This window comes from Coregonus clupeaformis, chromosome 31, assembly GCF_020615455.1.
Source record: "Coregonus clupeaformis isolate EN_2021a chromosome 31, ASM2061545v1, whole genome shotgun sequence".
Classification (NCBI taxonomy): Eukaryota; Metazoa; Chordata; class Actinopteri; order Salmoniformes; family Salmonidae; genus Coregonus; species Coregonus clupeaformis.
Genome location: NC_059222.1, coordinates 20513066 through 20585154, shown reverse-complemented (window position 1 = coordinate 20585154; position 72089 = coordinate 20513066). Strand labels below are relative to the sequence as shown.

The following is a 72089-nucleotide window of genomic DNA, read 5'->3' as shown; positions in this document are numbered from 1 at the left end:
GTTCCTTTGACCAAATTACCTTCTGCCAAGGAAACAGCTGAGTTGGTGATTAACCATGTGTTCCGAGTCTTTGGGATTCCCGCAAGATATGGTTTCCGACAGAGGTCCCCAGTTCGCCTCAAGGTTTTGGAAGGCCTTCTGCCAACTCATAGGGGCCACGGCCAGTTTATCTTCAGGGTACCATCCGAGTCCAATGGCCAAACTGAGAGGATGAATCAGGAGCTGGAAACCACCCTCAGATGCATGGTTTCCAACAACCCGTCCACTTGGTCATCCTTCATTGTTTGGGCCGAGTACGCGCACAACACCTTGTGCTCCTCCTCCACTGGTATGTCCCCGCATGAGTGTCAGTTTGGCTATGCGCCTCTATTGTTCCCGGACCAGGAGGCAGAAGTCAGAGTGCCTTCAGCCTCGAGGTTCATCAGACGCTGTCGGCTTACGTGGAAGAAGGCACGTCTTAATCTTCTGCGTTCCTCTCAGCAGTACCAACGACAAGCCAACAGAGGTCGCCGTCCCGGTCCTACCCTGTACCCCGGCCAGAGAGTATGGCTCTCAACTAAGAACCTACCACTACGGGTGGAGTCTCGCAAGCTGTCCCAGAGGTTCATCGGTCCCTTTAAGATTGCCAGGAGAGTCAATCCCGTTACTTTTCGCCTGCACTTACCCAGATCACTTAAGATCAATCCAACATTTCACATTTCTTTATTAAAACCTGTTGTTTTTCTCCCCTTATCCCGGCAGGCAGACCTCCCCCCTCCGCCCCGTGTCATCGGTGGCCAGTCGGCTTATACCGTCCACCGGATACTGGATTCCCGCCGGGTGCAGCGGTCCTGGCAGTATCTGGTGGACTGGGAAGGCTACGGTCCCGAGGAGCGCTCCTGGGTTCCTGCCAAGGACATACAGGACCCTGACCTCATTCGTCAGTTCAGGGCCCTCCACCCTGAGAAGGCTGGTAGGAACGTCAGGAGCCGTTCCTAGGAGGGGGATTCTGTCAGGTTTTGGCCATGACTGTTCGGGTTTTGGTCACTAGATGTCCCCATTGCACCTTTTTTGTACCTTTTGTTTTTCTTGCTCTAATTATTGTTTGCACCTGTAGGTCATTCCCTTGTTAGTATTTATACCCTGTGTGTTCCTCAGTTCCTTGCTCAGTGTTTGTAAGTTAGCACCCAGCCCCAGCCCAAGCCTTGTTTTATATAGACATTTCTCTGGTGGGATTTTCCAGAGGTTCTCTGGTTTAGTTCTTGTGTTTTGTTTGAGTAGTCTTTTGAGGTTTGTTTTTCCCTGCTGTTTTTTACCACTTTGTGGAGTTTCTTTTGTTTTTTTGGAGGTTTTCCTCTTTGTGCCTCTTGGCTTTATTTTTGGACATTGTGGATTTAGTTTCTTTGCCTGAAGATTTTGTTCTTTTATTAAACCACCATCTCTAGTACAGCTGTGTCTGCCTCATCTTCTGGGTTCTGACAATTATTAGTGACTGTTTCTCGCACCGGGTCGTGACATTGAGGCTCTTAGAAATGGGATTAAGGTAGTGTTATGCAATATACAGTGGGGGAAAAAAGTATTTAGTCAGCCACCAATTGTGCAAGTTCTCCCACTTAAAAAGATGAGAGAGGCCTGTAATTTTCATCATAGGTACACGTCAACTATGACAGACAAATTGAGAAAAATAAATCAAGAAAATCACATTGTAGGATTTTTAATGAATTTATTTGCAAATTATGGTGGAAAATAAGTATTTGGTCACCTACAAACAAGCAAGATTTCTGGCTCTCACAGACCTGTAACTTCTTCTTTAAGAGGCTCCTCTGTCCTCCACTCGTTACCTGTATTAATGGCACCTGTATGAACTTGTTATCAGTATAAAAGACACCTGTCCACAACCTCAAACAGTCACACTCCAAACTCCACTATGGCCAAGTGAGCCTACCAGACAAGCTAAATGCCTTCTATGCTAAATGCCTTCTGATCGTGGACTACAGGAAACGGAGGGGCGAGCACGCCCCCATCCACATCAATGAAGCTGTAGTGGAGCGAGTCGAGAGCTTCAAGTTCCACAGTTATGAGGAGGGCACGACAGCGCCTCTTAATGGCACCTGTTTGAACTTGTTATCAGTATAAAAGACACCTGTCCACAACCTCAAACAGTCACACTCCAAACTCCACTATGGCCAAGACCAAAGAGCTGTCAAAGGACACCAGAAACAAAATTGTAGACCTGCACCAGGCTGGGAAGACTGAATCTGCAATAGGTAAGCAGCTTGGTTTAAAGAAATCAACTGTGGGAGCAATTATTAGGAAATGGAAGACATACAAGACCACTGATAATCTCCCTCGATCTGGGGCTCCACGCAAGATCTCACCCCGTGGGGTCAAAATGATCACAAGAACGGTGAGCAAAAATCCCAGAACCACACGGGGGGACCTAGTGAAAGACCTGCAGAGAGCTGGGACCAAAGTAACAAAGCCTACCATCAGTAACACACTACGCCGCCAGGGACTCAAATCCTGCAGTGCCAGACGTGTCCCCCTGCTTAAGCCAGTACATGTCCAGGCCCGTCTGAAGTTTGCTAGAGTGCATTTGGATGATCCAGAAGAGGATTGGGAGAATGTCATATGGTCAGATGAAACCAAAATATAACTTTTTGGTAAAAACTCAACTCGTCGTGTTTGGAGGACAAAGAATGCTGAGTTGCATCCAAAGAACACCATACCTACTGTGAAGCATGGGGGTGGAACATCATGCTTTGGGGCTGTTTTTCTGCAAAGGGACCAGGACGACTGATCCGTGTAAAGGAAAGAATGAATGGGGCCATGTATCGTGAGATTTTGAGTGAAAACCTCCTTCCATCAGCAAGGGCATTGAAGATGAAACGTGGCTGGGTCTTTCAGCATGACAATGATCCCAAACACACCGCCCGGGCAACGAAGGAGTGGCTTCGTAAGAAGCATTTCAAGGTCCTGGAGTGGCCTAGCCAGTCTCCAGATCTCAACCCCATAGAAAATCTTTGGAGGGAGTTGAAAGTCCGTGTTGCCCAGCGACAGCCCCAAAACATCACTGCTCTAGAGGAGATCTGCATGGAGGAATGGGCCAAAATACCAGCAACAGTGTGTGAAAACCTTGTGAAGACTTACAGAAAACGTTTGACCTGTGTCATTGCCAACAAAGGGTATATAACAAAGTATTGAGAAACTTTTGTTATTGACCAAATACTTATTTTCCACCGTAATTTGCAAATAAATTCATAAAAAATCCTACAATGTGATTTTCTGGAAAAAAAATTCTCATTTTGTCTGTAATAGTTGACGTGTACCTATGATGAAAATTACAGGCCTCTCTCATCTTTTTAAGTGGGAGAACTTGCACAATTGGTGGCTGACTAAATACTTTTTTTCCCCACTGTATATGATCCCAACAAGGAGGACCCTGATTCTTTTCATCAGGTCAATGTTATACTGGGAAATATGGCAGGGCAGATCGTCCTTGCTGGAGACTTTAACCAAGTGATGGACAATATGATTGATAGAAGTACATTTACAGTTAGCTCCATGCCAAAGGATAGACTTGCAATACATATGCTAGCAGAAGATATGGGCCTTACAGACGTATGCAGATTAGTCCATCCTAATGATAGAGAATATACTTTTTTCTCCCACTGTCATAAGACACACTCCAGAATAGATTTCTTCTTGATATCTAATTTCATGGTTAATAATGTGAATAATCGCAAGATTGGGCCCATTGCCCTCACAGATCATGCAGTTACATGTTAATGTAAACTCCGAAAATGTGAGGAAGGGTAGATTTAGACTAAACAACATGCTATTACATGATGAGATATTTAGCCAATCCCTAGCAGATGATCTTAGATCCTTTTTTGAGATCAACATAGGCTCAACTGAAAATATTTCCACAGTATGGGTAACCTCTAAAGCATATATTAGAGGGAAAATAAAAGCACATGCATCCAAAAAGAAGAGAGAAGGGGCTGAAGCAGTAAAAAGATTAGAAACAGAGATATGTGTCTTGGAAAGGGATTTGGCAAGACATTTCACAGATAGCACATTTCAAACTGCCTGCAAAATGAAATTTCAGTTGCACGAAATGTATAACAAAAAGGCAGAATAAGCACTGTTTAGACATAGAACCAGTTTTTATGAGGTAGGTGAGAAGACAGGCAGGCTACTAGCAAGACAACTAAAAATGCAGAACACTTCTAATGTAATTCCAGCAATTAAGAAGGGCAATAAGATGGTGACCTCATCCAAAAAGATAAACAGTGTGTTTCAACGTTTTTATGAAGATTTAAATACATCCTCCTGTTCAGAGAGCCCCATAGATATGGATACTTTTTTGTCTGGCATAGAATTACCTAGATTATCAGATAGCCATGTAGAGGACCTGGAGTGTACTATAACAGAAGGGGAGGTTAGAGCTGCCATTTTATCTATGAAAGAAGGGAAATCACCTGCTCTGGATGGCCTTTCTGTAGAATATTATAAAAAGTATATTGACATTCTTGTACCTGTATTGACAGTGGTTTACCAGGAGAGATACTACAGAACCTGGGAATTTTAGAGCTATCAGCCTCCTTAATGTGAATTGTAAGACTCTTACTAAGACTTTTGCGATACTCTTAGAGAAGGCACTACCTAACATCATACATAGTGACCGCTGCTGTCTCCTTAGATGCTGAGAAGGCATTTGATAGGGTAGAGTGGGCTTTTCTCTTAAGAACCCTAGAAAAATTTGGTTTTGGACCTGACTTTTGTAAATGGATAGGGGTCCTCTATTCCAATCTTAAAGAAACAGTACTTACGAATGGAATTATGTCTCCTTTTTTTAGTCTTTCTAGAGGCACAAGGCAGGGTTGCTCGCTCTCCCCGCTCCTGTTTTAGGAGAGGCTCTTGCAACAATGATAAGAACAGATCCAGAAATTAGGGGTTGTACATGGAGGAGGAAAAGAACACAAGCTGCTTATGTATGCAGATTATATTCTACTGCTGGTCTCTGATCCTCTTCAGTCTGTCCCACCATTACTTACTTGTATTGAATCATATTCTAGCATGTCAGGCTACAAAATTAATTGAAATATGTCGGAAACAATGCCAATTAATGCCATATGTTACTCTGGAACCGTTACCCCATTTAATTTAAAATGGGTTCCTACTGGGATGAAATATTTGGGTATTGGCCTTCCGAGTGGCACAGCGGTCTAAGGCACTGCTTCGCAGTACTTGAGGCGTCACTACAGACCCGGGTTTGATCCCGGGCTGTGTCGCAGCCGGCCGCGACCAGGACACCCATGAGGCGACACACAATTGGCCTAGCGTCGTCCGGTTTAGGGGTAGGTTTGGCCGGCCGGGATGTCCTTGTCCCATCGCGCTCTAGCGACTCCTGTGGTGGGCCGGGCGCATGCACGCTGACATGGTTGCCAGTTGTACGGTGTTTCCTCCGACACATTGGTGCGGCTGGCTTCCGGGTTAAGTGAACAGTGTGTCAAAAAGCAGTGCGGCTTGGCAAGGTCGTGTTTCGGAGGACGCATTGCTCTCGACCTTTGCCTCTCCCAAGTCCGTACGGGAGTTGCAGCGATGGGACAAGACTGTAACTACCAATTTGATATCATGATATCATTTTTTTTTTTAAATACAAATATTATTTGGGTATTAAGTTGAGCTCAAATTTGGCTGACCAACAATTCTCTGTGTTGGAAATGCCAAAAAGACACTGGGACATTTTTACACGCAATATGGGAATGTACATTAGTGCTACCTTTCTGGAAGGATGTTTTGAAATATCTGGAGGAATTGTTGCAGTTAACAATTCCAGTTTCACCGACAATATTTCTCTTGGGCGATAGAACACCTAATGTAACAAATGAGGAATTTGCACTGATCACTGTTGGTATCGTTACAGCAGCTAAAGTAATTCTTAGAATTTGGAAGGGTCATGCCACTCCTACTTTTTATTTGTTCGTTTGTTTGTGTAAAAAATAAAAAAATAAATACAACTTTAATAACAAAACAAAAAAGAAACGCATACAAGCCCTCCCTCGCCCTCCCTTTGGCAAATCAGACCATAACTCTAAACTCCTACTTCCTGCTTACAAGCAAAAACTCAAACAGGAAGTACCAGTGATGCGCTCAATACGGAAGTGGTCCGATGAAGTTGATGCTAAGCGACAGGACTGTTTCGCTAGCACAGATTGAAATATGTTTTGGGATTCATCCGATAAAATTGAGTTTACCACATCAGTCACTGGCTTCATTAATAAGTGCATCGACAATGTCGTCCCCACAGTGACCCTATGTACATACCCCTACCAGAAGCGATGGATTACAGGCAACATCCGCACTGAGCTAAATGCTAGAGCTGCCGCTTTCAAAGAGATGGACATTAATCTGGACACTTATAAGAAATCCCGCTATGACCTCCTACAAGCCGTCAAACAGGCAAAGTGTCAATACAGGACTAAGATCGAATCCTACTACGCCGGCTCTGACGCTCAACGGATGTGGCAGGGCTTACAAACTATCACGGATTACAAAGGGAAACCCAGTCGCGAGCTGCCCAGCCACGTGAGCCTACCAGACAAGCTAAATGCCTTCTGATCGTGGACTACAGGAAACGGAGGGGCGAGCACCCCCCCATCCACATCAATGAAGCTGTAGTGGAGCGAGTCGAGAGCTTCAAGTTCCACAGTTATGAGGAGGGCACGACAGCGCCTCTTCCCCCTCAGGAGGCTGAAAATATTTGTCATGGGCCCTCAGATCCTCAAAAGGTTATACAGCTGCACCATTGAGAGCATCTTGGCTGACTGCATCACCACTTGGTACGGCAACTGCAAGGCACCCGACCGCAAGGCGCTACAGAGGGTGGTGAGTACGGCCCAGTACATCACTGGGGCCGAGCTCCCTGCCATCTAGGACCGCTATACTAGGTGGTGTCAGAGGAAGGCCCAAAAAACTGTCAAAGAGTCCAGCCACCCAAACCATAGACTGTTCTCTCTGCTACCGCACGCAAGTGATACCAGTACACCAAGTCTGGAACGAACAGGACCCTGAACAACTTCTACCCCCAAGCCATAAAACTGCTAAACAAGGCTACTAAATAGCTAATCAAATGAATACCTGCATTGACCCTTATTTTTGCTAACTCTCTTGCACTGACTCTATGAACACACACTGGACTCTACCCCCACTCTCACACATACTTATACTGACACCCCAACACACACACACGCACACTACATACACCCACAAACACATAACATGTGCACACATGCTTACCTACTCCATACACACACACACACTTTCACACTCATTAGTTACCACATACGCTGCTGCTACTGCTCCACATTCACTACTGCTACAGCTCAGTCTATTATCTATCCTGTTGCCTAATCACTGTACCCCTATATGTACAATGCCTTCGGAAAGTTTTCAGACCCCTTGACTTTTTCCACATTTTGGAAAAAGTCTAAAATAGTTCTTCTAAAATAGATTAAACAAAAAACATCCTCAGCAATCTATACACAATACCCCATAATGACAAAGCGAAAACAGGTTTTTATAAGTTTTATTAAAAACTTAAAACAGAAATACCTTATTTACAAAAGTATTCATACCCTTTGCTATGAGACTTGAAATTGAGCTCAGGTGCATCCTGTTTCCACTGATCATCCTTGAGATGTTTCTACAACTTGATTGGAGTCCACCTGTGGTATATTCAATTGATTGGACATTATTTGGAAAGGCAAACACCTGTTTAAAAAACCAAGCCATGAGGTCGAAGGAATTGACCGTAGAGCGCTGAGGCACAGATCTGGGGAAGGGTTCCAAAACATTTCTGCAGCATTGAAGGTCCCCAAGAACACAGTTGTCTCCATCATTCTTAAATGGAAAATGTTTGGATCCACCAAGACTCTTCCTAGAGCTTGCCGCCCGGCCAAACTGAGCAATTGGGGGAGAAGGGCCTTGGTCAGGGAGGTGACCAAGAACCCAATGGTCACTCTGACAGAGCGCCAGAGTTCCTCTGTGGAGATGGGCGAACCTTCCAGAAGGACAACCATCTCTGCAGCACTCCACCAATCAGGCCTTTATGGTAGAGTGGCCAGACGGAAGCCACTCCTCAGTAAAAGGCACATGACAGCCCACTTGGAGTTTGTCAAAAGGCACCTAAAGACTCTTTAGCCTGAATGCCAAGCGTCACGTCTGGAGGAAACCATCCCTACGTTGAAGCATAGTGTTGGCAGAATCATGCTGTGGGGATGTTTTTCAGTGGCAAGGACTGGGAGACTAGTCAGGATCGAGGCAAAGATGAACGGAGCAAAGTACAGAGAGATCCTTGATGAAAACCTGCTCCAGAGCTCTCAGGACCTCAGACTGGGGCGAAGGTTCACCTTCCAACAGGACAACGACCCTAAGCACACAGCCAAGACAACGCAGGTGTCCTTGAGTGGCCCAGCCAGAGCCCCGGACTTAAACCTGATCGAACATCTCTGGAGAGACCTGAAAATAGCTGTGCAGCAACGCTCCCCATCCAACCTGACAGAGCTTGAGAGGATCTGCAGAGAAGAATGGGAGAAACTCCCCAAATACAGGTGGGCCAAGGTTGTAGCGTCATATTGTATTAAACAACAGACTATTCTGTCATTCAAATGACGGTTGTACTTACGTGTGCAAAGCCTTTTAACCAGTGACGGTTAAACCATAAAAGTTACTCCCAGTCTGAAGTGTTTGGAGTGAGTGATGACATCACTTATTCTATGTGTAGTTATGTAGAAATTAAGTGATAATGCCCAAGAAGCCGGTGTTTGGAGGATATATTGGCATGGGTGTTGTGAGGCCTGAGACGAAGATGAGGGCCGGCAAACCGTGCCAATATATCCTCCAAACAATGGCTTCGAGGGCATTATCACTTTTATACAACGGGTTACCAACATATTGAAATAATGATTGACATATTTTCATTCAAAATGTTATATTGATGAATTTATTCATACTATTTCATCCTTCCACAAGATATAGTCCCAACACAAATCTAGGGTTGCTACCCAACCCGGCTGGTCATTTGTTCTATCGGTTCGGTTGCCAGAGACGCGACCCAGTTGTTAAGTATTTTTTGTTCTAATTCTATAGACAAGACCCAGTCATTCATTCTAAATGTTCCATTGCAATGATGGCTGGCAATGTTCTTATCGCTTGCTTGCTAGCTAGCCAACTTTGGCTAACATGGTCACGTCAAACAGTGCAGCCAGAATAACAGCGAAGTAGCTACATTTGCATTCGTTTAAGCTGTTTTCTAGGGATACATCCATAACAATGAGCTAATGATGTGTGATTTCGCCTGGCATTGAACATTTGCTCTCTCGCAAGGCCACTGTTCGGAAGAGATAGCCAACTACACAGCTAACACAATCACTTCAAACTGAAGCTGGAATGACAGCAAACTAGCTGCATTTTCGGTTTTTTTATTGACATTTCTTCGTATACAGTATATCCATAAAAATGATGATTTCGTGATTCATGATTTCGACTGGCTGAGAAAAGCTGCCAGCCTGTCTGTCTCTTCCCGACACGTTCATTACCATAGGACAACTGGAGATCGAATTTCAATATTGAAACAATGTTGCAAATGTCGGAGAGACAGACAGCAAGGTTATTACAAACTCTGCTGTTGAAAACCAAATGCTAGTCTAAAAGAAATGGAAGATAATGTCTAGATGCTTTTTACAGTGTAGATCTATATAGTATATAAATTGCCTGGCTGAGCTGATGAGACAGTGGATTGCAGTCAGATGGACCATACTTAGGCAGCCTGTTTTGCACAGTTGATTGTGGGATCTTGTTCTGTATAGGTTTGTATTGGTGAACCTTTAGACTTCACGTATCGTTTGTTGTTTTTGTTAGTGTGGTGAACTTTATTAAAAAGATGTACGCCTATCACGCTGCGCCTTGGTCCGGTTCCTATAACGATCGTGACAGGAACAGAGTAAATAGGCATTTCAACGTCATAGATTTAGCCGGTGGTAACTTGTGGAATAGACACAAACTGGAATGTGGTTTTAAGCAATCAGCATCCAAGATTAGACCCAACCATTGTATAATGTATACTGAAAAAATATATAAATGCAACATGCAACAATTTCAACAATTTAACTGAGTTACAGTTCATTTAAGGAAATCAGTCAATTGAAATAAATAAATGAGGCCTTAATCTATGGACTTCACATGACTGGGCAGGGGCGCAGCCATGGGTGGGCCTGGCTCCCAAGTGGGTTGGCCTATACCCTCCCAGGCCCACCCATGGCTGCGCCCCTGCCCAGTCATGTGAAGTCTTCCCAGGCCCACCCAGCCATGGAGCCAGGCCCACCCACTGGGGAGCCAGGCCCAGCCAATCAAAATGTGTTTTTCCCCACAAAAGGGCTTTATTACAGACAGAAATACTCCTCAGATTCATCAGCTGTCTGGGTGGCTAGTCTCAGACGATCCTGCAGGTGAAGAAGCCGGATGTGGTCCTGGGCTGGCGTGGTTACACGTGGTCTGCGGTTGTGAGGCCGTTGGACGTACTGCCAAATTCTCAAAAAATGACGTTGAAGGCGGCTTATGGTAGAGAAATGAACATTCAATTCTCTGGCTACAGCTCTGGTGGACATTACTGCAGTCAGCATGCAAATCGCACACTCCCTCAAAACTCGGGACATCTGTGGTATTGTGTTGTGTGACAAAACTGCACTTGCTAAGGTGCCAAAAACCATTATTTTGACATGTCCTCGCAATTGTTTTTTGCTTCTAGGAAGATTTTAACCCACTTAACCCCAACATTTCTCAGTTTTCACCATCATTGAAATGTTGTTGCTTTGACAAATTATTATTATTTAATGTGATTATTTTATAAATTAATTTACATCTGTCTCTCATTTTAAACTCAACCCTATTACATGAACTGAACTCTTGTTATTTTTATTTATTTTTAGAAACATTGATAGTCAAATCATAATGTAAAAGCAGGTGTTTTGTGGTAGAAAACTGTGTCAAGCATAACACAGACAGGCTATAAATGTTTTAACAGTGGAATATTTTGGGTGAAGCTTGAATTCAATTGACCCTCCCTGTTGCACACAACAAGCTTTCATTCACCCTGTCACAAGGGGATTATTGCTGATTTAAGATGAAATCGTTTAACCCTGTTAAGGTCAACCCAGTTACTTACTTTGACATTTATTAGGCACTTACCATAGCATTTTTTAAATGTACCTCTTGAGATGGGAAAACATGTTTTTTTTAATGAAGTTGAACGTGTGCTCTTTGTGCCAGAATGTTAAAATTAGGTGAAATAAAATAAAATAATTGAGGGTATCAATCTTTAGATATTGGTAAAATTTTACATTGCATATTTCAGCATGATATTTATGATAACATTGTGAGCGTTAACATTTCATGGTAATGGTTCTTTTGGTAAGATTTCAAAGTCAAATCCAAATTCAAAATAGTTTTTTTGCACCAAAGTGGATTTGTCAATGAACACATGCACATTTTGTAAAATATGTTGCTGACATAACACTTGAATGTGGGCGTGGCAGGATGACATCATCACTGCACAACAGCCTCAGAGTAATTAGCTGGGTAGAAGCCGTCCTTTCCTCCATCCAGCATCCCCCTGCACCAGCCCTGGTCATCCTCCTCCTCAACTTTCAGGAACACCTCACCTGGAATAATACAGGTATGGAAACAGACATGATTCAGGATGATATACTTGAGACATTGGACTGGCTAAAGGAACCGTCGTCTCTCAATGCTTTAGACATAATGCTGAATTGAACTGTGTTTTGAACTGATTGTGGTGCCAGGTCACCTGCTTTAAAGGACAGCTCATCACTTTCCTCTCCCACGTAGTCATACAGAGCTCGCACCTTCACTCCTCCAATCATCACTCTAGAGGACGGAGGAATGATAGGCTGAATATGAGAGTTTATTTTAAAATGTATTTATCAATTGTAATGAACATGGTAATATGTGTGTATATGCGCATGCGCACACACAGCCAAGTTTTCGATACTTGTCAAGACTTTTTGGGGAGTAAAAATTCCCATTCAAAATCCTAATTTCCCTAACCCTAACCCTAACCTTAACCCCTAACCCTAAACAGGGGCGTCATGCACCCCATAAATATGATGGGGAAGGAAATACAAGAGTAAGTTGTATAATTTTGCATTTTTCAAACACCTGAAACACCTTTTATTATCTGGAGTCTACAGCCATAATCATTCTACAGCCATACCTCTTGAGCTGTGTCTATCCTCCTGACTGGTGGTAATTAAATATGCTTCTCTGCTCAAATCTGGGTAAAATCTGGAAAGGAATGCAAGTCTTATTCAGTACATTTAGTAATTGCTTGCTTTTCTAATATCTACCAACCTTGCCAGCAGGCATGCCAGCTAAGATCGTTAGACAAGCTAGCTACTCTAACTTGATTGATAGCCCGAAAAGGCTTCTTGTTAGCTAGTTATGAGGTTGGGAGATTGGGAACCTATCTGGGCTAGTTAAAGCCAACTTTATAAAATTGCTGGGTGGCTAGTAGTATTTCAGAGAAACAACAACATATATAGAGAGTATACACTACCGGTCAAAAGTTTTAGAACACCTACTCATTCAAGGGTTTTTATTTATTTTTTACTATTTTCTACATTGTAGAATAATAGTGAAGACATCAAAACTATTAAATAACACATATGGAATCATGTAGTAACCAAGAAAGTGTTAAACAAATCAAAATATATTTTATATTTGAGATTCTTCAAATAGCCACCCTTTGCCTTGATGACAGCTTTGCACACTCTTGTGAATTTGGTTAGGTAACCCAAAATGTTAAAAATAAAATAGCATTTTTACTTTTCAAAACATTTCTTGTTTTCCCATTTTGTCAGGACATTCTGGTCGTGACAAGATAGGAAAACAAGTCCACACACATACACACACACACACACACACACACACACATACACACACAGCTTACGGTTTATCCTTCTGGACTTTGTCTCTTTTTTTATTCTTTGGCTTTTTCACAGGTGGGACCCATTCCTGATGATACAGATTAGCATTAGTGCTTCCTCCTCATTAACTCATTTCACACAACACATGGTATGTATACAGTAGTAATCGGAGCTCTATATATGGCTGGTAGTAATAAGCCTATCAACCCTAGCAAAGTTCAAAGGTCACTGTAATGAGTCACAGTTGTATACCTCAATCTTTGGCCAGTCAGTGGGCATGCCTGGGCCGTGGTTGTTCTTCCAGCCCCTCAGATCGTCCGTCTCACTGATGGACATGAGGGTGTGGTGAAGCTCACTGTACACAGTCTTCACACTGACAAACATATAGAGACAGACAGAATGGGAGAGGATATTAATATACTGTATTAATATCCTCTCCCTCTCGATTCTTTAAAATGTAGATGTTGCAAAAGTGCGCATCAGCGACTTGTATGCAGCTTGTATGCGTGGAGGCCTGGAGATACTAAACGTGTTTATGTTAATTAACGTCCAATTACCGTGAGACCGGCAGACTTTTGCATGACAATAACCGGCTGACAATAGTTAATGACCACCACAGCCCTATCTACAGTGCCTTCGGAAAGTATTCATAACCCTTGACTTTTTCCACATTTTGTGACATTACAGTCTTATTCTAAAATGGATTCAATAAAAAAATATATTAACTTAATATATAACTTAACAAAATGTGGAAAAAGTCAAGGGGTCTGAATACTTTCCGAATGCACTGTAGATAGGGCTGTGGTGGTCATTAACTTTTGTCAGCTGGTTATCGTCATGCAAAAGTCTGCCGGTCGAGATCGGTGTGGAAGAATTTGACTGGCCTGCACAGAGCCCTGACCTCAACCCCATCGAACACCTTTGCGATGAATTGGAACGCAGACTGCGAGCCAGGCCTAATCGGCCAACATCAGTGTCCGACCTCACTAATGCTCTTGTGGCTGAATGGAAGCAAGTCCCATCAGAAATGTTCCTAGTGGAAAGCCTTCCCAGTAGAGTAGAGGCTGTTATAGCAGCAAAGGGGGACCAACTCCATATTAATGCCCATGATTTTGGAATGAGATGTTCAATGAGCAGGTGTCCACACACTTTTGGTCATGTAGTGTATATGTTCCTTGTCTTAGGCTGCACATCTGTTCTCTCATCAAGTGATCATACAGTATTTTCACCCATCAGACTATTCTCAATTTAATCTTGTCTTTACTAATATGTAAAATGAAATGGGCAGGAACAGGGACAGGGGAAAAAATACATGTCATCTGTATGCACTTGAATAGTGAATGGAGGCCGCGCGACTTTCCCGCCGGTCCGTTTTCAATGATGACTGGTCGGCTACTTAGGCTACTTTGGTTTAATAGCGGAGCATGTGCTTAATATGAGGCGCTGAGAAATAAATATAAGAACACTTATTTCACTCCACTTATCAACCACAGTTTGAGGAGCACGCTCTCGCTGCATGACAGGTGATATTCCGCCCAAACTCTGTATGCCATGGGCTCTCCAACCCTGTTCCTGCAGCTACCCAGTGCTTAATTTGGGAAACCAAGTGAAATCTGTTCGGGAACATCGATTGCCACAAAACATATTTCATTAAACTGTTGACAGCCCCTCTGCGGGCTCGAGAAAGGAATACAGGAGAGAGAGGAGGAGATGGAAACTCATGGTGGTGAAATATTCTGTGTAGATAAAGATAATGTGAATATAATTATGATAATATAAAGAAATCCCTATCATTAGGCTATTCAAAATCTCCCTGCACAATCAATGAACCAACTGCAATGCCTAGGGCTGGCTATACGTTCTCTCCCAGACTTGTTGATAGACATTTTGGAGCATAGCACAAGGTAACCAGTCCATCCAGCATGCATTGTTTTATGTTTTTCTGCCATGGGTAATATGCCTAGGCTAAGTATTGTATAACAGGCACAATCATAATTTTAATTCAGGGGTTTTTTTCAGGCTTGGGCTCATAATCCTATGCATATGCATAAACTATAATATGCATATGGAGGTTTTGAATTAATCATCACCTTAGAAAGGCTGTCCATTTCGTTGTGTTAGGCTTTGAAACAACATCTACAATGACCATGTTTTACACTCAGTTTCAACCTGCTGTTGAATTTCTTTCTTCAAATTGATCATCACAGTGATGTGAGTTTTAGTAGCATGTTACTGTTTGAATGATAAGTGTTTGATGGATGTGATTTTCGATTGCATTTGCATTGATGTCAGAGTGGTTAGAGGGACAATAGAGCCCAGGCCATTAGGACCTTATGGTAGTTAACAAGTTGGGTACAACCAAAGCATGACCAGAGTGCATAAAAGGAGATTACCGTGACTCAACAGTCACGTGGAATTTTACTGCGGTCATGACTCATGACTGCCAGTGTGGCGGTAATACAGTTGAAGTCAGAAGTTTACATACACTTAGGTTGGAGTCATTAAAACTTGTTTTTCAACCACTCCACAAAATTCTTGTTAACAAACTATAATTTTGGCAAGTCGTTAGGACATCTACTTTGTGCATGACACAAGTAATTTTTCCAACAATTGTTTACAGACAGATTATTTCACTTATAATTCACTGTATCACAATTCCAGTGGGTCAGAAGTTTACATACACTAAGTTGACGGTGCCTTTAAACAGCTTGGAAAATTCCAGAAAAATGATGTCATGGCTTTAGAAGCTTCTGATAGGCTAATTGACATAATTTGAGTAAATTGGAGGTGTACCTGTGGATGTATTTAAAGGTCTACCTTCAAACTCAGTGCCTCTTTGCTTGACCTCATGGGAAATTCCAAAGAAATCAGCCAAGACCTCAGAAAAAAAATTGTAGACCTCCACAAGTCTGGTTCATCCTTGGGAGCAATTTCCAAGGCCCGAATGTACCACGTTCATCTGTACAAACAATAGTACGCAAGTATAAACACCATGGGACCATGCAGCCGTCATACCGCTCAGGAAGGAGACGCGTTCTGTCTCCTAGAGATGAACGTACTTTGGTTCGAAAAGTGCAAATCAGTCCCAGAACAACAGCAAAGGACCTTGTGAAGATGCTGGAGGAAACGGGTACGAAAGTATCTATATCCACAGTAAAACGAGTCCTATATCGACATAACCTGGAAGGCCATAATGACCAAATAAAATAAAATACAATTTTATTTGCCACATGCGCCGAATACAACAGGTGTAGACATTACAGTGAAATGCTTACTTACAAGCCCTTAACCAACAATGCAGTTTTTTAAAGAAAAACTAAAATAAAAAAAATTGTTAAGTAAAAAAATAAAAGCAAATAACTAAAACGCAGCAGTAAAATAAAATAACAGTAGGGAGGCTATGTACAGGGGGGTACCGGTACAGAGCAATGTGCGGGGGCACCGGCTAGTCGAGGTAATTGAGGTAATATATACATGTGGGTAGAGTTAAAGTGACTATGCATAAATAATAAACAGAGTAGCAGCAGCGTAAAAGAAGGGGATGGGGCGGGGTAGTGCAAATAGTCCGGGTAGCCATGATTAGCTGTTCAGGAGTCTTATGGCTTGGGAGTAGAAGCTGTTGAGAAGCCTTTTGGACCTAGACTTGGCGCTCTGGTACCGCTTGCCGTGCGGTAGCAGAGAGAACAGTCTATGACTAGGGTGGCCTTCCTCTGACACTGCCTGGTATACATTTACATTTTAGTCATTTAGCAGACGCTCTTATCCAGAGCGACTTACAGTTAAGTGAGTGCATACATTTTCATACTGGGCCCCCGTGGGAAACGAACCCACAACCCTGGCGTTGCAAGCGCCATGCTCTACCAACTGAGCTACAGGGGACTGGATGGCAGGAAGCTTGGCCCCAGTGATATACTGGGCCGTACGTACTACCCTCTGTAGTGCCTTGCGGTCGGAGGCCGAGCAGTTGCCATACCAGGCGGTGATGCAACCAGTCAGGATGCTCTCGATGGTGCAGCTGTATAACTTTTTGAGGATCTGAGGACCCATGCCAAATCTTTTCAGTCTCCTGGGGGGGAATAGGCTTTGTGAACCATGATAGTTCATTGGTGATGTGGCCACTACAGCCCCGTCGATGAGAATGGGAGCATGCTCAGTCCTCTTTTTTTTTCCTGTAGTCCACAATCATCTCCTTTGTCTTGGTCACGTTGAGGGAGAGGTTGTTATCCTGGCACCACACGGCCAGGTCTCTGACCTCCTCCCTATAGGCTGTCTCATCGTTGTCGGTGATCAGGTCTACCACTGTTGTGTCGTCGGCAAACTTAATGATGGTGTTGGAGTCGTGCCTGGCCATGCAGTCATGGGTGAACAGGGAGTACAGGAGGGGACTGAGCACGCACCCCTGAGGGGCCCCCGTGTTGAGGATCAGCGTGGCAGATGTGTTGTTACCTACCCTTACCACCTGGGGGCGGCCCGTCAGGAAGTCCAGGATCCAGTTGCAGAGGGAGGTGTTTAGTCCCAGGGTTCTTAGCTTTGTGATGAGCTTTGAGGGCTCCTGGCCCGGGTAACCTGGATGGATATTGACCTCATTCCGTCAGTAGAGGATGCCTGGAGGATGCCTGGTTGTTCTTTAAAAGTGCTTTCCTCTCAATTTTAAATAAGCATGCCCCATTCAAAAGATTCAGAACTAAGAACAGATATAGCCCCTGGTTCTCCTCAGACTTGACCACACTTGACCAGCACAAAAACATCCTGTGGCGTACTGCATTAGCATCGAACAGCCCCCGCGATATGCAACTTTTTAGGGAAGTCAGGAACCAATATACACAATCAGTTAGGAAAGCAAAGGCTAGCTTTTTCAAACAGAAATTTGCATCCTGTAGCACTAACTCCAAAAAGTTTTGGGACACTGTAAAGTCCATGGAAAATAAGAGCACCTCCTCCCAACTGCCCACTGCACTGAGGCTAGGAAACACTGTTACCACCGATAAATCTACAATAATCAAAAATTTCAACAAGCATTTTGCTACAGCTGGCCATGCTTTCCACCTGGCTACCACTACCCCGGACACCAGCTCTGCACCCTCCGCTGCAACTTGCCCATGCCCCCCCCGCTTCTCCTTCACACAAATTCAGACAGCTGATGTTCTGAAAGAGCTGAAAAATCTGGACCCCTACAAATCAGCTGGGCTAGACAATCTGGACCCTTTCTAAAATTAGCCGCCGAAATTGTCACAACCCCTATTACTAGCCTGTTCAACCTCTCTTTCGTAACGTCTGAGATCCCCAGAGATTGGAAAGCTGCTGCGGTCATCCCCCTCTTCAAAGGGGGTGACACTCTAGATCCAAACTGTTATAGACCTATATCCATCCTGCCCTGCCTTTCGAAAGTATTTGAAAGCCAAGTTAACAAACAGATCACCGACCATTTCGAATCCCACCGTACCTTCTCCGCTATGCAATCCGGTTTCCGAGCTGGTCATGGGTGCACCTCAGCCACGCTCAAGGTCCTAAACGATATTATAAACGCGATCGATAAAAGACAGTACTGCGCAGCCGTCTTCATCGACCTGGCCAAGGCTTTCCACTCTGTCAACCACCGCATTCTTATTGGCAGACTAAATAGCCTTGGTTTCTCTAATGACTGCCTCACCTGGTTCACCAACTACTTCTCAGATAGAGTTCAATGTGTCAAATCGGAGGGCCTGTTGTCTGGACCTCTGGCCGTCTCTATGGGGGTGTCACAGGGTTCAATTCTCGGGGCGACTCTATTCTCTGTGTATATCAATGATGTCGCTCTTGCTGCTGGTGACGCTCGGATCCACCTCTATGCGGACGACACCATTTTGTATACATCTGGCCCTTCACTGGACACTGTGTTAACAAACCTGCAAACGAGCTTCAACGCCATACAACACACCTTCCGTAGCCTCCAACTGCTCTTAAACACTAGTAAAACTAAATGCATGCTCTTCAACCGAACGCTGCTTGCACCCGCCCACCCGACTAGAATCACTACTCTCGGCGGGTCTGACCTAGAGTATGTGGACAACTACAAATACCTAGGTGTCTGGTTAGACTGTAAACTCTCCTTCCAGACTCACATTAAGCATCTCCAATCAAAAGTTAGATCTAGAATCAGCTTCCTATTTCGCAACAAAGCCTCCTTCACTCATGCTGCCAAACATGCCCTCGTAAAACTGACTATCCTACCGATCCTTGACTTCGGCGATGTCATTTACAAAATAGCCTCCAACACTCTACTCAGCAAATTGGATGTAGTCTATCACAGTGCCATCCGTTTTGTCACCAAAGCCCCATATACTACCCACCATTGTGACCTGTACGCTCTTGTTGGCTGGCCCTCACTACATATTCGTCGCCAAACCCACTGGCTCCAGGTCATCTATAAATCACTGCTAGGCAAATCCCTGTCTTATCTTAGCTCACTGGTCACCATAGCAACACCCACCCGTAGTCTGCGCTCCAGCAGGTATATCTCACTGGTCATCCCCAAAGCCAACACCTCCTTTGGCCGCCATTCCTTCCAGTTCTCTGCTGCCAATGACTGGAACGAACTGCAAAAATCTCTGAAGCTGGAGACTCTTATCTGCCTCACTAACTTTAAGCGTCAGTTGTCAGAGCAGCTTACCGATCACTGCACCTGTACACAGCCTTTCTGAAATTAGCCCACCCAAGTACCTCATCCCCATATTGTTATTTATTTTGCTAATTTGCACCCCAGTATCTCTATTTTCACATTATCTTTTGCACATCTATCATTCCAGTGTTATACGAAATTGTAACTATTTTGCATTATGGCCTATTTATTGCCTTACCTCCATAACTTACTACATTCGCACACACTGTATATATATTTTCAGTTGTATTTTTGACTTTATGTTTTGTTTACCCCATATGTAACTCTGTGTTGTTGTTTTTATCGCACTGCTTTGCTTTATCTTGGCCAGGTCACAGTTGTAAATGAGAACTTGTTCTCAACTGGCTTACCTGGTTAAATAAAGGTGAAATAATAAAAAGGGCACAATGAACGCTGAGCTGTAGTTATGTTTGGAGGAAAAAAGGGGGTGGCTTGCAAGCCGACGAACACCATCCCAACCGTGAAGCACGGGGGTGGAAGCATCATGCTGTGGGGGTGCTTTGCTGCAGGAGGGACTGGTGCACTTAAAAAAATAGATGGCATCATGAGGAAGGAAAATTATGTGGATATATTGAAGCAACATCTCAAGACATCAGTCGGGAAGTTAAAGCTTGGTCGCAAATGTGTCTTCCAAATGGACAATGACCCCAAGCATACTTCCAAAGTTGTGGCAAAATGGCTTAAGGACAACAAAGTCAAGGTAATGGAGTGGCCATCACAAAGCCCTGACCTCAATCCTATAGAAAATGTGTGGGCAGAACTGAAAAAGCATGTGCGAGCAAAGAGGCCTACAAACCTTTGACCCACTGGACATTTTTACTAGGATTAAATGTCAGGAATTGTGAAAACTTTAGTTTAAATATATTTGGCTAAGGTGTATGTAAACTTCCGACTTCAACTGTACAGTCACCGCAACAGCCCTAACTGTACACATAGATCACAGTCATTTCACAAACATACACAGGCATGCACACACGCACCCACTCAAGTGAGGAGAGAGACAGAGAAGGAGGGGGCTCCTGTACCTCTCATTGTTGGTGATGTCCAGGTGTCTGTGGATGGACATGAAGGCCTGTTTGAGGAAGCTGATCCTCTTCCTCTCCTCCTCCTGCGATTGATCAAAAATGGCCTCCATCTCCTCCATGTAGTGAGGCGTGTAGGACGTAAGATCCTCCAACACCTTCTCATATTTCTTGCAGACCTTTCATCAGAGCATTCATACCATCAAAACAGGTCTTGACAACAAAGACTGTGTAAGCTTGCCTATATCAATTCAAATTATTTACTACTGGATAAACAAAGATGGCGCATACCAATAACATGGAAGGCGGTTACTGTGGTGGTTACAATAACACATTTTTGACACTGCCATAATAAGAAACAGTATGTGGGGGAAAATGGAGTAAACCATATGGGGGCATGGGATTAGGAAAGTGCAAAATGTCCATATCTGGCTAGTAGAGCATCCCACACTCTCTTAGATGAATGAATATACATTTAGCAGTTGTGAGTTCGTAGCCTTTGAGTTTTCCTCACTTTGTCTTTCTCCTCACTGGCCTTCTCCCGAGCGTCTTGGATCTTCTTCAGTTTCTCAGGACTCAGCTCTGTGTTCTGCTTGGCTTGCGTCTCTCTGTCTATGGCTACCTGTTCCTTATGGCAGGCCTTATGGTACACACCGCAGGCTTTATCCAGCTACGACATACAGGAACAAAAATATGCAAAACAAAGTTAAAACACTTTGTATGACCTGCTTCCATGAACATGACATTAGTCATCAGACCTGGGTTAAAATATTTTTTAATCGTTTCAAATACTTTTAGCTTTTGCTTTAGCCTAACTGGAGTGCCAAGTGGGTGGGGTTTGCACATTTGGGACTTTTTAATTGGTTCCAATGCAACAGGCATCTCAATCCAACACAGCTAAAGTATTTGAAATTATTTCAAATAGTATTTGAATGCAGTTCGGCTACTCATAGCCATGGGTCCTCAGATCCTCAAAAAATTCTACAGCTGCACCATCGAGAGCATCCTGACTGGTTGCATCACCGCCTGGTATGGCAACTGCTTGGCCTCCGACCGCAAGGCACAGGGTAGTGCGTACGGCCCAGTACATCACTGGGGCCAAGCTTCCTGCCATCCAGGACCTCTATACCAGGCGGTGTCAGAGGAAAGCCCTCAAAATTGTCAAAGACTCCAGCCACCCAGTCATAGACTGTTCTCTCTGCTACCGCACGGCAAGCGGTACCGGAGTGCCAAGTCTAGGTCCAAAAGACTTCTCAACAGCTTCTACCCCCAAGCCATAAGACTCCTGAACAGCTAATCATGGCTACCCGGACTATTTGCACTGCCCCCCCCCACCCCATCCTTTTACGCTGCTGCTACTCGGTTAATTTTTATACATAGTCACTTTAACTCTGCCCACATGTACATATTACTTCAACTACCTCAACTAGCCGGTGCCCCCGCACATTGACTCTGCACCGGTACCCCCCTGTATATATAGCCTCCCTACTGTTATTTTATTTTACTTCTGCTCTTTTTTTTCTCAACACTTTTTTTGTTGTTGTTTTATAAATGCACTGTTGGTTAAGGGCTGTAAGTAAGCATTTCACTGTTGTATTCGGCGCATGTGGCCAATAAAATTTGATTTGATTTGATTTTAGGTTAAAAGAACAACTCCCTTAGGAGTAATCCAATCACTATAATAGGGTGTGCCTCATACAGTAGGCTACATAAAATATATTTTGAGGGTTCAGGAATGTATCACCTAGATTCTAATCTTACCAGCAATGGTGAGCCTTGCATGCTACTTCTATAGAGAACCAGTTAGTCCTATAGTTCACGTTCTCGTAATCAATCAATAGGGATGTGAACATCTATAGTACAATCCCCCAACACACACACAAGCCCATTTGGTCAGTTCATAAAGATGTAATGTACACCTAACATATAGGTTTTGTAACCTTTCCCAGCCTCTTGGCCCAAGGTTTCTGAGCGCGTGCAAACCCTGTCTCGTTTTCGTGGGTCTCACGGAATCCACAGAATATATTTTTGGGGAAGGTCTCCTTCTGCCAGCTCTTCATTCTATCCCCCTCCTCTGTATGGAGAGACTGGGAGATAGAGGAATGGAGGATGGATAGACGCTCAGCGGAAGAGAAGAAACACTGCCACACCCTCATGAGGGAGCCATAGAGGGGCCCTAGGGTGAGAGAGACGAGAAAGGGAAAGACAAAAAGAGAGAGGTAAGACTTACCTGATTAGGGAATAGTAACTAATTCGACTGATTATAAAAAGACCAGGTAGGAGGAATGGGGATAGTGTACTTGTTCATAGTTTTGATAGGAGTTTATAATGAGCACTATAGTATCGTAGTGCAGTACTGAAGTCCTACTTGTCCTATACTTACGGGAGTCTACTACGGCCTTCCACTTGCTGCTCCACTCACTGAGTTGCTGGGCGTAGTGCTTCTCTACTTTAGCCCTCTCAAGGAAACAGGCCATGATATCGTTACATGCCTGGAAGGACTGGTCAGTGCGACGGGCGGTTCGCTCATAGTTCCCTGGCTGGGGAGGAAGAGGGGGAGAGAGGAATGGTGGAGAGAGGAATTGATCAGGAGGAAGAGGGAAACTGTAGAAAGGGGTATTGCTATAGAATCGACTCTTCAGTTATGAGAACGCATACACTATATATACAAAAGTATGTGGACACCCCTTCAAATTAGTGGATTCAGCTATTTCAGCCACACTCGTTGCTGACAGGTGCATAACATCTGGCAGTCCGACGGAAGAATCTGGGTTTGGCGGATGCCAGGAGAACGCTACCTGCCCGAAAGCATAGTGCCAAGTGTAACGTTTGGTGGAGGAGGAATAATGGTCTGGGTCTGTTTTTCATGGTTCGGGCTAGGCCCCTTAGTTCCAGTGAAGGGAAATATTTACGCTACAGTATACAATGACGTTCTAGATGATTCTGTGCTTTCAACTTTGTGGCAACAGTTTGGGGAAGGCCCTTTCCTGTTTCAGCATGACAATGCCCCTGTGCACAAAGCGAGGTCCATTCAGAAATGTTTTGTTGATCGGTGTGGAAGAACTTGACTGGACTGCACAGAGCCCAGACCTCAACCCCATCGAACACCTTTGGGATGAATTGGAACGCCGACTGCGAGCCAGGCCTAATCGCCCAACATCAGTGCCCAACCTCACGAATGCTCTTGTGGCTGAATGGAAGCAAGTCCCTGCAGCAATGTTCCAACATCTAGTGGAAAGCCTTCCCAGAAGAGTGGAGGCTGTTATAGCAGCAAAGGGGGGACCAACTCCATATTAATGCCCATGATTTTGGAAACAGGTGTCCACATACTTTTGGTCATGTCGTGTAGATAATCAGTAGCCTCAAACTATTGTAAAATGTTGATATTTTTATCTGTAACTTCCTCCTCACCATCCAGAAACTCTGCATCCTGGTGTCCTCGGGGGGTTCTCTAGGGAGCGTCAACATTTTTGGCGACGTCTTTGAAGAAGAAAGGGAAAGATCATGAACAACATCCTACAGTGCTTTCACAGAGATTGCATCATTACATGAAGTATATCAACAGATATATAATTACACAATTGACATCTATCTTTTAAATATAAACACTTAGCTCATAAATCTGAAATGTGCATGCCAGTGACCATTCTTAATGACATTTTTAGGCTTGATGACATAATTAGTAAACACAGAATTTACTCAAATTAAATATGATTAGGAATATACAGAATCTCATTGAAATGGAAAATGCAACAAAAAACAACTGACTCCTACAGTGTGCCTACAGTGCTGGAACCAGCTGCGACTTGATGAGACATTATTAGGGGTTCACAGCGAAGCCGTGAAACCTATTGCTATTCTCTGCATGGTCAAAAAACTCAAGCCTAGATTGGTAACTTTTTTTCCTAATTTGGCACACAGAAACGTTGTCAAAAAGAATGGCACCGATTGGCATATAGGTGGCGCTGTTATAAGCAGTCTCAGTTAAACCCTCATATCCGTCGCCCCATTTGACCTAGAGACTTTAAACTTTGTATGTAGGTGTCTTTCCTCATGCTGAACAAATTTGCCTCAAGGACCCATAAGGTATACATACAGTGCAATCGAAAAGAATTCAGACCCCTTCACTTTTTCCACATTTTGTTACATTACAGCCTTATTCATCAATCGACACACAACACCCCATAATGAAAGTAAAAACAGGTTTTTAGAACTTTCTGCAAATGTAAAAAATATATATATATATATATATATAACATTAACATAAGTATTCAGACCCTTTACTCAGTACTTTGTTGAAGCACCTTTGGCAGCGATTAAAGCCTTGAGTCTTCTTGGGTATGACGCTACAAGCTTGGCACACCTGTATTTGGGGAGTTTCTCCCATTCGTCTCTGCAGATCCTCTCAAGCTCTGTCAGGTTTCGATCGAGTTCAAGTCCGGGCTATGGCTGGGCCACTCAAGGACATTCAGAGACTTGTCCCGAAGCCACTCCTGCGTTGTCTTGGCTGTGGGCTTAGGGTCATTGTCCTGTTGGAAGGTGAACCTTCGCCCCAGTCTGAGGTCCTGAGCGCTCTGGAGCAGGTTTTCATCAAGGATCTCTCTGTACTTTGCGCCGTTCATCTTTCCCTCGATCCTGACTAGTCTCCCAGTCCCTGCCACTGAAAAACATCCCCACAGCATGATGCTGCCACCACCATGCTTCACCGTAGGGATGGTGCCAGGTTTCCTCCAGACGTGACGCTTGGCATTCAGGCCAAAGCGTTCAATCTTGGTTTCATCAGACCAGAGCATCTTGTTTCTCATGGTTGGAGAGTCTTTAGGTGGCTTTTGGAAAACTCCAAGCGGGCTGTCATGTGCCTTTTTACTGAGGAGTGGCTTCCGTCTGACCACTCTACCATAAAGACCTGATTGGTGGAGTGCTGCAGAGATAGTTGTCCTTCTGGAAGGTTCTCCCATCTCCACAGAGGAACTCTGGAGCTCTGTCAGAGTGACCATTGGGTTCTTGGTCACCAGTGTCACCAACAAAACACCCACACACCATAACACCTACTCCTCCATGCTTTATGGTGGGAACTACACATGCAGAGATAATCCGCTCACCCATACAGCGTCTCACAAAGACACGGCGGTTGGAACCAAAAATCTCCAATATGGACTCCAGATCAAAGGACACATTTCCACCAGTCTAATGTCCATTGCTCGTGTTTCTTGGCCCAAGCAAGTCTCTTCTTCTTATTGGTGTCCTTTAGTAGTGGTTTCTTTGCAGCAATTAGACCACGAAGGCCTGATTCACAGTCTCCTCTGAACAGTTGATGTTGAGATGAGTCTGTTACTTGAACTCTGTGAAGCATTTATTTCGGCTGCAATTTCTGAGGCTGGTAACTCTAATGAACTTATCCTCTGCAGCAGAGATAACTCTGGGTCTTCCATTCCTGTGGCGGCCCTCATGAGAGCCAGTTTCATCATAGCGCTTGATGGTTTTTGCGACTGCACTTGAAGAAATGTTCAAAGTTCTTGAAATGTTCCATATTGACTGACGTTCATGTCTTAAAGTAATGATGGACTGTCGTTTCTCTTTGATTATTTGAGCTGTTCCTGCCATAATATGGACTTGGTCCTTTACCAAATAGGGCTATCTTCTGTACACCCCCCTACCCTACCTTGTCACAACACAACTGATTGGCTCAAACGCATTAAAAAGGAAATTAACTTTTAAGAAGGCACACTTGTAATTTAAATGCATTCCAGGTGACTACCTCATGAAGCTGGTTGAGAGAATGCCAAGAGTGTGCAAAGCTGTCATCAAGGCAAAGGGTGGCTATTTGAAGAATCTCAAATATGGAATATATTTTGATTTGTTTAACACTTTTTTGGTTACTAAATTATTCCATATGTGTTATTTCATAGTTGTGATGTCTTCACTATTATTCTACAATAAAGAAAATAGTAAAAATAAAGAAAAACCCTTGAATGAGTAGGTGTGTCCAAACTTTTGACTGGTACTGTATATATATACACTGTTCAAATAAATAAAGGGAACACTTAAACAACACAATGTAACTCCAAGTCAATCACACTTCTGTGAAATCAAACTGTCCACTTAGGAAGCAACACTGATTGACAATACATTTCACATGCTGTTGAAATGCAATTAGCAAGACACCCCCAATAAAGGAATGGTTCTGCAAGTGGTGACCACAGACCACTTCTCAGTTCCTATGCTTCCTGGCTGATGTTTTGGTCACTTTTGAATGCTGGCGGTGCTTTCACTCTAGTGGTAGCATGAGACGGAGTCTACAACCCACACAAGTGGCTCAGGTAGTGCAGCTCATCCAGGATGGCACATCAATGCGAGCTGTGGCAAGAAGGTTTGCTGTGTCTGTCAGCGTAGTGTCCAGAGCATGGAGGCGCTACCAGGAGACAGGCCAGTACATCAGGAGACGTGGAGGAGGCCGTAGGAGGGCAACAACCCAGCAGCAGGACCGCTACCTCCGCCTTTGTGCAAGGAGGAGCAGGAGGAGCACTGCCAGAGCCCTGCAAAATGACCTTCAGCAGGCCTCAAATGTGCGTGTCTGCTCAAACGGTCAGAAACAGACTCCATGAGGGTGGTATGAGGGCCCGACGTCCACAGGTGGGGGTTGTGCTTACAGCCCAACACCGTGCAGGACGTTTGGCATTTGCCAGAGAACACCAAGATTGGCAAATTCGCCACTGGCGCCCTGTGCTCTTCACAGATGAAAGCAGGTTCACACTGAGCACATGTGACAGACGTGACAGTCTGGAGACACCGTGGAGAACGTTCTGCTGCCTGCAACATCCTCCAACATGACCGGTTTGGCGGTGGGTCAGTCATGGTGTGGGGTGGCATTTCTTTGGGGGGCCGCACAGCCCTCCATGTGCTCGCCAGAGGTAGCCTGACTGCCATTAGGTACCAAGATGAGATCCTCAGACCCCTTGTGAGACCATATGCTGGTGCGGTTGGCCCTGGGTTCCTCCTAATGCAAGACAATGCTAGACCTCATGTGGCTGGAGTGTGTCAGCAGTTCCTGCAAGAGGAAGGCATTGATGCTATGGACTGGCCCGCCCGTTCCCCAGACCTGAATCCAATTGAGCACATCTGGGACATCATGTCTCGCTCCATCCACCAACGCCACGTTGCACCACAGACTGTCCAGGAGTTGGCGGATGCTTTAGTCCAGGTCTGGGAGGAGATCCCTCAGGAGACCATCCGCCACCTCATCAGGAGCATGCCCAGGCGTTGTAGGGAGGTCATACAGGCACGTGGAGGCCACACACACTACTGAGCCTCATTTTGACTTGTTTTAAGGACATTACATCAAAGTTGGATCAGCCTGTAGTGTGGTTTTCCACATTAATTTTGAGGGTGACTCCAAATCCAGACCTCCATGGGTTGATAAATTTGATTTCCATTGATAATTTTTGTGTGATTTTGTTGTCAGCACATTCAACTATGTAAAGAAAAAAGTATTTAATAAGATTATTTCATTCATTCAGATCTAGGATGTGTTGTTTAAGTGTTCCCTTTATTTTTTTGAGCAGTGTATATGTATATATATATATATAACTCAATACATTAAGCCAATCTAGAGCACTAGACTAAACTTCACTTGCATCAATCCTTGTGGTAATGAGAGATAAACATGGTAAAGCTTTCGCTGATTGCACAGAAAAGGATGATAGGTCCTACCTGATAGAGTGCTTGCTTTGTTATCCAACTGATATGGTGTCTTTTCTGTCATCCTGTGAACCCCGTTCATTGCTGCTCGCAGCTATAGTTTATACATTACATTGCTTACATCTATGCTATATCGGAACCTATCGTGAGTATGGGGAGTGTCATTCCGAGACTGAATTTATAGGTTGGAATCTAACAGCAGGAATTGAACACCCCAGCTCTGACATTCTTTCTGCTGCTGTCCCAAAATAAACAGGAGGGAAAGGTCATCTTTCCCTGGCTCTGACTAACAGCCTCCCTATTAGCTGAGCCATCTTCTCCTCTCACTTACAGTATGTCCCTTTAACATGGAAAACATGACAACAAAGTGCGAGGGGAGAAAGCTTGGTTTTGGAAAACAAATAATACTGTAGTCAAAGTTTTTTTTGAAATTAACACATGAGGTTATGTCAGTATAAGAGGTTTTCTGATCAGTACAATATAATACAGATCCATACACAAACACACAAGCACTCAGAGACACTTACAATGCCTATTTTTGTCTCCATAACACATTGGCACTTTATTGTCGGAGTGATCATTTCCTCTGTGTGAAACGGAGTATCAATTGGCTAGTTTGTCTTTGCTCCGTTTCACACACTGAACAGTTTGACAATAATTCCAATAAAAAGACATTCAAGTTGTGTTCAAATAATTGAAATGATAAAGTCCTCATTCAAACATGACAAAATAAAAACCATGCCTGGGAGAAATCATCACTTACACGTCTCTCTCTGAATCACTAGTGACTACTCAAGTTAGTTAGTTCTTGGGCCATTCAGACTTTCTCTCAGTCTCTCTTTTCTCTCCGTGTCTCTTCTACAAAACATGCTCCTCACTCACTGACACAATTTTCCCTGGCACTTACAGTTACACACACCAGTGTGATCTGAAAGAGTGAGTCACCAAGGCAAAGCCAACAAAAGTAAGACAAAGACTGTGAATTTGCATGAAAAACAATGATTGATTGGCAAGAGGAAAAATAAAGAGAATTCTTACCTTTCACTCTTCCGCTGTTGGCGGTGCTGTTCTAGCCTAATACTTATTCCACTGTTGGTCAACTTTCTCTTGCTGTTTTCTGAAGTTTTATCCAAGTCTTCCCCTATTCACTCACTCTCCCCCATCCCTCCTTTTTTTCTTCTCGTAGTTTCCTTGACACTCTCAGTGTCAGATGATTTGTTTAGTCTACCCCTTCTTGCTCTCTCACTTTCCCTCTCTACAACTCCTACTGTATAGTCTATTACAAAAACGAACTTCCTCCTCCTCCTTTCCTGCCCTCCCTCTCTCTCTCAATATGGTGCTAAAGAACTGTAGTGTCGACACGTTAAGTAGGCCCAAGAGTATGCTAAGTTTATTTCGACCCTCTACACAGCGTTGTGTCAATGTGGCACTGCATCATGGGATCTTATTAGTGTGTGTGTAAGGAGCAGCCCTGTGAAATGTCACATTCACCCTGGGCACCTTTGCAACACTCCATTCTCTGATGTGACGGAATTTGTCATAACTGCCAAAGAGACTATGCCACATACTCCCAGACCACATAATGCGCATGCTGCCACACTGCTTGCATGCAAAGTGAGGGTTGGGGTTTCCCTGATGCAATGGGTCCTGGAAACACACTGCATCAGAACCTGTCCAAGTATGTCAAGGAATGACTTCTCATTGACCCCTAGCTGGTTTCTCAGTTTTCCTCCCTGACTACCCACTTCTTAAAGACCCACCTTACCTCCTACAGTGTATGATTACAACAGATGAATCCAAGTACTTAGTGGCCTCGTTTCCTCATTCTGCCAGATCTGAAGTAATCCTGAACATGAGAACAATATGCTGTAAGGCCCCTGGTGGGCTGGGAGGAGGAGAAGCTGCCAAATGAGTCAATCATAACAGAACAGTCTAGATTGGATCTTTATGTGAACCTAGAAACCTTTGATTCAGAGAGGGAAAAAATATCAAGACAGTTCAATAGTTTATTCAGCATTTATTTCAACACCTTAGTTATAACTCTTATCATATTTTATCAGTATATTTCTGTACTTCATTTTAAACAAAATTTCATAAATACCTCTTATTTCTGCATACATTTGCTCATACTGTATATATTCATCATATTCATTATATGTTTATATTACTAGTCCTAAAATACTCTTTAAATCATAGAACATAATGCTTTCTACACTACCGCTCAATCATTTCCATTGGAAGGTTCTTGAATGACAACAACCTTAAAGAATGTGTGTTGTTGTGCATTAGTTTCACAGGAATGATAAAGTAGGTAATGGTCGGACTAGTAGAGCAGTACAGAAAGCATTTACCGGAAATAATAAATAAAGAGAACGAAACAAAACAAGTAGCTTCACATACTTTCTCACACTATTTGGAAGACAAGAGATTCTGTAGTGTTTAGAATGTTTACATATACCTAATCATTAATATAATAATTATTGTTAAATTATACTATAATTGATGTTATTACTGTCATCATCATAATCATTATATTATATAGGCCAGGGATGGGCAAACTGCCGGCCGCCCCCTTTTGCAGGCCTGCGGATCAATACAAAAAAATTATATAAATAATAATAATATGTTTGGGGGGGGGGGGCTGAGTCAGGGTTTTGCTTTTGTTAGGTCAGTCACAGACAGTCACTCAATTAGCCCATGTCAGCTAAATTGTTTTAGGTTGGTAAGTTAGTCTAGCCAGATATCTAAACTTGTGGTAATCATGGTTGAATTACTGTCGGGGGGGTTCATGGTTGATTATGTCGGGGGCCCTATTGATTTAGTTAGTTACTTTCACGCAGATATCATATTAAAAACTGCAAACATTTCTTTCCACCCTATGGCAAAATGAGTAGAACTGTAGGAAATTAGTTATACTACTGCTAAATCTTCTCTCCGCCCCGTGGCAAAATGTGTAGAATTGCAGCAAACTTGTCACTTAGGTCCCCAAAAGGCTAGGGCCAGCTCTGACTGCACGTGTGGGTATGGATGTGGGTACGCAGACCCGTAAGCCACTGCGGCCCCTCATGATGAGTTCAGATTTTGTGGCCCCCACCCCCATCAAAGTTGCCCATCACTGATATAGACCTATAAATGATGTGTAAAAACTTTGAGTGTATTCCTCACCTTACAATGCATTTCACTGAAGGCAATAGCAAACAGGTATCTAAAAGAGCCTGTGTGTGTGTGTGTGTGTGTGCGAGTGTGTGTGTGTGTGTGTGTGTGTGTGTGTGTGTGTGTGTGTGCTTTTTCTGAAATATGTGGATCTGAAAAAGTGCTCTCTTGAGAGAGATTTCGTAGAGAATATTATGAAATAGGGCAAAGTTAGGATTGTCAACTGGCGCAAAATATACATCTCTACGTTTTCTAACCGTTAGAAAACTGGCATTGAGTTGTGGAGAAGGCATAAGAGAGAGGGGCAGAGGGTGGGTAAAGGATCCTGGGTAACAAGGCAGGCTGACAAACAGATCGCCATACACAGACACACACTCAGAGGGAAAGGGCTAAGGTAACCAGACACCATATAGACTGACAGACACGCAGTATAAGCCCTTTTTGATCGTTGCACCTGTGCGTGAGTGAACATGGGATAAAAGACGCTCACATCCCTGGACATGTGCTATGCTCGTAAACATCAACATCATGAATGAATGACAAGTAGCGGTTTAGTGTAAAATGACATGAGTTCTTAGCAAACTCTGAGACATGGCTGTGGACTCCTTCCAGCCATGTCTCAGGGAAAAACAAACCCATATTAAACTCTCCTCTGCCCCTCTCTGACATACTCCTGCCAGCCTTTCTAAAGATAATAACCATGATTATAATAATGTCATTTTACGACTATGTTTTGTATATTTGTAGAATATTTGTCATTAAACACACATTTGAATGATTAAATATCAATAAGACCCTGACCTGTTTGAAATGAATTATTGCAATCAGCACTTGGTACAAAACAAATTAATGTACCTTTCCATTTTATGACCATATTCTGAAGTTTACACATGCCAACCATAGCTTCCAATCCCATTATATAATATGTGTAAAGTCAAAGTTTGCGCATGAATCTCAGGACAAGTTAGAATAGGGCCCTTACTGTTTATTAGAGGAACTTCACCACTACCTTTAGTTTATCCATGGGCTTACCCTCTCTGTATGGGTAGCAGCATTCCAATCTCAAGATTCTTGTTAGCATTTCTCCTTTTATTGTAACTCAGGCAGCAGTCAAATGTGTGTGTGTGTTCATGTGTTAATTAAAAGCCTATTTATCAGTAGTTGTACAGTGTGTGTAAATTGTATTGTTTAAGACATGATTGTGTGTCGTAAGTGTTTCTACACGTGCAATCAATGTTAATCTCAAAAAAGATTCCAAACAATTGTCCTCCACTCATACCAAATCTCTCTTGGCGTGATTAAGCCTTGTCCATCATGATCCCTTCCTGTCTTAGTCACTCACAGTCTGTTTGTATCCATTGGTCTTCTTTAGTTTTCATCTCAGTCAGTTTGTTTCTCTGTCTTTCTCTGAGCTCTGAGTCACCTCATCTTTCACTCTCTCAGTTTGTGGCTCAGGGGAGGGGCTAGGGTCATGCATTGGAGAGAAGAGCCTGAGGAAAGAGGGAGGAGGGTAAATCAAGAAATAAGAATGAATAGAAAATGAATAAGGAGTGAATGTAGTAATATGAAATATGAGAGAGAGAGAGAGATGGAATAACTTAACTTAAAATGCTTTATGACTAAAAGGGAAGGGGATGGAATCATCTGGCTCGCAGGGAAGGAAAGAGGCACTTGTCTTTCCTTCTCCATCCGTCCTTCTTTTTCTCTCTCGTTATTTCCACTTGCCACCTGGCTGACATGTAGCCTCTGTCTGTGCGTTGACTCTGTTCATGCCGCTCCTTCCTCACCTGTCAGTCAGTCTCTTCAGTGCTCTTTCGATGTTCATGCGGTGGCCGACGCGCGTCACCCCCAGATCCAGGAAGTCGTCCTTGGTTAGGGAGGGCAGGTGGGAGCCGTCGATCTCGTTGTCCAGGAAGCGCTCCCGGTGCTCCCCCAGGTTTAGGTAGGCCAGCCAGTCGGCCACGTCCCACTTGGTCCAGTAGGACAGGGGCTTGATGGTAAAGGGCTTGGCTGGGGGAGGAGGGGTGAGATGGGGGTAGCTGAGGCAGGACGGAGAGGGGGGCAGGTGCATGGAGGGTGAGGAGGCACCGGAGAGGAACTGGGTGGGGGAAAGGGAGCGGGAGACCAGGAGGGCACAGGGAGGTTGTGGGGATGTGGGGAAGAGAGGAGGGGTGGAGGGGTTATAAGGGTCTCCTAGGGCGTGGCCTGGGGATGAAGGGGTGAGAGGATTGGGAAAATCAAAGGGGGTGTTGTAGACATGGGTGCTGGGGAGGATGGGGAGGGAAGTGGGTCTGGTAGGGGCGGGGCTGGGGCGGTCTGTGGAGTATATGAGGGGGCTGGGGGCGCGCCGGCGGGACACAGACGACCTCAGCTCTGGACCAGGGGTACACTGGAAGTCAAATATCTTGGCTCCACGGTACTTAGTGCGATGTTTGGGTGACGTGGGATAGGGTGAGTAGGTGGGGGAGAGGGGAGGGTGGGAGGAGTGAGAGGGGGAGGTGGGTATCTGGGGAGAGGGGGAGTGGGTCCAGTTGGGCTGCAGCGTGGGCTGGTGGGAGGGCGAGCCAGAGGGGGTGGCGGTGAGATTGGGGGTGAGGATTGGCGGGCGATGCTGCGGGGAGGAGGTGGGTAAGGGGGAAGTGGAGCCGGCCGTGGGGGGGCTCTGAAATGAGACGGAGAAATCCCCCGAATATCTGAAAGAGAAGAAAAGTAAAAGGGGTTATTGTGCTTCAGTACACAATGCACTTAGTGAAACATTTAGAATTGACTAAACAGCAGCAGCCTCACCTGTGCATTGTGGGCGACCTCGGACTAATGGGACTCTGACCTCGCATCTCAGACTGACCCCAGTCGTCTGTGCTCTTATTGCTCATCTGCTGCAGCTTGGAGCTCAGCTCGTTGATGATGCTGGCCTTCACCCCCGAGAGGGGCGAGTGCAGCCTGCGCCCCTCCATAGACATCCCACCCCTCTGGGCCTCGCCTCGCTCCAGGCCCTGTCCCAAGTCGACCCCCTCTGTTGACCCCCTCTGCTCCAGTGTGTTGGGCCGCTCCAGACAGGCAGCCAGGGTGGAACCGAAGCCGTCCTCCATCTTGGGTCGACTCTGTCTGCGTTGTTTCCTCTCGTCCGCTGCTCCTCCCTCTCCTCTCCTGGCCTCCTCCTCTGGGTTAGCCTGTCTCTGGGGGTGTGGTGGGGTGCTCTGGTAGGGCGGGTTGGTGCTCACCTGTCGACGCAACGCTTCCCTTGTGTCCTTGATACCGCCCTCTTTGTACTGCATCGTCTTTGGATACACGGTGGGTTTGGCCGTGGGTTTGGCGTGGTGCGCTTCAAACGCTTGCCCGCCTGAGTAGGTCATGTAAGGATCCGGGTGCTCACCCCCCCATCTCTCCCCTTCCACTCCTCCTCCTCCTCTCTCACCCCTCAGTCCACTCACTCCTAGTATTTCCAGGTGCTGGTCGCTGCTGCTGTGGCTGTCCAGCTCCTCGATCCCAGAGTCCACCACCGTCTCTGTCTGCCAGTCGCCAGTCTTCCTCATGGAGGGGTGGTGGTCTCCTGCCTTGCCTGCAGCGCTGATGGCGGTTCTGGGGGCTGTCAGAGATGCATTGTAGTCTGACGACACCGCAGAGGCTGTGGTAGTAGTGGCGGCGGTCATGGTCATTGTGGTGGCGTAGGTCATAGTCGTAGTGAGGGTGGCCGGGCCTCGGTCCTGTGCTAAGGTCATTGGGGGAGCAGGGGCACCCATATTAGCAGGGTTAACCGGTACGGTGGGGCCACTGAAGAAGGGGTGTGCATGGGACATGGGCTGGGGTCTGTGGAGTGAGGGTGCGGGTCCGGGTAAAATGGAGGCGGCTGTGGTGGTGGAGGAAGGGGGGAATATCTGGGGCGAAGGGAGGGAGGGAGATAGACCTGACTGGGTGAGGTTGGCCACCTCGCTGTCGTAGGATGTGAGGCTGGAGGCGGCAGAGTCCCCGGCCTGGGGGGAGGGGAGGGGGGCGTTGGAGGGGAAGCCTCCTGGTGGAGGTACTTTAGGAGAGGGGAGAGGGGGCGGCGGGGGTGGCATGGCGGAAGAGGCGTGTTGAGCTGAGTGTTGATGCTGTTGAGGGTATCCCTTCTGCAGTTCTCTCTGACCTTGGCCGTTGGCGAACTGCAAGGGAGGGGGCAGGGGGTCAACAAAGACAAACTCATCATCCAAGTCTATCGAGGGGGCAGGCGGGGGAAGAACCATGAGCCCCAGTCCTCCTCCTACTCCTCCCTCTCCCGCACCTTCATGTGGGTGGGCTGGGGCTGCAGCGAGGGTGTACTGGGGGATGTAGCTAGCGTTTGCACTGCTCTCCATCTGCAGGAAGGAGGGTCTGCGGGGTGCAGGCTGAGGCGGCGGGCCGGGCGGCTGCATGGGCGGGCCAGGTGGCTCCTTGTCTCTAGGACTCTGTTGGTAATACTGGGTCTGGTACTGGTTGGTTCTGTCCTCTGAAAAGCGAACTCTGAGGCCCTCTCTGGCTCCAGGCGCCTGGTCCCTCTCCACTCTCTCTCCTCCCCCTCCCAAGCGTAATATCCTGGGTGACTGTGGGCGGTTCAGGGAGGCGTGGGAGGTGGTGGCAGTGGATGTGGGGAACAGGGATGGTGTGGGAGACGGGAGAGATGTAGGGAACACCCCCACACTGGACATCTGCCGGCCAAAGTGCCGCTCCTCCCGTCGGGTCCTCCGGTCGTCCTTGAGGGCCCTCTCCCGTGCAGCCAGCGCCAGGCCCAGGGGGGACGAGGGGTCCAGGACCTTCCCAGTCAGAGGGTGGATGAAGGTGGTGGCCGGAGAGCCTGGGCCGTAGTTGGAGGGAGCGGACTTGGGCTGGCCATCCTGGCCTATCACAGGGGAGTGGTACTCAGGCAGCCCAAAGGCAGGGGGCATACTGCTGGCGTAGTGGACGTAATTGTCCCTAGAGAACATGCCCTCGTCAATGGACTTGGAGGGGCGGAGGCGGGGAGTGGGGACATCCATCTCCATCCCCTGTAGGGGCTTGGTCCATACCCCTCCACCTCCCCCCGCCTCCCCTTGAATGTCCTCTTCGGAGGAGAGGAAGAAGGAGGCACTCTTCCTCCTCATGTCACGGAAACGTTCCCGGTCCCGGCGCGCTGCCCCGACGAAGGCCCCCCCGAACTGGGTGCTGAAGTCCAGGTTCTCCGGGTCAGGGGGCAGCTGGGGGGCGACAGTCGAAGGGGTCATGGGGGAGGAGACAGGGGGCTGGGGTGGTGAGGGGGCCACGATGGAAGGCAGGCCGGGGGTGGTGGGGGTGTCGGGAGAGGCAGGGGAGGAGGTAGGGTCGTCTATGTCGGGAGGCAGCTGCTCGGCGTCCATGCTGCTGCCCTGGCTGCTGCGGCCACTGCCACTGCTGGTGGAGGGGGCCTTGACTATGATGGTGGGGATGGGGATGGAGCTCTTCTCTTTGGCCACTGAGCTTTTACCCCCCTGGCCTTGCCCCCCTCTGTGGTGCCTGCTGAGCCCGCCTTCCACTGTGGGCTGCTTCACTAGAGGGCCCCTCCCGCCCTTCCTGACTCCTCCGCCCCTGCCTGCCCCTCCGCCCCTCTCCCGGGTCGCCACTTGCTGTTGCTGCGGCTGCTGTTGCTGCTGGGGTTGCTGCTGAGTTTTGGGAGCTGCGCTTGTAGGTGGAGTAGCACTACTGTAGCCCCTCCTCAATGCCCCCATTTTGCCCCCTCCTCTCCTCGTCCCCTCCGTGGGATCCCCTGTGTATTGTCCTCCTCCTCTCTGGAGGGTGGTGGTCATGCCGTGCTGTTGATTGTCCCAGCCTGCCTGTTGCTGGGTGGAGAAGGCCTGGTAGTGGGCCTGGGAGGACAGGGGCTGGGGGGCAGACTGCTCCCCCCTCCGAGCAGTGTGGGGGCCAGCAGATAAGGGGGGTTCTGGGGCGGATGTGCTGGGGGGGGGGGATGTCCTCCGACAGACTACGGGACAGTTTCATAGCCGGGGTGTGGAGGGACTGCCTCTCCTCCTCCGTCACACCTGAAACAGGGACAAACAGTTACACTATCTGGTTGGAAAGCAAAGTTAATTTACAACAGTCAGAATGTGGCTTTTTGACAGTAACTACCATAGTAATTGTATCGGTAGGACTTACCAATAGATTTCTGTCGCAGCATTACTCCATGCGGCTGGCCGGGGGGATACTGACCCTGGTTGTAGCCAGACCCAGGCTGCATCACACCGACCAACTGGTCATGACTTGGCTTAATGTGTTGCAAGACACACAGGGAGAGATGCGGAGAACGGGAAAAAGTGACGCGAATTAAACTTGCATTGGCAGTAAAAGTGATATAGTGCAATATGGAGAAAGCAATAAGTTCACATCCTAGGCTGTGAGGTCGATTTCACATCCAGCATTGCAGACACAGTCATTGAATTGAGGGTATGATCCCTAGGGTCAGTAGGTGCTGCAGGTACAGTCATGGTAGAGTAATTTAATGTTTTATTAATTTAACCTTTATTTAACCAGGAAAGGCCCATTGAGACCCAGAGTCTCTTTTTCAAGGGAGACCTGGCCAAGAAGGCAGCAACAATCAATACATTACAGAATTAAAACATACAACAATACAATACAATTCAACAACATGATCCAGCCTAAAATAAGCATTTACACTCCTCTGTAACAGTCTCCCATCCAAAATGTTACTCATTCAGTGTCACTAACGATGCTGAGAATGATGCAGTACCTCATTGGGGGCGATGCTCTTGGTTCGTTCTCTCTTCCCCCCGTGACCCCGCTGCCCCTGTCCGTCTGATGTGATCGTGTGCTGCGCTGCTGCCAGGATCTCATCCAGTTTATCTGACAGACAGAGAGAGAGTGTGCGTGTATGTGTGAGAGAGAGAGAGAGAGAAATGGGAGAGAGAGAGAGAGAGATAGAGAGAGTGTGCGGGTATGTGCGTGTGTGTGAGAGAGAGAGAGAAAGAGCGAGAGAGCGAGAGAGAGAGAGATAGATCAAAAGCTTAAGACAATTAAAAGCAGAGGCACATTACTGTTACCCTGTTCAAAGATGGCCTCTTGAAACACAAAGAGGGACGGGGGTCAGATCTTACTTAGTGCCATTTGATAGACTGTCCTCTTCTTATCAGGCACCTGGGAGGACTCGTACTCTGAAAAGCAGAGGCCGTATAGTCATAGGACCTGAGCAGACTGATTTTGAATGGAGGCTTAAGGGCTGATGAAGGTAATGATAAGCGAGATATTCACCTGCTTTCTTTTTCCATGTAGAAGCAGCTGCAGCATATAAGAGAAAATAAGGTAATCATACTATGCTATAAGAGTATACTGAGACTGCTATTATAGCCATCTCTGTAATATCACGAAATAACATGAATGAATACAGTACATACTTTAACACTGGTGATGACAATGATAATACACAACTCAACCTTTTCCCACCTTTCTCCACTGTTAGTCAGCCGTTCCATTTAGCAGAAAAAGAAGAAATGGAGCAGAGGTTATATGCCATCGCATAATGTAGTGTTTCCAGAATGTGAACCACTTCACTGTATCTCCATCTTTCCCATATAGAGCACATTTCCATACATTCACTTGAAAGAGGACATTTATCTCCATAGTCCTCCTCATTAAGCCGTTGGTAATTAGAAAAACACTCCTTACCTATACCAGTTAAATCCCCAAGGCTCTCTGCATCAACTCACTTAATATTTAATGGACTTTTTCAATAATCTTTTTCTATGGGTCAGAATGTGAACACTCCTTTTCTTTTCCTTTTCTCCCTGCTTTTTATGCTTCCCTCCTTCTTCCATTGTCTTACCCATGTCTTCCAGCTCTAATGTCATTGATTTGGAGCGCAGGGCAATGGCAGGAGGAGTCAGCCTCTTAGCCTGCTGGGGGACTGCCAAGGGAGAAGGACCAAATGCACTTACTGCTTACAACTGTGTTATAAACATACACTCAGTGTCTGTTACGGTATTGCAAACAAACATTACTGTTTACTACTATGCTGTAAACATGAATTGTATAAATTACACAGAACAAACTAAAAAGTATACCTTTCTTCCTGGGGTTGGTCTCCTCCATCTCCGGGTTGCGGGCCACCATGACAACCTTGACCATAAGAGTGTTGCCACCTTGTCTGATCATGTTGACCACCTGCCTGTGGCCCACCTTCACTACATTGTGACTATTGGCCTACACACACACACCCCCACACACACACCCACACACACACACACACACACACACACACACACACACACACACACACACACACACCCCCCCCCACACACACACACACACACACACACACACAGAGAGCGAGAGATAACACTGGCTGTCAACAAGACTAAACTGTCATACTGCACTGTTTGAGTTCAAACTCAAAACAAATCAACAAATCTACAATTTGATAGTGATTACAAAAGTTGATTCCATTTTGATTCCCAGGCCTGCATAAACTCTCAGAATGACAAGCCTTTCCAAGGATCCATACCTCAATAAGGAAGTCCCCCATCCTTAGGCCAGCCCTCCAGGCCACACCCCCCTCATCCACAGACTCCATGTACTGCAGCGCGGGGAATGCTGGGGTCGGAGTGAACTCCTCTATGGGAGTCTGGGCTGCAGAGAACAAGTCAAGAACAAGAGGATGAGGGAGATGTAATAAAAGAGTGTTCAAGTGGAGGCAGAGAGATAGGATGGAAGAAATTACTAAGAGGAAATGCAAGGAGTGAAAGTTAAATATATCGAAGAGTAGAGGACTGTGGAAGCTGGAGATAGTAGACATTCAGGGGTATTTCGGACGGAGAGGCACTCACTCACCTTTGGCTCCCCGAAGCACAAAGCCAAAGCCCTCATTGTCTTTCTTCTGCAGGAGCACTGTCTTCTCCTTAATGATGTAGTCACTTAGAGAGAATAAGGAGAGAAGAGAGAAGGGAGAGAGAGAGGGGGAGAGGCGGAGAGCAAGAGAGAGCAAGCTATATGACTTCTTTAGCAACAGAAAGCCTCATTGTCATGCAAATAAAGCATTTCTGAATCTGGGAGACCGCTATACTGCATCACATTATGAAATCACACTGCACCAAAAGATGGGGGGGCTTGAGGCATGTCATACAAAGAGCACCACCATACAAAGAGACTCGACAAACCAGGGTAGAGTCAGTGTCATGATGGGCGAGGAGGAGTGTACTGGAAAGACCTCTCCATAATCCAGCATAATGCTGACTAGCACCAGGAAGCACGTGGGAATGTACATAAAAAATGCTGCATAGACACTTCACTGTTAATGGGAACTTATAAATGCACCTGTAATGCTGCATTAGCTTTCTTCAAGCTTTCACTGCACTAGCTATCTTGGCTACCTCTCATCCTACTTCTCCATTTGTCATACATAACGCTTCAAAATGATCTACAGGTAGGGATCTATGTTTGAGTAGCAGTTAGTCATCTCTCTTCATAATGACGTTCGCTGTTTTTTCATTGATGGTTGACATGGCCATCTTGTTATGATATGGTAGGACTAGTTTTACGGCTCAGTGTTACGAGTTGGTCATTGCTCCATTACCATGTCTGGGACTTCTGTTGCTTGTCAGATTTATGGCTGGCTTACAGCAGTTTTCCCTTATGTAGAGCCTCACTCCACAGTAGCCATATACTGTATTACAACAACAGTGTCTCCAATTCACGCTGTAAAGCCTGCCGGGTCTCAATTCACACGGTTTTACGAGCTCAGTGCATACTGTATCCTCAGATTTAACAGCCATATACAACAACAGGGTTTCCATCTCTGTTCATTTGAAGGTCTCAATTTTACACAGCTGGCCGGTCTCAATTCATGCTGTTTTGCAGTTCCATTAGGATGTCTGGCTCTTTGGTCACTGTATGACTTGTGATTGAATCCATTGGGTTGAAATCCCAGTATTTTATTCCGGAGCTACGTTTTTCTGCATTAGCTGCTCGAATAAACTCAAACTGACGCGGCCTTCAATCGACTGTGCAAATCCACCAAGGTACAACACGGCTGAGGATGAGAGTCTTTGCTTTTCTGGGAGTTGCTGAACTTGGTGTGAGCAGGCCGTACATGGCATCCATTACAAAGCTGAAGAAACCACTGTTAACTTCTCATACCGAGGTCTACAGTTTGTATCTTCCATCCTTCCCTCGTGCGTTGCCACACTGTCAATGTTACGGTTTCGCCAACGCAAAAAGCCGCCTTCCATCCATCTGCTGTTCACACTTCATTCCTTTTCTCTCACTCCGTCTCCTTCTTGCGTTCCCTCTCAAAGGATCAAATCTACATGTAGCAGTGTGTTCAAACGGCTGGTTTGTATCATTTTATCCCCAAGACAATAGAGGTGTAGGTATGATACTGTGGTTCTTTGAAATAGTCTGTACCATTTAACCCCCTCATTCCTGTACTCTCAGTCCATGCTGTTCAGGAAAGGACCTTAAATGTGCATATTGACTGCTTTTACGTTACATGAATTCCCCATTGGCCAATGTGACACACAGTGGTCACAGTACACACTCACATATTACAGTGGCCTACAGTATTACAGTGGCCTACAGTATTACAGTAGCCTACAGTATTACAGTGGCCTACAGTATTACAGTAGCCTACAGTATTACAGTGGCCTACAGTATTACAGTGGCCTACAGTATTACAGTAGCCTACAGTATTACAGTGGCCTACAGTATTACAGTGGCCTACAGTATTACAGTAGCCTATAGTATTACAGTGGCCTACAGTATTACAGTGGCCTACAGTATTACAGTAGCCTACAGTATTACAGTGGCCTACAGTATTACAGTAGCCTACAGTATTACAGTGGCCTACAGTATTACAGTGGCCTACAGTATTACAGTAGCCTACAGTATTACAGTGGCCTACAGTATTACAGTGGCCTACAGTATTACAGTAGCCTACAGTATTACAGTAGCCTACAGTATTACAGTGGCCTACAGTATTACAGTGGCCAACAGTATTACAGTAGCCTACAGTATTACAGTGGCCTACAGTATTACAGTGGCCTACAGTATTACAGTGGCCTACAGTATTACAGTAGCCTACAGTATTACAGTGGCCTACAGTATTACAGTGGCCTACAGTATTACAGTAGCCTACAGTATTACAGTAGCCTACAGTATTACAGTAGCCTACAGTATTACAGTAGCCTACAGTATTACAGTGGCCTACAGTATTACAGTGGCCTACAGTATTACAGTGGCCTACAGTATTACAGTGGCCTACAGTATTACAGTGGCCTACAATATTACAGTGGCCTACAGTATTACAGTGGCCTACAGTATTACAGTAGCCTACAGTGTAATCATGTACCCTCCCTCCTGATTCCTGAATCATCCTCTGTAGCTTCCACAATTATACAGAAGAAGCAGCATGCTAGTCATACATACTTACATCCTCATCTTAGACATTTACATACAATTAAACCATGAGACACAATGACACATCCATGTAGTCACAATTCAGGGACACAGACACAGATGAACAATTCCCACGACGACACTCAACCACAGTGACACACACTGTGACTGTGCGATCACACCCACTTACACACTCACATGAAGGAAATCACAAACAAACCACTTAGTATGTCCACTCTCGCCCTTTTTATAAAATAACGATCATCCTATATGTTAGTGGTACAAACACAGATGGAACACACCATTTATGAGATATGGCAATATATAGCTGACATTGCAACATGGTCTCAGATTACACTCAGAAATACATGAGAGGGGAGAAACAGAGATAAACATGATGCAGTCAGAGCCTCCATTCAATAGCCCCTTCCGTCACACACAAACGTTAAATATGATTTAACACACACACACGCACATATATATATATATATACATACACACACACACATACACACACACAAACACAAATACACACACACACGCACACACAATACATATCTTATTAATCCGCCTTTCAAATCCACGGCCTCTCTGTTGCATCTACCTCTCCCCTCTCTCCATTGTCCTCTCCTCACATCCATAGCCAGGCAATGAATGAGGAAACAGCCGCTACCTGTAAATGAACCACACGCTCCTGTTTCTGGGGCCCAGTGACGGCCACGAAGAAGAGAGGGAGAGAGAGAGAGACAGATCTCTCTCTCCGCATCCCCCCATTGCCATTTCCCCCCCCCTCCTCTCCTCCACCCCCTCCTCTCCCTCCGCCTCTCGCTCTACCAGCGAGAGCACAGCCAGAGAGAGCCGCGAGAGTGGAAGAGAGGAGGACAGAGAGATGAGAAGAGAGAGAGGAGAGAGAGGAGAGAGAGCGAGCGCTGGCCTAGCACGTCTACACCCTGCATGCTTAAGACAGCACGAGAGAGAGAGAGAGAGAGAGAGAAGGAGAGAGGGAGGGAGAGTGAAAGAAAGGGAAAGCGACAGAGATGGTTCTCTGCGACAGGGAGAGAGAACGCAAGAGAGCGGAGGGAGAGAATGCTGGATGTGAAAAAGGAAGGGGGAGGGAAAGAGAGGTTTAGCATAAAAGAGGGAGAGAGAAAAGAGGTGCTTTTGCAGGTGGGGGAAGGGGGGGATGGGGTAACAGGCAGCAGGGATTGTGTGTTTATTTCAACATCCACTGACTGGTTTCTGGCAGATTCACAAACAGCTGATTTCCACTCCAGAGAGATCCTCATCTGCAAATACAGACACACACACACACACACACACACACACACACACACACACAAACAGCACTCACAACATTCACATTCAAACAAAACCCACTCGAAATTCTCATTGACATTCTCCCAAACACACAAATGCAATGGGTAGCAGCAGCCATACATCTGGAGCTGGATCCGGTTCAAAATGCTACTGTATTACAATCGGCAACATAACCACCACTGTACTACACACATTCCTACATACAATCTCTCTTCACACAGATGTCATTCACCGTCTGAGTCACTGGCCATTATTCACATTGCCAAATACCAGTGAACCTGTATTAAGCTCAGTGACTTGTGACTGATAATAAGAGCTTCGTAGCACACGGCTAATGTCAGCTACACGCTGTAAGCCCAAAACCTTGGGTGCGTGGAGTTCCTCCTCACACTTGCCGATTGACCGAACGAACGCTCATCACCTCCAAATCCCCAAGACTCATCATCAGGATGTTGTGCCGCACGCTCACACACGTGTAGAGACACACACACACACACACACACACACACACACACACACACACACACACACACACACACACACACACACACACACACACACACACACACACACACACACACACACACACACACACACACACACACACACACACAGCACTGTTAGCCCTCATGATGCACAGCACAACTGCAGCTGCCTGGGGCTGAACTGCAGCTTGACGCTAGCAGATTAGACAGATGCAATGGGGGAGAAGGAATCCATCGTCAACATTTATGGCATTATTTTTAACAGGGAAAATAAGCATGACTGAAAGGGGGAATGTGATTGGTCATGTAAGCAGGGACAACACACGTTTGGCTCCTTTTGGCAAGATGAACAAGCAAGAGTCAAGCAACTTTGTCGGTTAGATGTACAAGAAATAGAATTGAACTGACGTGTTTAGTTCAGTGCCTTTAGCGCTAGCATGGTCTTAATACAGCTGAGCAATAGCATAAACAAGCAATCACTTCAGCTTCACCCTAGGCTCAGCACACTCACCCTCCTCCAATTGTCAACACAGAAACACACCCATCAGAAACACAAACAAATTAGCCGATTCCAGCTGTCCACCTACACAATTGACAAGACACAGCTAAAACATTAGCATGGTTTTACAAAGTCAATCATGTCTAATCTTACTGTATGTTTTCTACTGAGAATGATAAGGGCTGCAGAGCACGATTAGTGCTGGGTATTCAATCTTAGCATAGTTAGCTAGTGATTTCCCTTACGCCTTGTCTTCCCTTCCTTCATATTACTTCACTATTCCTCCACCCTTAGAACTTGGTGACCATGTGTCCCGGGGGTAAAAATGACTTTGCATGAGGTCATTCATCGATACATCTAGTTCCTGAGGGCCAGCAGACAACAAGCTTCTATCAAGTCCAGTCTTACCTGGGGCCATCCACGCCATCATATGCTCCCACGGTAACATTACGAAACAGCTTCCTCTTGGCTTTCTCACTGCGCGTCTCTGGAACACAAACAGTTCATGTGTTACCTTTATATTAATGTGTGTTTTGTGTGTCTTTGTGTTCCACTATTTGTGTATTCCATGTGTCTTTGTATACGTTGTATTCCAGTGCATCATCTCTGAAACACACCATGATCAAGTTGGTTGTTGTGGTGGTGTGCTATTAATGTTACTGGGTGGGTGTGATACATGCCCTATTGCATGTAACATTGTGAGGATGTCCTGCAAGTCAATAGAATGCTGGCAACTGAATGAAGATTAAATGAGTCATTCAGTAAATGCGGGGTTAGCATCTGTAGAGGGATTTTGGTTGGTGTTTGTCTGAGCGGATGTAATGCGAGTGAGAGTAGTGTCTTTGTCTGAGCACATATTGTATTTGGTTTCTATAAGATTGGTGGTGTTGCTCACCTGATCGATTCTCCTTACTGGGAGGACCCACCTCCTCCACACAATCTGAGGGAAACCAGCCTGTCCGACCTTTCACTGTGCCCTCCCAGAACCCCCCCTCTCCAACACTCAACACTGAGAGAAGGAAGGAGAGAGAGAGAGAGAGAGAGAGAGAGAGAGAGAGAGAGAGAGAGAGAGAGAGAGAGAGAGAGAGAGAGAGAGAGAGAGAGAGAGAGAGAGAGAGAGAGAGAGAGAGAGAGAGAGAGAGAGAGAGAGAGAGAGAGAACAAAGAGAAGAGGGGTGCATCACAACTTTACAATCAACACAGTGGCACTCCAAAAACCCACTCCTCTCTGAATCTCTCTTACCTTTGACTTTGTCTCCTTTGCTGATGGTGAGCTCTTTGTCTCTGTGGGCAGTGTAAGCCCTCGTGGCCAAGTACACTCGCCCTGGGACCGCACTGTACATATGCCTCATCTGACCCCCAGCTGACCACCCGCCACTACCCGCTGAGGTCGCACTGCAAGAGGAAAGACAGAGGAAGAGTTTGTGTATCATGTAACAACACCTGGGGATACCAGTATTGGAGATAGAGGGACAATAAATGGCTCACGACAGTGGTTTACACTATGAGAATAAAGTATTTGGAAGCTTTAAAGCTGGTAACAGCCCCATTGGCTGTAGACAACCGAAATGCATGTAAAAACACAACTTTTTGTATATGCACGTTATTTATAAATAGATTTACATATCTACGCTCTCTCCCTCCACTATGTTCTCACCCCTGTCTGCCGCGCTGTGGTTTGCTTTGATGCCTCTCCTCTGTGTCGCTCTGTCCTCCTCCTCTTCCTCGCGACGGGGATCGGGTACGGGCCCTGGGACTGCTGGAGCTCCTCACACCCACAGAGGCCCTGCGACCCTAGACAGAGAGGGAACCAACACAAACACAGGCTGAATTATATAATTGTGTTGACACTTACACAGACCCAAACTCACAATTTATTGGTTAAGGTCCCAGAGTTACTAAGAGCATAGCTCCCCAATAAACCATATAGTCGCGATCTCCCACTGCATCTCCATACTGTGCCTCTCAGTACCTGTCCAGGGACGGGATTGGCTCCAGCAGCCTTGTTGGGCAGGGCCATGGTGTCAGACAGGGTCATGCTGTTATCACTGTTAGCACGCAGGAGGGGGTAGGGTTGAGCCATGAGGAGAGGGAGCGTGCGTGCACTCTCTCCTCTTTTGGGAGCATACTTTGGGGATTCCAGAAAGGGCACTGAGAAAAGAGAGTCACAGGTAGGTGGAAAAACAGTGAGGTAAGAGGGGAGAGAAAGAGTGAGGGAATATTGTGAGAGTGTGAACAATTAACAACCCGACTCAAGTGATTCGGATGCAAAGACAATCGACAAGCAACAAGGATGGACTTGAACACCACACACAACCCTCAAACTGGGCAAGCAATAATCTAAAGCATCAGATGAGGTTAAGAGGCCACCTCTGAACCAATAGTGTTTTCAGAAACAAAACAGTTTGTAAAATGTTGTTAGATTCTAAATAAACAGAGTAAAAACTCACGGACGACTAGTAAAGCTCAAACCAAGTTTATTCACCCACTGGGTCACACAGCTGCATAAGACAAAGACATGTTCCCACCAGCACAAGTATTTATACCCCCCTTTAGGTGGAGTCTCCTCCTTTTCTCTAAACATTACATCTTTGTTGCTAGGCAGGAAGTTAAGTGATGTGGGTAATAAACTGTTCCTTCATGTGACCTGACCTGACCTCGGCCCCTATTCCTCACTAATCCACAGCTATCCACCCTTATTAGCGACTGCAACCATGTGATTGCCTTTTCCCTTACTTAGTAACTCTCCAAGCCTATTGCTCATATCCACCCTTAATTGACCCCACCATATACATTCCTCCTATATATAAACATTCACTTCTGGTGTTGCAAGTATTTCAAATTACAACACAACAACTGAAACCAGACTGTGGCCCTTCTCCTCTCCATAGGATCCCTGATGTCAAACAATAACATGTTCTGACAGAATGTAAACGTTCTGCCTTCCCCTCTCTCCCTCAGTAACATGAATAAGGATATTTCATATTTCAAGTTTAGAACCCATCAATGTCTAGGGATTAGCCTCTGTATGCTGATCCAGTGCACCACATCAAATACCATCTACCAGTGTGATAAAACAACTTAATAAGATGGAAAAACACAACAGATCTTCTGAGTCACAGTTTGATTGATGAAGCAGAACATTTATACCAAACAATGCACTGCAAAGTAATTTATAGCAGATAGCACAACAGAAATACAGTACAGACACTAAGGAATAATATTTCCCCGTTATTTTACAAAATGTTCCATCCCGAGAATAAATCACTTTTCTCCAGGGTAACCCGGTATTTCAAGCCAAGACCGGAAGTGTAATTCAAAAGCATTATAAAGCATATAAATAGGCTTATGTCTGGATTTGATTCGAGCTTTGATAGAGAATTCAAGTCTGATGCAACCTGTGCCTGATCAGCCATATATTAAATACATTTTATGAGGCCTACAGTAAAAAGTAATTTTATAGTCCCAAACCCAAAAAAGCCCAAATGATTGTGCCGTTAGCCAATACATATATGATATATAGGCTACTGCACATTATGCACGACAGAAAAACATAAAAGCCCATAGATGTAGCTAGCTATATGCTCTCTAGGGTAAATAAATGAAACTAGCTCCAGTAGGCTAATCTTTTTGAGTGTGGACTGTATTACTGTACTGTATTGTATTATACTGGATTATATGACTGGATAGATGCACATTGTTCAAAACCATGATAAAGCTGAGAGAAGCGATTCTGGTGCAGCACATGCAGCCTACAACGTTACAAGTATAGGCTAGCAAATTGTATTTTCATTTAGAAATATAATAGGGCCTATATTTGTATAATTAGTAGGCTGACGCATATATACCTTTCATAATATTTCCCCTAATGTTATTAGCCTGCCTACCTCTTTCTCTCTCTATTGTTGCTTTATTCCTTAATTCCTTCCTCAGTTAAATGAAATGTAGTTTCGCTGTCCTTATCATCATTATTGTAATGACATGCTTGAATAATATAGGACTAGAATTAGATGCAGATGGCTTTCATTTCTCTTCACAAAGATTGAATGGTTATGGGTTTGAATAAATAATTGCTATAGCCTACCGCCATCGCGCGTTCGCTCTTCTTTCAAACTACCCAGGAGTTCTATTGGTTGCTGTATTTAACATTCAGCAAACAAGAGCTTGCGTCCCTCTTCAAATAGTCTATTGGTATAAGAAATGCCCCCCAAAAATTGTCCAGCAAGCTATTCTAGTCTAGCTTTTCCTGCATGGGACTCCAAGAGCTAAGGAGCGTGTTTTAAGGAGAGAGGCCAACGGAACACAGGTGCGTGCGTATTGCGCAAGAGACAGAGGCTATAAGTTAGAAGCTTATTATGCATAACCCAACATTCATTAGACAAATATAAGGCTAATACTGCATTGAATGTATTACCTGAAAGAGGTAGGCTAGGCTAGGATATATATACGTTTGGGGTCACTTAAGTGACGTTTGGGGTCACTTAGAAATGTCCTTGTTTTCCATGAAAACATACAGGAAATGAGTTTGAATAGGAAATATAGCAAAATGAATAGGAAATGTAGTCATTGACAAGGTTAGAAATAATGATTTTTAATTGAATTAATAATTGTGTCTTTCAAATTTTGCTTTCGTCAAAGAATCCTCCATTTGCAGCAATTACAGTTGCAGACATTTGGCATTCTAGTTTTCAATTTGTTGAGGTAATCTGAAGAGATTTCACCCCATGCTTCCTGAAGCACCTCCCACAAGTTGGATTGGCTTTATGGGCACTTCTTACGGTCAAGCTGCTCCCACAACAGCTCAATAGTGTTGAGATCCGGTGACTGTGCTGGCCACTCCATTATAGACAGAATACCAGCTGACTGCTTCTTCCCTAAATAGTAATTGCATAGTTTGGAGCTGTGCTTTGGGTCATTGTCCTGTTGTAGGAGGAAATTGGCTCCAATCAAGCGCCATCCTTTTACCCTGTACAAATCTCCCACTTTACCACCACCAAAGCACCCCCAGACCATCACATTGCCTCCACCATGCTTGACAGATGGCATCAAGCACTCCTCCAGCATCTTTTCATTTGGTCTGCGTCTCACAAATGTTCTTCTTTGTGATCCGAACACCTCAAACTTCGATTCGTCTGTCCATAACACTTTTTTCCAATCTTCCTCTGTCCAGTGTCTGTTTTCTTTTGCCCATCTTAATCTTTTCTTTTTATTGGCCAGTCTGAGATATGGCTTTTTCTTTGCAACTCTGCTTAGAAGGTCAGCATCCCGGAGTCGCCTCTTCACTGTTGATGTTGAGACTGGTGTTTTGCGGGTACTATTTAATGAAGCTGCCAGTTGAGGACCTGTGAGGCGTCTGTTTCTCAAACTAGACACTCAATGTATTTCTCCTCTTGCTCAGTTGTGCACCGGGGCCTCCCACTCCTCTTTCTATTCTGGTTAGAGACAGTTTGTGCTGTTGTGTGAAGGGAGTAGAACACAGCGTTATATGAGATCTTCAGTTTCTTGGCAATTTCTCGCATGGAATAGACTTCATTTCTCAGAACAAGAATAGACTGATGAGTTTCAGAAGAAAGTTATTTGTTTCTGGCCATTTTGATCCTGTAATCGAACCCACAATTGCTGATGCTCCAGATACTCACCTAGTCTCAAGAAAGCCAGTTTTATTGCTCCTTTAATCAGCACAACAGTTTTCAGCTGTGCTAACATAATTGCAAAATGGTTTTCTAATGATCAATTAGCCTTTTAAAATGATAAACTTGGATTAGCAAACACAACGGGCCATTGGAACACAGTGTCACGCCCTGGCTCTGGGGACACTGTTATGTTGAGCCAGGGTGTGTAGATTTCTGTGTTGTAGTTCTAGGTGTTTCATTTCTATGTTGGCCAGTGTGGTTCTCAATCAGAGGCAACGAGTGTCAGCTGTGGCTGGTTGTCTCTGATTGGGAACCACATTTAAACAGGCTGTTTTCCCACAGTAGTTGTGGGATCTTGTTTCTAGTTGGTTTGTGTTAGACCGTGAACTGTCACGTTATCGTTTTGGTCGTGTATCGCTAAATAAAGAGTATGTTTGCCTGCAACGCTGCGCCTTGGTCCTCCTCTCTTACCGACGATCGTGACACACAGGACTGATGGTTGCTGATAATGGGCCTCTGTACACCTATGTAGATATTCCATAAAAAAATCTGCCGTTTCCAGCTACAATAGCCATTTACAACATTAACAATGTCTACACTGTATTTCTGATCAATCTGATGTTATTTTAATAGACAAAAAAATTGCTTTTCTTTCGAAAATAAGGACATTTCTAAGTGACACCAAACTTTTGAATGGTAGTGTATATATATATATATATATATATATATATATATATATATACACTGTATATATCAATCTTGAACAGGATTATCTATTTTGGATGCAATTTGAATGGAATTGATGGAGGGAGAGAGAAAGACTGCTTGCACATGCTCTAATTTCATGCAACAATATTCAAGTGATAGGTTGTTTTAAAACTCTGCAGCTGCAATTAAAAAATTTAACATATTTACAATAAAAAAACAAGGTGACCCCCGAAAGCCAGATGGAGATGTGTAAATTAGACGTGCATTCGGTCCTTATACTGTAGCATAGGCTATGCTGCAGCAAATGTAGGCCTACCTGTCACAAGGAAAAAAGTTACCATGATGAGATGATAGGTCTACATGCATTGTGATATGCACTCCATACTGAGATGGGCTGTCTGTCCCCAACATGAGCGTTGATGATTGATCATGCAGAGAGCAGAGAGAAGACCGCAGAGAAGCAAGATTTAGACATTGCATATAATTGTACAGTTCCATTTCACGTCATGTTGTTGATATAAATAATTTCTTATAATTGACCAGTTTCTCTCCGTTTTTTATCCCGGAAAAGGGAGTGGTTTTGGGCGGTAAATCTCGGTAACCGGGTTCCCGCCATTCAACCTTAACAGACACTCATGCACCAAAACTCACTATCAATCACTTCCTAATCTGAAAAGACCCAAGTGGAGGACCAAGACTTACCTATATCTGCATCTCTGTGGTTTTTGATGATTTCCCCAAGTTCAAAATGGCCCGACATTACTGCTACCTTCAAAACACAGACACATGTACGCACACACACAATTACATGCAACACTCCCCCTAACTGTAGCTCAGCTGGTAGAGCACGGCGCTTGTAACGCCAGGGTAGTGGGTTCGATCCCTGGGACCACCCATACACAAAAATGTATGCACGCATGACTGTAAGTCGCTTTGGATAAAAGCGTCTGCTAAATGGCATATTATTATTATTATTATTATTAACTGTAACACATGCATCATGTACAGGAAGAGTTCCTCCAAAACATCAAACACCCAATTTAATAAATGCTTTGCTAATAATACATTTAAAACAAGTAACTGATTTTCAACTCAATGGTTTATTGACGTGTAACAAACCTGATTACATTTGGCGTAGTCGGCAGAATGAAAAACTAAAGAAAACTGAAAACATGAAGTTGTTATTGATACCTGAAAGGGGCTTTGTCCATGCTTGTTCTTCATTTCCTTATTAGCCCCTCTGTAGAGCAGAACACGAACACAGCTTTCCTGATAGGCCAGAAAGACAGCCACTGTTTAACTTAATTCAGGACTAAAATGTCACACAGACATTTGGAACTCACAAACCAGTTACTTTGATTATTGTGATTATTGTGTTGTCCCTGTATTTAAAATGGTACTTACCTTATTATATAGGGCACAAATGTGAAGTGCGGTGTTCCCTGAGGCATTCTGAGAAGTGGTATCTGCCCCATAGAACAGAAGGTGCTCCAAGTGCTGGGCAAAACCATTCTGGCAGGCCTTGGGAGGAGGGTGTGTAAAGAAAGCATCTAAAGATTAAAATTATTAGCAAAGGAGAATCTGAGGGGTTTTAAATGGGTCATCACTACACAATCAATTGCAAAGATGCAATTACTGTGCTTATTCATAAATTATACCAAATAAAAAATGTGTAGCTAAAATTGTGACAAATTAAAAGATAAACAGAATGAAAGATACAGCTGATGAATGTCTGAACCATTGCCAAATAAAGAACAAATTAAGAAATTAAAATGATATAATAAGCGTTTGACCTTCCCCCTTCTGCTTAATGGTTTCCACTTTAATTTCTGCACTTAAAATAACACGACACAAAATTAGAGAAGTAACAAAACACAGGACACTACATAAGCTAACATGAACTACAGTAAAATAGCATGACACCACAGTGGTGAACAGCACAGCACTGAGATAGTGAGTGAATGACGCAGAGATAGAAGATGTCAGCACGAGATGGTATCTAATGTCTATCTGCATTGGACTCAACAGTTACATGAGATGAATGTACCAAATTGTGAAGGATCACCGTTTCAGGAAGAAATAACCAAACTCCTCTTTCTTTCTTTACCACTTTGAGACCATGGAAGGTCATGGAAGGTCATGATCCTAAGAGTTACTCTTCCCCCAATTTCACAACTTGAATGGAAGTATTCATGGATTACATGATCAGTACCTTGTGTATTTCTTGCATTCCAAATTCCTCTTCATCCCTGAGCTATCGAGAGAAAGGAAGAGAGGAAGAAAGGAAAACAATGGAAAGAGACCAGTGAGAAGGTGTATCTCAATTGAGGAGAAAGGAGAGTGCAAAAAGAGGGGTGAAATGTTTAAGACATGTACAGGACAGGAGACTGAAAGTACACTAAAAACCTAATGTACTATACCAACGTATGATAATACACAGAAGAAAAAAAACACAAAAATCAATACACATAAAAATATGATATTTGAGATATGTTTAAAGTCAAATTGGACAAAAACACTGACATATTTACAACACACAGGCCAAAACTATATCAACCCCATCCTTGAGACAGGCAGCCGGACAGACAACCAAACGGATACCTGGTGAGACTCCTCCCATCCGTTCTCATCCCTCACTCCCAGTCTGGCCCTGTAGTAGAGTAGGGTCTCGCAGCAGGAGGTGTCGCCACCTGTCAGCACTGAGTGGTACAGTGGGGTCAGGCTACATCGGTCTTTGTAGTCAGGAGATGCTCCCAGGGACAGGAGAGCCTGGCAAGGACGGGGAAAAGACACATTTATTAAATGCATGTTTATTTTGTGTGTGTGTGTGTGTGTGTGTGTGTGTGTGTGTGTGTGTGTGGGAGTCCTAGTTACCAGCAGTGCAACGTGATTGTGTGCCCTGACAGCCTTGTGTACAGCTGTCAGTCCATCTCTGGTTCTAAAGTCCACATGGGCCCCACCCTGAACGAGCACCCTGATCCCTTCCACTGTCATGCCAGACTGCACCGCCACAGACAGGGGGGATTCTGAAGAAGATGGAGAGAGAGAGAGAGAGAGGAAGGAGGGGGGAAATGGAGGATCAAGGCGAGAGGGGGGAGCAGAGAAAGAGTTTGAGATTAAGGGGATTGTCAATATCTGAAATGATCATTTGACATTTGACTGAAAACAGTGTCAAAATCATGCAGTGGCAACCCTATCAAGCTAGTGTTCAACTCACCTCCGTTGTCAGGGTCATGGTAGTTTGGGTCGAGACCTTTGTCCAGGACCTTTGACATCTTATCTATTGATCCACTTGCAATGTAGTCCATGAACTTTTTCAGACTCACCTGCAAGGTAAGAGGTTCACTGGCCAATATAAACATTTGTCTGCCATAAACCCAACTAACAATTCTAGAGAGAGAGAACGTTTTTGTAATGTTAGCCGTAATGTTCCCCTAATGTTTGAGTGTCCAGTTTTCCATTAGTTAGGGGAACATTCTATCTACAGTGAGCTCCAAAAGTATTGGGACAGTGACAATTGTTGATTTTTGTTTTGGCTCTGTACTCCAACACTTTGGATTTGAAATGCTACAATGACTATGAGGTTAAAGCAGGGGTTGGAACCAAAATTATTTTCCAATAATTTAGTTCTGAACAGAACCACTATTTCGTTCCACTGTTCCGACCAATAAAAAAAAGTTCTGAACCGGTTCGAACTCCAAGAAAGTACCGGTTTATATCGCTAAATTACTTCACCAATCAGTGTGGATAGAGCAGGCAAGCTAGTTGCTTACATGCATGATGGACAGACAAGTTTACCCTATGGTGCATGATGCGACTGACATTTTGCAGGTGGGGAGAGAGGGTTGAGGAGGAGGCTTGAAGCACTGGGCATCTTGTTATGACATGCATTATCTGAATTAGGTCCACAGAATTATACCTAGGAGGAGCGGCTTCTATAGAGGAACTTTGCATGTCCTTTGAGCTAGCTAGCTAACAATCTTGAGCCAGCTAGCTAAGAAGCTTGTGTGCTCTGCAGATTTTGCTGCGAAGAGATAGAATCATTAGATCATTTGTTTTGGTACTGTCCATTTGTAGCTTGTTTTTGGACACTGGTCCAGGAATGGTTAAAGGATTGCAATATTTACCTGGAGCTAACCTTGCAGATAGCATTACTGGGTGATCTGAAAAGTCCTAGTCAATCGATCAATAATATAATAATACTTTTAGAATTTTTTTTTATTTTCAATTTACAATCTGTAGAAACAATGAGAATAGAAAGGTTCAGAACTTTTGTAAAACATCACAGTACAGTTGAAAAATATATGGCAAATAGAAATCCTATATGGATGGAGTTAAGAGATAGATGGGAGGTGTTGAATGGAGCTGAAGGATGGGACTAATAACAACTAGCAACAACTAATAACAAGATAACTAATCATGTAAGCATACTGTGTCCATAATAAGTACATAGGTTGTAGGTTGGGAACTTTTGTGAAAGAGCACAGTTATAAAGATATGGCATATAGAAGCAAACCGGATGGACATCATGAAAATGATCGGAGAGGTTGAGAGTAGAAAAAACAAACAAAATATAATTATTGTAAAATTGACTGTGTCCATAAAATGTATATAGTATGTATAAGCTGGAAGTAGAGGCCTAAGCATTGTTGTTCACTAGTTTACTCCAATTAGGGAAAGGGTGGTGGGGTTGGAAAGTAATAAAGTACTTTTTTTAAAGGATATGTATGTGTATGTATGTATGTATGTATGTATGTATGTATGTATGTAAGTGTATGTATGTATATATGTATATACAGTATCTCACAAAAGTGAGTACACCCCTCACATTTTTGTAAATATTTGAGTATATCTTTTCATGTGACAACACTGAGGAAATGACACTTTGCTACAATGTAAAGTAGTGAGTGTACAGCTTGTATAACAGCTTAAATTAGCTGTCCCCTCAAAATAACACAACACACAGCCATTAATGTCTTTACCGCTGGCAACAAAAGTGAGTACACCCCTAAGTGAAAATGTCCAAATTGGGCCCAAAGTGTCAATATTTTGTGTGGCCACCATCATTTTCCAGCACTGCCTTAACCCTCTTGGGCATGGAGTTCACCAGAGCTTCACAGGTTGCACTGGAGTCCTCTTCCACTCCTCCATGACGACATCACGGAGCTGGTGGATGTTAGAGACCTTGCACTCCTCCACCTTCCGTTAGCGGATGCCCCACAGATGCTCAATAGGGTTTAGGTCTGGAGACATGCTTGGCCAGTCCATCACCTTTACCCTCAGCTTCTTTAGCAAGGCAGTGGTCGTCTTGGAGGTGTGTTTGGGGTCGTTATCATGTTGGAATACTGCCCTGCGGACCAGTCTCCGAAGGGAGGGGATCATGCTCTGCTTCAGTATGTCACAGTACATGTTGGCATTCATGGTTCTCTCAATGAACTGTAGCTCCCCAGTGCCGGCAGCACTCATGCAGCCCCAGACCATAACACTCCCACCACCATGCTTGACTGTAGGCAAGACACACTTGTCTTTGTACTCCTCACCTGGTTGCCGCCACACACGCTTGACACCATCTGAACCAAATAAGTTTATCTTGGTCTCATCAGACCACAGGACATGGTTCCAGTAATCCATGTCCTTAGTCTGCTTGTCTTCAGCAAACTGTTTGCGGGCTTTCTTGTGCATCATCTTTAGAAGAGGCTTCCTTCTGGGACGACAGCCATGCAGACCAATTTGATGCAGTGTGCGGCGTATGGTCTGAGCACTGAAAGGCTGACCCCCCACCCCATCAACCTCTGCAGCAATGCTGGCAGCACTCATACGTCTATTTCCCAAAGACAACCTCTGGATATGACGCTGAGCACGTGCACTCAACTTCTTTGGTCGACAATGGCGAGGCCTGGACGGGCGCTCTATAGGCAGGGTCACCCACAATATCACTCCCATCAACCTACGAGTGTCAGGGAATCACAGCGAAGCTATCCAATTCCTGCTTATTAAGTCCCCTCAGGTTCCTGTGGTATTGGGATTGTCTTGGCTCCAGGGACACAATCCCCTCATCAACTGGACTGCTGGTGCCATCATGGGCTGGAGCCCGTTCTGCCACACCCATTGCCTGAAGTCGGCACAGCCTGCCCCGGGACATCTTCCTGTGGGCTCGGGAATGTTGCCCTGGACCTCTCCGCCATTCCCGCAGAGTACCAGAACCTCCGGGAGATTTTTAGTAAGGCTCGGGCGACTTCGCTTCCTCTGCAACAACCCTATGACTGCGGGATTAACCTTCTCCCGGGCTCCCGGGATGACTGTATTCACTGTCGGGTCCAGAGACCAAGGCTAAGGAGACCTACATCGAGGACTCTCTGGCTGCAGGGTTTGTCCTGGCTTCTACCTCCCCCTCCAGCGCAGGGTTCTTCTTTGTGGAGAATAAGGACAAAACCCTGCGCACGTGCTTCAACTACTGAGGCCTCAATGACATCACGGTTAAGAACCGCTACCTGCTACCACTCATCGCCTCTGCCTTCGAGCCGCTCCAGGGGGCCACCGTTTTCTCCAAGTTGGACCTGCGGAATGCCTACTACCTGGTGCGGATACGGGAATGGGACGAGTGGAAGACTGACTTCAACACGGCCAGCAGTCACTACTAATATCTGGTCATGCCATTTGGTCTTACCAATTCTCCAGCTGTGTTCCAGGCCCTGATTTGTCTTAGTCTACCTCGACGACATCCTCATTTTCTCCCGCTCATCCCAAGAACACGTGCTCCACGTCCGACAGGTCCTCCAGCGCCTCCTGGAGAACCAGCGTTCTTGGTTACATCATCGCTGCGGGGAATGTACAGATGGATCCCGGAAAGGTGAGAACGTTGGTGGATTGGCCCCAACCTACATCCAGAGTGCAGCTGCAACGCTTCCTGGGATTTGCCCATTTTTATCGCCGCCTTATCCGGGGTTACAGCACCCTGGCTTCTCCCCTGTCTGCACTCACCTCTCCCAAGGTTCCATTCACGTGGTCCCCAGCTGCGGACCGGGCGTTCCCGGACCTCAAACACCGCATCACCACAGCTCCCATATTAGTTCATCCTGACCCATCCCGTCAGTTCGTGGTGGACGCGTCGGATGTTGGAGTAGGGGCTGTCCTGTCCCAGCATTCTGCCCTAGACCTCAAGCTGCATCTCTGTGCCTTCTTCTACCATCGTCTTAATGCCACGGAGAGGAATTATGATGTGGGGAAATGTGAGCTTCTCGCGGAGAAGATGGCGTTGGAGGAATGGAGGCACTGGTTGGAGTGGGCAGAACATCCTTTAATTGTGTGGACGGATCATAAGAACCTGGAATAACTCCGCACCGCCAAGCGTCTCAATTCCAGGCAAGCTAGGTGGGCCCTGCTTTTCACCCGGTTTAACTTCTCCCTCTCCTACTGCCCGGGTTCCAAGAATATCAAGCCGGATGCGCTCTCACGCCGCTATAGCCCCGCGGCTACCCCATCAGACCCCGAGACCATCCTCCCCACCTTGTGTCTGGCGGCGGCTCTCAGCTGGAGAATTGAGAAGCAGGTCCATGAGGCGCAGCGTTCCCAGCCGAACCCCAGGGGGGGCCCAGATAACCAGATGTTTGTCCTGACGCTGTCCGCCCCTCGGTCCTGGAGTGGGCCCACTCCTCCAGGCTTAACTACCACCCGGGTTCCCGTCGGACCCTGGCCTTTGTGCGACAACGCTTTTGGTGGCCTACCATGGTCCCTGACGTCGCCGCGTTCGTCGCCGCCTGCACGATCTGTGCGCAGAATAAGACTCCTTTCCGGCAGGTCTCCTTCAACCCCTTCCTGTCCCTCACCGTCCCTGGTCACACATATCCCTGGACTTCGTCACTGGTCTCCCCCCGTCTGATGGCAACACCGTCATCCTTACTGTGGTGGACCAGTTTTCCAATGCCGCCCATTTCATTCCTCTCCCCAAACTATCTTCTGCCAAAGAGACGGCCCAACTCATTGTGCAGCATGTCTTCCGGATCCATGGACTCCCGGTGGAGATGGTGTCTGACCGGGGTCCTCAGTTCTCGTCCCGGTTCTGGAAGGCGTTCTGCATGCTCATTGGGTCGTCGGTCAGCCTGTCCTCCAGGTTCCACCCCCAGTCTAATGGCCAGTCGGAGCGAGCCAATCAGGACGTGGAGATGACTCTTCACTGCCTTGTCTCCACCAACCCCACCACCTGGAGCCAGCAACTCGTGTGGGTTGAGTACGCCCGCAACACCCTTCCCTGCTCTGCCACTGGTCTCTCGCCCCTGGGATATCAGCCCCAGCTCTTCCCGGAGCAAGAGAAAGATGTCGGCATACCCTCGGCCCAGATGTTTGTCCGCCGCTGTCGCCGTACCTGGAAGAGAGCCCGGGCGGCTCTTCTGAAGACCACGTCCAGGTATCGACGACAGGCGGACCGCCACCGGACCCCGGGTCCCCGGTATCGTCTCGGGCAGAGGGTATGGCTGTCCACTCGGGATCTGCCCCTCTGAGTCCTGCAAACTTTCCGCCCGTTTATCGGCCCTTTCCCCAACTCCAAGATCCTTAGCCCCTCTGCTGTTCATCTTCTGTTGCCCCGTACCCTTCATATACATCCCACTTTTCATGTGTCTAGGATTAAACCTATGTCTCACAGCCCTTTGTCTCCTGTTTGTGTCTCTCATTTGTCCCCATTATCCCCTGTGTATTTATACCTGTGTTTTCTGTTTGTCTGTTACCAGTTCGTCTTGTGTCGTCAAGCTTACCCGCGTTTTTCCCGTATTCCTGTTTTGCTCTAGTCCCTGTTTTCCAGTTGTTCCCTGTTTTGACCATTCTGCCTGCCCTGACCCTGAGCCTGCCTGCCGTTTCTGTACCCTCTTATCCTGAGCCTTGATAGATAAATGCAATTCAAAACAGCAATAATGACATTAACATATACAGTACCAGTCAAAAGTTTGGACACACCTACTCATTCAAGGGTTTTTATTTATTTGTACTACTTTCTACATTGTAGAATAATAGTGAAGACATCAAAACTATAAAATAACACATATGGAATCATGTAGTAACCAAAAAAGTGTTAAACAAATCAAAATATATTTTATATTTGAGATTCTTTAAATAGCCACCCTTTGCCTTGATGACAGCTTTACACACTCATGGCATTCTCTCAACCAGCTTCATGAGGTAGTCACCTATAATGCATTTCAATTAACAGGTGTGCCTTCTTAAAAGTTAATTTGTGGAATTTCTTTCCTTCTTAATGCGTTTGAGCCAATCAGTTGTGTTGTGACAAGGTAGGGGGTTATACAGAAGATAGCCCTATTTGGTAAAAGACCAAGTCCATATTATGGCAAGAACAGCTCAAATAAGCAAAGAGAAACGACAGTCCATCATTACTTTAAGACATGAAGGTCAGTAAATCTGGAACATTTTAAGAATGGAAGACCCAGAGTTACCTCTGCTGCAGAGGATAAGTTCATTAGAGTTACCAGCCTCAGAAATTGCAGCCCAAATAAATGCTTCACAGAGTTCAAGTAACAGACACATCTCAACATCAACTGTTCAGAGGAGACTGTGTGAATCAGGCCTTCATGGTCGAATTGCTGCAAAGAAACCACTACTAAAAGAAACCAATAAGAAGAAGAGACTTGCTTGGGCCAAGAAACAAAAGCAATGGACATTAGACCGGTGGAAATTTGTCCTTTGGTCTGGAGTCCAAATTTGAGATTTTTGCTGTGTAAGGGCTATTTTACCAAGAAGGAGAGTGATGGAGTGCTGCACCTGGCCTCCACAATCCCCCGACCTCAACCCAATTGAGATGGTTTGGGATGAGTCGGACCGCAGAGTGAAGGAAAAGCAGCAACAAGTTCTCAGCATATGTGGGAACTCCTTCAAGACTGTTGGAAAAGCATTCCAGGTGAAGCTGGTTGAGAGAATGCCAAGAGTGTGCAAAGCTGTCATCAAGGCAAAGGGTGGCTATTTGAAGAATCTCAAATATAAAATATATTTTGATTTGTTTAACACTTCTTTGGTTACTAAATGATTCCATATGAATTATTTCATAGTTTTGATGTCTTCACTATTATTGTACAATGTAGAAAATAGTAAAAATAAAGAAAAATCCTTGAATGAGTATGTGTGTCCAAACTTTTGACTGGTAGTTTACATTGCGAAGAATGTGAGAGTAGGGTGAATCCCCTAGCAGGTCTCGAACCTAGGACACCAGCATCAATGACAAATGCCCTAAACACTGTCCCAATAAGGGATATCTCTAGACCATTTGCTTATTTTTTGTGTGTTTGGTGGGACGTTGATGGAATATTCTCCAAACCCACAGAAAACTGGACACATTAATGTTCTTGGAACGTGCCAATGAAACGTTTCTAGAACATTCATATCTTAAGTTCTGAGAACATGGTAACCACGTTCTGGTTCTAATTGACATTAAGGGAATGGTTCCTTGGAAACATTCCTTGCACATCACAGGAAGATTCCTATGAAAACGTAAGTTAATGACCTAATGAGAATCTTAAGGGATCATTCTCTAAAGTTGTGGGAACGTTTGTTGTTAGCTAGGAACATTCATTACCATAGCTGTACAAATATGTTTCACCTACAAAGGGACATGAGAATATTATAACAAAATAGGAAGTACCTTGGTGTGCAATTTTGTAAGTAGTTTTTCATCCAGGTTTGTCTGCTTGTATACCCTGGTCTTGTACCTAAACTGTAAAACAGAAAAGATGTATGGTAAAACATTTATTTAAATATTTTAAACCATCTGAAGGATAAGAACCACATTTGTTTTCATACTCCTGGCTCCAACTTGGCCTAAACTAAACACTGTAGTGCCTCTGGAATCAACCCTAACCCTGATCTGTTACATATTTGGAACCCCACCCTGAACACTTGCAAAAGAGGCACCACCAGAGGGCATCATAATATCAGTGTCTGGGTATCACAGTCCTGTACATCGCTTTTATAGTATGTGAAGCTCCACAGTGAAAAATCTAAGTCACACCCATGCACTGCAAACCCACTAAAACCCAGATGTATGTTAAATACATCTATAAGAAATCTGTTTCGCTCCTACAAGGTGGTTGTGGTTATGGTGGAGGTCAAATCCATGCATACCAAGTCTGTGAAAAAAAATTCAATGGAAATCTGACTTGTGGCAGCCCATTAGTCAAAGTGAGTTTTGAAATGATCTTCCTGAAAAGGCTAAATGGGATAAACATATTTTTACTGCATCACTATCTAACAACGTTTTCCCAGTGTCTCCCATCAAAATACCTCCAGGTAAGGCACCCCTTTCTCAAAGGACTGTGGGTAATCTCGGAGGCAGCGCTCCTCCTCCAGGAACATGGCGTCGCGTCCATCTCCGGCGGGCTGAAAGAGGCCATAGTTGAAGACGTCCCACAGTGGCTCGCCCAGCGAACAGATTACCTCCTGCTTGGCGCTCCACACTGTGAAGTCAGGGTCAAACTGCAGACACCTCTGACCGAGGGAGGAGACAAGAGACAAGACAGCACAGTGAACAGTTGATAAGAGGGAGATCATGAATGTATTGTTTTCAAGGTGGGTTGTGTGTGTGTGTGTGTGTGTGTGTGTGTGTGTGTGTGTGTGTGTGTGTGTGCATGCGTGTGTGTAGGATGGAAGCAAGAAGTGGGTCAAAGGTGAGTTCTACATTTTAAATGCCATTTGATTTGACTGAAAGGTGTATAATTAGCTTGACATACAATCTGTGATCCAAATCTAAAGCACAATGACAGTTAATTATGTAAAATGTGGTGACATTGAGGCTTTATTTACGGCTCATGATTGACAAGTTTTTGTATTAAAAGTAGATGTAGTACTTTATGAAAATTGGTTTCACCTTTCTATTGATGGCACTTTAAAGCTGACAATAATCATGCTTATGCTTCTTGAAATAAATTAATAATTTAACTGAGCTAGCATAGGCCTACTAACTACTGAACATCAAATGTGCTCATTAACTCTAAAGCTACTGATTCACTATCACCAGTCCGACTCATTTGAATATATTGAATGTGTACACTGAACATTTCATTCTGGGAAATAAGAGATCCCAGAAATGTTCCATATGCACAAAAAGCTTATTTATCTCAAATTTTGTGCACAAATTTGTTTACATCCCTGTTAGTGAGCATTTCTCCTTTACCAAGAAAATCCATCAACCTGACAGGTGTGGCATATCAAGAAGCTGATTAAACAGCATGATCATTACACAGGTGCACCTTGTGCTAGGGACAATAAAAGGCCACTCTAAAATGTGCAGTTTTGTCACACAACACAATGCCACAGACGTCTCAAGTTTTGAGGGAGCGTGCAATTGGCATGCTGACTGCAGGAATGTCCACCAGAGCTGTTGCCAGATAATTAAATGTAAATTTTTCTACCATAAGCAGCCTGCAACGTCATTTTAGAGAATTTGGCAGTACGTCCAACCAGCCTCAAAACCACACACCACGTGTAACCACGCCAGCCCAGGACCTCCGCATCCGGCTTCTTCACCTGCGGGATCATCTGAGAGCAGCCACTCGGACAGCTGATGAAACTGTGGGTTTGCACAACCAAAGAATTTCTGCACAAACTGTCAGAAACCATCTCAGGGAAGCTCATCTGCGTGCTCGTCATCCTCACCTGGGTCTTGACCTGACTGCAGTTCGGCGTCGTAACCGACTTCAGTGGGCTAATGCTCACCTTCAATGGTCACTGGCATGTTGGAGAAGTGTGCTCTTCACAGATGAATCCCGGTGATGGCAGACAGCGTGTATGAAGTCATGTGGGTGAGTGGTTTGCTGATGTCAACGTTGTGAAAAGAGTGCCCTATGGTGGCGGTGGGTTTATGGTATGGGCAGGCATAAGCTACGGACAACGAATCCAATTGCATTTTATTGATGGCCATTTGAATGCACAGAGATACCGTGACGAGATCCTGAGGCCAATTGTCGTGCCATTCATCCGCCGCCATCACCTCATGGTTCAGCATGAACATGCACGCCTCCATGTGGCAAGGATCTGTACACAATTCCTGGAAGCTGAAAATGTCCCAGTTCTTCCATGGTCTGCATACTCACCAGACATGTCACCCATTGAGCAAGTTTGGGATGCTCTGGATCGACGTGTACGACATCATGTTCCAGTTCCCGCTAATATCCAGCAACTTCGCACAGCCATTAAAGAGGAGTCGGATAATATTCCACAGGCCACAATCAACAGCCAGATCAACTCTATGCAAAGGAGATGTGTCGCGCTGCATGAGGCAAATGGTGGTCACACCAGATACTGACTGGTTTTCTGATCCACGCCCCTACTTTTATTTAAAGGTATCTGTGACCTACAGATGCATATCTGTATTTCTAGTCATGTGAAATCCATAGATTAGTGCCTAATGAATTTATTTCAATTGACTGATTTCCTTATATGAACTGTAACTCTAAAATCGTTTATATTTTTGTTCAGTGTAGTTAAAAAGACTCAAGACACACAATAAGACTCAACACTCGCTCTCTCATCTAAACCAATTGTACCTATGCCATAAGCCTAGACCTGCATTGCAATCAATTGGAAATATAGATTTTTTTTTTTTACTTCTTTGGAGGATAAAGCGCTTTTCCCCCACACATGTCTGTGTTTGATACACTAGAGGCTTTCTGGTCACAATGGACAATGTCTTTGATGTTTTTATATGCATCTGGTAGCACTAATGAGATTTTACGCTGATGTTTATGGAATCTATTTTTATATTATTTATTTCCAACGTTTATTTTCTTGGGACAACATTTTCTATCATTTTTTTCTTGGAACGACATGTGTGTAGAGTAGTAGGGGTTCAGTGAGATACATACAGAGCTATTGTCCCATGCTTATGATCTGTAAATAAAATTGTACAGTTCAGCATAGTTCCTTGTCTCCCTCCTCTCCCCCTCTGCCTCTACATTTGATACTGTAGCCAACAGCATTGGCATGGCAACGAGTTCATTAGAGGAGCAAGGCACCCGTTGCCGTAGCAATGCCTTGGTGTTCTCTGGGAGGTAAACCATATGAGGGGGGTTGTGTGTGAATGTGTGTGTGCGTGTGTATGTGTGTCTGTGTGTGTGTCTGTGTCCGTGTCTGTGTCTGTGTGTGTCTGTGTGTCTGTGTGTGTGTGTGTGTGTGTGTGTGTGTGTGTGTGTGTGTGTGCGTTTGTGTGTGTGTGTGCGAGACATGTGTATGCAAGACGTGTGTGTGTGTGTAATCCCTTGGAGAGAGTGGAGCTAATGTAATATACAGTGCCTTCAGAAAGTATTCACACCCCTTTACTTTTTCCACATTGTGTTGTGTTACAGCCTGAATTTAAAATTGATTAAATTTAGATTTTGTGTCACTGATCTACACACAGTACCCCATAATGTCAAAGTGGAATTTTGTTTGTAGAATAACGATAACAAATTAAAAGCTTCAAGTTCTTGAGTCAATAAGTATTCAACCCCTTTGTTATGGCAAGCCTAAATAAGTTCAGGAGTAAAAATGTGCTTAATAAATTGCATAATAAGTTGCATGGACTCATTCCGTGTTCAATAATAGTGGTTAACATGATCTGTGAATGACAAGCCCATCTCTGTACCCCATATATACAATTATCTGTAAGGTCCCTCAATCGAGTAGTGAATTTCAAGCACAGATTCAACCACACAGACCAGGGAGGTTTTTCAATCCCTCGCAAAGAAGGGCACCGTTTGGTATTTGTGTAAAATAAAATAAGCAGACGCTGAATATCCTTTTGAGCATGGTGAAGTTATTAATTACACTTTAGATGGTGTATCAATACACCCAGTCATTACAAAGATACAGGCGTCCTTCCTAACTCAGTTGCCAGAGAGGAAGGAAACTGCTCAGGGATTTCACCATGAGGCCAATGGTGATTTTAAAACAGTTACAGAGTTTAATGGTTGTGATATGAGAAAACTGAGGATGGATCAACAATATTGTAGTTATTCCACAATACTAACCTAAATGACAGAGTGAAAAGAAGGAAGCCTGTACAGAATAAAAGTATTCCAAAACATGCATCCTGTTTGCAAAAAGGCACTTAAGTAATACTGCAAAAAATGTGGCAAAGAAATTAACTTTTTGTCCAGAATACAAAGCGTCACGTTTGGGGCAAATCCAACATATCACGGAGTACCACTCTTCACAGTTTCAAGCATGGTGGTGGCTGCATCATGTTATTATTATTATTATTATTATTTTATTTTTAATTTAGCAGACGCTCTTATCCAGAGCGACTTACAGTTAGTGAGTGCATACCATTTTTTTTTTTTACATACTGGTCCCCCGTGGGAATCGAACCCACAACCCTGGCGTTACAAGCGCCATGCTCTACCAACTGAGCTACACGGGACTACATATAAATGTGGAATAAGTGAAGGGGTATGAATACTTTCTGAAGGCACTGTATACGAGTGTGCGACTTCCTCCCCATCATTCTGTTGTTTCCGACAGGGTTTTATGGGATGCTCTCAGCATCTGTCCTCATTACATTGAATATAGCATTGTTCAGACATAAATAACTGAGAGATTAATCAATGTACAGATGTATTTTGTGTGACCTGATCTCAATCCCCCTCTATTTGCCTAGTCATGCCTCTTTTTGCCTCTCCCTTTCTAATATCCTGTGCGTCTCTCTCTCCCCCTCTCCTTCTCTCTCTCTCTTTCAGCCTATAGTATGCACTACACTCCCTCATTCTCTCCATCCTCCTCTAATTTCAAAACAATTATATTTCCTGTGTGAGGTACTGTAAGTGTTTGTTGGGGTGGGTAGTGGGCGGTCTAGGTATTCGTTGGTGAAGCTGCTTTAAGACCAAGACACCAAATGCCCTTTTGGTGTTTACGCCTTTCACACTGCTGCTCACTTCCCAGCCCTCCCCAAACTCATTAAAACCATATTAGATAATGAAAAATTACTGTTATATTGAGGGCAGATTAGCTGACATGTAGAACAGTTGGGAATGTTCTGGGAATTGGAGTACGGAGAAGATTCATAACGGGGGAAGGGTTAGCATAGGGCACCCATTTTCACCTGAAATGACGCTATACGGACTGATTGGTTGGCCAATTCTCACCCACAATCTCACCTACCTATGCAATACCAAGAAAGCATCTGAAATAGCAAATCATTGCTAACTTTAGTGAGACGAGAGAACACTGTAATTTTGACCATAATGAATGTCTTTAGGCTGTCAATTACTTTGGATTATTAAGTGAGTCAAGTCTCCATTGATTTCTGTTCTTTATGGATACATAACCTACAGTGCAAAATTGATTACATTTAGATTTTGTGTCACTGATCTACACACAATGCCCCACGCTGTCAAAGTGGAATTTTGTTAGTAGAAATTAATAAACAATTAAAAGCTGAAATGTCTTGAGTCAATAAGTATTCAACCCATTTGTTATGGCAAGCCTAAATAAGTTCAGGAGTAAAAATGTGCTTAACAAGTCACATAATGAGTTGCCTGGACTCACTCTGTGTGCAATAATAGTATTTAACATGATTTTTGAATGACTACCTCATCTCTGTAACCCACACATACAATTATCTGTAAGGTCCCTCAGTCGAGCAGTGAATTTTCAAACACAGATTCAACCACAAAGACCAGGGAGGTTTTCCAATGCCTTGCAAAGAAGGGCAACTATTGGTAGATCGGTAAAAATTAGAAAGGCAGACATAGAATATCCTTTTGAGCATGGTGAAGTTAATAATTACACTTTGGATGGTCTATCAATACACCCGGTCACTACAAAGATACAGGCGTCCTTCCTAACTCAGTTGCCGGAGAGGAAGGAAACTGCTCAGTGATTTCACCATGAGGCCAATGGTGATTTTAAAACAGTTACAGAGTTTAATGGTTGTGATATGAGAAAACTGAGGATGGATCAACAACATTGTAGTTACTCCACAATACTAACCTAAATGACAGAGTGAAAAGAAGGAAGCCTGTACAGAATAAAAAATATTCCAAAAAAGATGCATCCTGTTTGCAACAAGGCACTTAAATAATACTGCAAAAAATGTGGCAAAGAAATTAACTTTTTGTCCAGAATACAAAGTGTCATGTTTGGGGCAAATCCAACACAACACATCACTGAGTGCCACTCTTCATATTTTCAAGCATTACGGTGGCTGCATCATGTTATGGGTATGCTTGTCATCGGCAAGGACTAGGGAGTTTTTTAGGATAAAAAGAAACAGAATACAGCTATAAGCACAAGCAAAATCCTAGAGGAAAACTTGGTTCAGTCTGCTTTCCAACAGACACTAGGAGATTAACCTAAAACACAAGGCCAAATCTACACTGGAGTTACTTACCAAGACGGCATTGAATGATCCTGAATGGCCTAGTTACAGTTTTGACTTAAATCGGCTTGAAAATCTATGGCAAGACTTGTCTGTCTAGCAATGATCAAGAGTCAACTTGACAGAGCTTGAAGAATGTTTTAAAGAATATTGGGCAAATATTGTAGAATCCAGGTGTGCACAGCTGTAATCGCCGCCAAAGGTGCTTCTACAAAGTATTGACTCAGGGGTGTGAATACTTATGCAAATTAGATTTGTATGTATTTCATTTTCAATACATTTGCAAACACATTTTCAGTTTGTCATTATGGGGTATTGTGTGCAGATGGGTGAGAAAAAAACATATTTAATCCATTTTGAATTCAGGCTGTAACAAAATGTGGAATAAGTCAAGGGGTATGAATACCTTATGAAGGCACTGTATGTGACAGAGATGGTTGTTCTGAATGGAATATGGTTCCCCTCAGGGTTTATCTCTGGCCTGGGCTTGGCTGTTACACTTTATTATGTAATGATAGTAATGTAAGAAGTATATAATAACAGCTTGACATACTTGTACTTAGCAGTACCATGAAACATGCACCTACTGTCTGTTTGATGTCAGGGATTCCAATGCGGAACACCATCATGGTCAGTCGAGTGTCCTCTATGGGTGCCACTGTGGTCATACTGCGCTCCATGTGAGCACGTCTTTTCTGGGTCTGAGTTGACGGGGCCGGGGCCGGGGCCGGGTGATACTGCTGCTGGTGCTGCTGCTTATGGGGGGCCTGATTGGACGTATAAGGGATGCCTCTATTTCCTGGATTGTCTGGCCTCAGCGTCCGGTCTCCTCTCTGTCTTCCGACCACAATGGCTGAGGGTTTACCTCCCTCTCCTTTACCTTCGTGTGATTGTCTACCTCCCTTCATCTCAATCTCCTCGAGCCCTTCCATCCCTCCGTTCTCCTTCTCTCTACCCTCCCCCTTTCTGTTCTCTTGTCCCTGCTCCTCTTCCTCTTCCTCCCCATCCTTGTCGTCCTCCCCAGGATAATAGTGTTTGTTATTTCCCAGCATCCTTTGCTGTGCAGGGTCACTGCAGAGAGGGCCGGGTGACATTGCTGTCGTGGCAACGTGACATGGTTGTCCCGTGCGACATAGTCTTCACCCCCAAAAACATGCTGTGGAGGAGAGAGGGAGAGAAAGGGGTTAACTAAATAGCTAATTAACACATTGACTGATAACACTGAAATCAACACATTTCTCAAACTGTGAGAAAATAAATCAAAAAGCATTAAATGTAAAGCATTTGGCATGAACAGTAGCGTAGCCATGAATGATGGTGGATGACGTTGGGATTACCCACTACCCCATTGTCATTCATGGTCGGAATTGGTTTGGGGTATTTGGAGCGGCTTCACTTTTGTACAAATTTATAAAAATAAAAAAGAATGAAAATGAAGGCGGTGTAGACTCAGACCGACAGATGGAGCTCAATAAAACATCACGAGACCACAGGGATAGTATTCATTTTGGACTCTAGTAGCAGGCACAACTCGGACAGACGGCCTGCTTCTGGAAATACTCATGATTTTGAAAGAATTACAGACATGAGAAAAGTGCAGACACATAACTCCCATGGGGAACATGGCAAACATAATGGATAGATAAGGTCTAGGGTTTTGAACCAGTGTTTGTGTGTCAGCACCATTGAATGACAGTTGTTGGAAGTATGTTTGATGCACGCAAATCAATAGGGTTTGTTCATGTCTCAGAGCCCAAACAGGAAGCATGCCCATTGAATAGTTCTGGTGTAAAGTAAGAGGGTGAAAAAGAGGATTGAGCATGTTGTGAAAGTGATTCCCAAGGAGCCAGTGATTGACAAGGACGGCCACTTCACTGTGAACAACGGTCTGTCAGAGGAAGTGAGGCTGGCATGCCAGGGAGATGAGCGGCCGGCTGGAGAATGGTGGTGAGGGGAAGAAGGAAATGTGTCTCAAACCACTTCATCAACCACATATACTGTACAGTCGTGGTCAAAAGTTTTGAGAATGACACAAATACTAATTTTCATTAGTCTGCTGCCTCAGTTTTGATGATGGCAATTTGCATATACTCCAGAATGTCATGAAGAGTGATCAGATGAATTGCAATTAATTGCAAAGTCCCTCTTTGCCATGAAAATGAACTTAATCCCCAAAAAACATTTCCACTGCATTTCAGCCCTGGCACAAAAGGACCAGCTGCCATCATGTCAGTGATTCTCTCGTTAACACAGGTGAGAGTGTTGACGAGGACAAGGCTGGAGATCACTCTGTCATGCTGATTGAGTTAGAATAACAGTCTGGAAGCTTTAAAAGGAGGGTGGTGCTTGAAATCATTGTTCTTCCTCTGTTAACCATGGTTACCTGCAAGGAAACACGTGCTGTCATCATTGCTTTGCACAAAAAGGGCTTCACAGGCAAGGATATTGCTGCTAGTAAGTTTGCACCTAAATCAACCATTTATCGGATCATCAAGAACTTCAAGGAGAGAGGTTCAATTGTTGTGAAGAAGGCGTCAGGGTGCCCAAGAAAGTCCAGCAAGCGCCAGGACCATCTCCTAAAGTTGATTCAGCTGCGGGATCGGGGCACCACCAGTACAGAGCTTGCTCAGGAATGGCAGCAGGCAGGTGTGAGTGCATCTGCACGCACAGTGAGGCAAATACTTTTGGAGGATGGCCTGGTGTCAAGAAGTGCAGCAAAGAAGCCACTTCTCTCCAGGAAAAACATCAGGGACAGACTGATATTCTGCAAAAGGTACAGGGATTGGACTGCTGAGGACTGGGGTAAAGTCATTTTCTCTGATGAATCCCCTTTCCGATTGTTTGGGGCATTCGGAAAAAAGCTTGTCCAGATAAGAAAAGGTGAGCGCTACCATCAGTCCTGTGTCATGCCAACAGTAAAGCATCCTGAGACCATTCATGTGTGGGGTTGCTTCTCAGCCAAGGGAGTGGGCTCACTCACAATTTTGCCTAAGAACACAGCCATGAATAAAGAATGGTACCAACACATTCTCCGAGAGCAACTTCTCCCAACCATCCAAGAACAGTTTGGTGACGACCAATGCCTTTTCCAGCATGATGGAGCACCTTGCCATGAGGCAAAAGTGATAACTAAGTGGCTCGGGGAACAAAACATTGACATTTTGGGTCCATGGCCAGGAAACTCCCCAGACCTTAATCCCATTGAGAA

At 44.8% G+C, this 72089-nt stretch overlaps 1 protein-coding gene, 1 non-coding gene and 1 pseudogene across 3 annotated transcripts; all 3 read right to left on the bottom strand.

Annotated features, from left to right (window-relative positions):
- Positions 1-11367: 11367 nt before the first annotated feature.
- On the bottom strand, positions 11368-29729 carry LOC121547224 (protein kinase C and casein kinase II substrate protein 3). 2 transcript variants are annotated; one of them, XM_041858381.2, is made up of 10 exons: positions 29406-29729; positions 24081-24149; positions 23053-23209; positions 22610-22845; positions 21184-21339; positions 20673-20848; positions 13242-13362; positions 13013-13077; positions 11852-11931; positions 11368-11705 (listed from the first exon to the last, which is right to left on the bottom strand). In XM_041858381.2, exons 2-10 carry the CDS (start codon positions 24135-24137, stop codon positions 11590-11592), a joined length of 1164 nt encoding a protein of 387 aa, XP_041714315.1. In that variant the 5' UTR covers positions 24138-24149; positions 29406-29729; the 3' UTR covers positions 11368-11589. The 2 variants fall into 2 exon arrangements, with proteins under 2 accessions (XP_041714315.1, XP_041714317.1); XM_041858383.2 differs by lacking the exon at positions 29406-29729 and adding an exon at positions 29131-29208.
- Positions 29730-31407: 1678 nt separating this feature from the next.
- Positions 31408-69886, bottom strand: LOC121546981 (annotated as a pseudogene).
- Positions 66853-66926, bottom strand: trnat-ugu. The gene has a single exon. It is a non-coding gene; the product is annotated as a tRNA-Thr (tRNA).
- Positions 69887-72089: the final 2203 nt, after the last annotated feature.

Bases quoted from the DNA above. Each gene is read 5' to 3' on its own strand.
- LOC121547224 (XM_041858381.2), bottom strand. From the start codon at position 24,137: ATGTTGACGCTCCCTAGAGAACCCCCCGAGGACACCAGGATGCAGAGT. The intron at 23,210-24,080 runs GTGAGGAGGAAG...CTTCCTCCCCAG, and splicing joins GGATGCAGAGTTTCTGGATG to CCAGGGAACTATGAGCGAAC. The intron at 13,078-13,241 runs GTATACAACTGT...CTGTATCATCAG, and splicing joins CTGACTGGCCAAAGATTGAG to GAATGGGTCCCACCTGTGAA.